Raw genomic sequence first — 65421 nt, forward strand, 5'->3', positions numbered from 1 at the left:
GATGCATATGTTAGTCTCTAAGGTGCCACACGTCCTCCTGTTCTTCTTTCTTAGAGCTGATTGTGATCATCGATATTTGTTGAGCACTAGCATCATGCTCAGCCTGGCATCAAACATCCGTGAGGGCACAGTCCCTGCCCCAAGCTACATAAGCAACTGGATAGGTTGGCTGCCTCCTTTCCTCATCCCCCAGGTGCATATACACCTTCCTCATCTTTGCCTTCTCTAGCCCTTCCCACCATTCGCTGTGTAGGATCAATAGGGTCTGGGCCCCATGATCAGAGGGAGCCTGGTTGCAGCCTTGGGGCAGAACAGCAACTGGCAATGAAGGGCACAGAACTTTCTTGGCTGGGCTGGACCACTTGGGAGGGAGATGAAGAGATCTGTGCGCGTAACCCTGTCATTTAGCTGCTGTGGCAAGTTCTGCCAAATTGTTCGTATACACATCCAGGGCAAATTCCAGTGCAGTTCATTACCTTCAGCATCCTTAAATTCCCCTATACTTCATGAAGATATGATATTCTCCTTCACTTGTCCTAAACTGTTATGTAACATTGCTCTACGCTGTTAAACCGCTGCAGCATCCCAGAGGTGGCTGCATTCCAGTGGTGGCTGAAGTCATCCCTACAGATATAGGCCAACATTTTCAAAAGTGGCCTTTGAGGTTTGGATGCCTCATTATTGGGGTGTCTCAGTGTGATTCCCCCAAAACTGAGGCACCCATAATTTCAGGGCCGCATCTGAAAATGTTGGGCAAATAGTTTGTAAAATGTTTTCAGATCCTTTGCACAGCGACAGTCAGAAATGGAAACATGATATTGGGATGCCAAAAGAGTAGGATAGAGAATAACACAGCAAATGTTATAATGCCGTTCTATCCCTCTGCTAGGAATAGTGTGTGTAGACCCCTTCTCAGCAAGATAGAGGGGTTCAGAGATGGGCACTGAAAATGGTTAGAGGCCTAGCGAGACTTCTACACAAAGGGAGACTGCAAAGATTGTGACTGTTTAGTTTAGAGAGAAGATGAATAAGCGGGGATATGACACTGAATGGCCCAGATTCTCCCATTTACCGTTTCTCATAATACAAAACCAACACACTGGCAATGACCACAGAAAAAGGAAACATTGTGGAACCTGTGGAACTCACTGCCAGAAGATATCTCTGAGAGAGGGAGGATGATCAAAGCAGTAGCCTAGCCACTTGGGAGACCTGGCTTCAATTCTCTGCTCCCCATAGACTTCCTGTGTGACCTTAGATATGTTATTTTAGTTTGTGTCTCATTTTCCCATGGGGAGAATAGCCCCCCCCCCCATAACTGTTGTGAGGATAAATACATTGAAGATTGGGAAGTTAGCAGAGGCCAGGCAAATACCTATGATAGATAGGTGAGGAGCTCAGCACGATTAAAATAGGGAGTGGACATGTAAATGGCTAATGAGAACCCCCATAGATAGGAAATACACATTCTTAGACGGGCTAAAATTGCTCTCAGCGGCCATGCTTCACCCATGGGCAGGTTATTCCTTAGTGCTCCACTAGGGGGTTTCTTGCACCTTGGTCTGAAAGGTGCTGGGTGCTCTCAGGGCGGATGCTGGGTGAGCTGGACTCTGTTTTGGATTCTCCTTGGGATTCAATCAGAGGGTTTCGTAGCTGGGCGCTGCCCCAGGGCATTCGGGGCAGGGAGAATGGGTTGCGCTCCTCTGGGCTTAGGCCTCCCTGCAGAACCCGCAGTGCCATACAGCCTGGACTGCAAACATGGCGCTGGAGCTGCCCCAGCGAGCTGTGAGGCAGCATTGTGAGGCCAGGGAGCAGCACATTCCTGGCACAGCCATAACAGCACTGCACAGAAACTCCCCCGGGGCTCTTTGCGGGGCCCTCGCAGCCCTGGCCAGCAGCCAACCTCCCCGTGTGTTTAGTTTGGCAATGAGCGAGACTCATATCAGAAAGATGGAATTTGCTCATATTGAAGCTGGGGTCATATATCTGCGCTGCACAGGCTGCGGCCTGGCTGAGCGGCAGCTCCGGGAGCAGTATCGCTTCTCGCTAGTCATGTGGGTGCTGGAAGAGTGCTAGAGGAGGGGATTAGTTCAAAATCCCCCCCCCCCCCCCTCCGCCGTCTGATCCAAAAGTCACAAGTTTCAGGCCGTTCTTCAAATTGCGGTGTTTTATCAAAGCAAATATTTCTGTGCTGTTTTCTGCTTTTAAAAAAATCAGTCAGCAGCCCTTTTGTCACTGTGTGCAACCCTACAATAACAAACCGGTGTGGACAGCCTAGCGCTCTTCTTGCTCAGCGATTGTTGTCGTAATAAGAATGTGGCATCTGTAAAGTAAGGAACAACAGTCTCCTTAAGGAACTTTTTAGGATGTCAGATTTCAAACTGCCAAGCAAGGGGATAGGTGAGGGGGGCTGGAAGAGGGGCCAGACAGATGGGGGGGAGGAAGATAAATAGATAATTAGATTCACATCAATAGCACTATACACATACTATAAAAAATAATAGATAGATCAGTACAAAGAGGTGAGGTTGAAATACCCGAGTCAGATTAGATAGCTAGTGGGCAGTATAGGGATAGATAGATGGATAGATAGAAGGACTGTATAGGGACAGATAGATGGATGTGAAGGGCTTGAAATAAAGCATATGGTACAGAGAAGCAAAGATACAATGTGGGAAATGGTTTCAAGGGATGGGGATAAAACAAAAGAGAACATTGTATTTTATAATCAAGTACTGTCCCCTCCTACCCACTGAAATGTCCCTCCGTTAAGGCTCTAAATCCAGCTTCAGGGTGTGGTCTCATGCTCTGTAGTATCACCAGACACACATGTTGTGTGGTCTCTAGTCATTAAAGCGGGGAACTAGAAGTCAGGACTCCTGGGTTCTGCTCCCAGCTGTGGGAAGGGCTTTGATCTAGGTTCCTGCCCTGGTTCCACCACTGCTATTGGGCAAGTCATCTCAGTAGCTGAGTAGCCCCGCTGATGAAATTGGGACAGTGATAGTTATCTTGGGAGACTGAGGGAGGCTTTAAAGCTTAGAAGGACAATTTAAAAATCACTCCTTGGTCTGAAAATGTATTCGCTGTTACAAGTAACATATAAGGTGACTAGAACTACCAGAGAGGAGATTGGTCTTTTCCAAAGCAACTGATTGATTTAGGAGCACAAGCCCCGTTGTCAATGGGACATACGCTGTTGATTGTAATGGGAGTTAGGAGCCTAAATACCTTTACGGATCTGGCCCTTAGGGCTTTCAGGATCCCACCTGTGTTTGAGCCAAGGCAGTTGCTGCTTTCCCTGTTTATTGGGACCTCAGGCCCAGTGATATGGCAGGGACAAATGCCTACTCTCTAGTTGCAGGGATTTTGACCTTTGCTGGAGCAAATCAATTACAGCAGAAGCTTCAGCCCTAAGGGATTTCCAACCCCGCCCAGGGGAAACCCCCTCTGTTCCCCATCCTCCCGGGAAAAGCAACCCATCAGAGCTGCTGCAGGATGCATGCAGCACTCTCCCCCCTCCCCTCAGGAGCCCGAGGAGTTTTGGGTATGGGAGGAGGGAGAGGAGCAGCCCTGCCTTCCCTGGAGCTGCCCCCATCCAGGTGTGGGACGGGGGAGAAGAGGAACCCACTGTGGCTACTGCCCTAGACCTGGAGGAGGGCTCAAGGGCCCCACAGTTGCGGGTGGGGCAGAGCTGGGAATGGGACTGGGAGTGTGGTGTAACTGGGACCCAACTGCCCTCACTTCCAATGGGGGAAAGGGGGCCTGGCAGAGCTGTAACTGCCCCAGCACTGTGCATGGGGGCTGGCAGAGCTGTAACTGCCCCAGCACTGTGCATGGGGGGGGGCAGAGCTGTAACTGCCCCAGCACTGTGCATGGGGGGGGCAGAGCTGTAACTGCCCCAGCACTGTGCATGGGGGGGGCAGAGCCATAACTGCCCCAGCACTGTGTATGGAGGGGGGGGGGAGCTGGCAGAGCCATAACTGCCCCAGCACTGTGCATGGGGGGGGGGGGGGGTTGGGGAGTGTGGAAAAAAAACAGAATAGTCTTATTTAAACCATCTGGTGATTGTGGGGATCTGAGGCATGATTTTTGAACTTTTAGGGATGGCAGCAGGGCGGATGCACCCACTAAGCCACAGACAGTGGCAGGGTCTCAGGCCCGGGAAGCCCCTGAAATGGGTAACTAGAGCTGGACTCACTCCTTCCCCTTGGGGGGGGGGGGGGTTCCATATGTCAGAATGTGGTTTGGTCCGCTTTGGAACCAAGCCCCGAAGTTCTAAATTCTCCGGGGGGGGGGGGGCAGAGCCCCAGCTGCAGGGCAAGGGCACTCCGCCTGGCTAGCGCCCAGCAATCTACCCGGCGGGCTGCCAGGAGCCGAGCGGGGAACCTGCCTGATTTCTGCGAGTTTGGGCGAAATGGAACCAGTCCCACGACTTCGCCAAATCAGCAAATTCCAACCAAACATTTTCCCCGCCGGCTCTCGAGTGAGTCCGGACGCGCGTGGGTTGTGCTGAGGTTGGGGGCCGCAGGGCACATGTAGGGGACACTGACCCCCGCTGGGCACAGCCTGCTCCTCCTCCTCCCCGCCCCCCGAGCAGTCAGCTGTGTGCTGCGGCCGGGTCCCAGGCACCCCCCCGAATGGGGAGGCAACTCCGAGCTCCCAGGGGGGCTGGGCACTGCAGGCTTCCCAGTGCCGAGGAGGCAGCAGGCGCCACACACGTGCAGGGGGCCGGCGGGGGGTGCGGGCTGCTTCACGTATTGTTCTGCGGCCAGTGCCTCTTGCGGGCTCCGCGTATCGCTGTCAGGAGCGGACGATCCTCGGACGGGCCCGCTCCCAGCCCTCCCGAGCCCGCGGCACCATGTCAGCGGGAGGAGCGCCCCCAGCCCGCCCCCGGCTCCCGGGATCCCTGCGCCTTTAGCCCCCTCCCCGCCAGTGCGCAGAACTAGGAGGAAATTCCCCGGTCGCTGCCACTGACGAACGGGGAGAGCAGGTGCGGGGGACACGGCGCGGAGCCCCGCGGTCTCCCTTTGTCCTGGCAGCTGCGCGGCGAGGGGAGGGGAGACCCCCCCCGCTCCTGCCCCTGCCAGCGAGCCGGGCTTGGCTGGTTCCGCGCTAGCTACTGCACCGGCGCCGCTCCCCGAGCTGGAGCCGCGGGAGAGTCCGGAGGCCGCTGCGCCCAGGGACACAGCGGGCCTGAGCCCCCCAAGGCAGCGTCCCCAGCTCGGATCGGCCCCCGGGGGCAGCTCGCCAAGGCGGGTGTGGACACGAAGTGCCGGTGGCCGCCCGGCTCCGCGGAAGCAGGGACACAAAGGCTGGGCGTGTGCGCGCTGCGGGGGCGGATCCGCTCCCTGAGCCGGGGCCAGCCTGCCCGGGGGGCGCAGCTCCGCGGCTGAACCCCGCCGGGGGAGGCGCGAGGAGCCAGTGTCGGGGGCAGAGCCGCCCCCTGGGGCTTCCCGGCTTTAGGGCCCTGCGGGGCAGCCCCGCTTGGCGGGGGGCCCGGACCCGCGGCGCTTGCCCCCCGGGCGCCATGGCCTGCAGCCTGAAAGACGAGCTGCTCTGCTCCATCTGCCTGAGCATCTACCAGGACCCGGTGAGCTTCGGCTGCGAGCACTACTTCTGCCGGAAATGCATCACGGAGCACTGGGTCCGGCAGGAGCACCAGGGCGCCCGCGACTGCCCCGAGTGCCGCCGCACCTTCGCCGAGCCCACGCTGGCGCCGAGCCTCAAGCTCGCCAACATCGTGGAGCGCTACGCGGCCTTCCCGCTGGACGCCATCCTGAGCGCGCGGCGCAGCTCCGCGCCCTGCAAGGACCACGAGAAGGTCAAGCTCTTCTGCCTCACGGACCGCGCCGTGGTCTGCTTCTTCTGCGACGAGCCCGCCGTGCACGAGCAGCACCAGGTCACCAACGTGGACGACGCCTTCGAGGAGCTGCAGGTGGGCGCCCCCGGGGCTGCAGACGGGATGGGCCCGGCTCCCGGGGGAGGGGCCAGGCCCTGCTGCTGGCTGGTGCTGGGGGAGCCGGGCTTGCCTGGCAGGGTCGAGCCCCGACCCGTCTGGCCCTGGCAGGGCTAGAAACAAGGAGGAGTCTGGTGGCACTTGAAAGACTAACCGGGCCCCCCTCTGATCCTCAGTTGTGAATGTAAAAAAATCGCTTGTGCCCCAGCACCTCTTTCATTACGCACTGAGCTCTGCCGAAGAGGTGCCCCTAAGCTAAAACCCTGCGCTCAGCCTGGCTGCCCGGCTGCCGCTCTGCTCTGAACTGGGCTCCCATTCCCCCTGCAGGGCAGTGCCTGCCCCCAGCCCGGCTCTGGACTGGTCTAGAGCCCTCAACCTGCTTGGCTCAGGCAGTAGCTCTCTACTGGGGCGGCTGACGAGAGCCCAGAGCCCTGCCCCGTGCCAGGGGAGGGAGCGCTGTGTGGCAGGGACCAGCATTAGCACATCAGCCCTATGCTGGGCTCCTGGAGAGAGCTTCTGCTGAGGGCACAGATGGTGCCACACGCCCCCTTCTGTCCCTTCCCCTGGAGGGGGCTGTCTTGTCTCATCCTCTACCCTCCCCTTGTTTCATTAACCACAGTTCTTGTTATCGGGGTTTCTAACTGAGCCAGACCCCGGGAGGGCCTGTTCCCCAGGCAGGTTCACCACTCCTCCAGCTGCTTCACAAAGAGGGGTGGTGAACCCCTCATTTAACAAAAGGAGCAGCCAGCCCCTTTCCTGCGCCACTTAGCAGGGATCATGCCCCCAAACAACCCTTAGCAAACTGGGCCTCCTCTTGACCCCATCCCCCACCCGCAGTTCTCTTCTCACGCCCATCTGCCTGCTTTGCTGCACTGTGCATCCGTCTGAGCATGCATCTCAGCTCCCCTGGGTACCGTCCAGTGATTCAAATGGTACTTGACTTGAGTAGCATTATAATGACTGGCCGTATACTAGCTCCAGGATCCTGCGGTCCACAGAGCTACAAATACCCACTAGGAAGATGCCAAAGACCAAATGGTGCAGAAAGACCGATAGCCCTGTGGAATGAATCCACTTCCCTCTGCTGGGGAGTGATATGGCGTTCCTTCTATCCTGAGTGCTGCTGAAAGGGGTAGCACAGTAAACAGCTTTCTCTCTAGTCTGCAGTGTACCATGCCTTGGGTCCTGTGGCACCTTACGGACTAACAGATGTATTGGAGCATAAGCTTTCGTGGGTGAATACCCACCTCGTCAGATGTATTCACCCACGAAAGCTTATGCTCCAATACATCTGTTAGTCTATAAGGTGCCATAGGACTCTTTGTTGCTTTTTACAGATCCAGACTAACACGGCTACCCCTCTGATAATTGATGCCTTGGGGGTGAGCAACAGAGGTTGAGATTTAAGATAGGGATGATTGAATGCCATGCTTCAGGGCATTCAGTGATCACTTTTCAGGGGTCAGGAAGGAACTGTGTCCCTCCTGTGCAGCAATGCACAATTGGCCTGGGACATCATGAGGCTTTTCTTTCCCCTTCCTCTTGGAGCCTCAGGTGCCAGGATACAAGACGTGATGGACCTCTCTGTGTGACACCTTGCTGCGGAGGTTTTATTTGGGTAGATGTGAGTGGTCTGTGCTTACATCTCTCTTTGCTCTCAGTGACAAAGCTTGCTTGCCTCCAGGGCAAGAGATGAGCTGAGCTTCTCAAACTTGAGACATCCATGAGCCTGTCTCCTAATTTTCCAATGGGTCACGTAGCCGGGCACAGTGCAGTGGATGATTTACAACGCATGCTCTGCCAGTATCGTTGGAGGCATCATGTTGGGTGGAAAGCTGGAGAGCACATATCTGTTTGAATCTTTGGATTAATAATCTAGCAAGAGGGGGGCTGGGAGCTCAGTCTCCTGCTGCTTAGTACCCTTTGGGATTGTTAAAGCAAATTTCCTCTTCTGTACGAATTGGACTTTAACCAGGGGAGCTGGGTTTTTTTTTTTTTTTTATGGCTATGAAGTGAAACTGGCTAAGCTCTCTGCCAGAGACCACTGACTCATCACTTCCCACTTGATAGCAGCACTTACTGCCTTATGGAGGATACATCTGGCTGGGATCAGGGCAGCATGCAGCCTGAGATCTCAGCGATAGGGCGCAGTTATTACCCTCCCCCTCCAGAGTGGGGTCTGAGCTGGCTTTAGGATCTTTGGGTCCCTGAACTATAGGTGGGAAGGGGCTAGGCATGGTGGGGTGCTGGTGAAGAAAAAAGGGGTAGCCTGTGAATTGCCCAAAAAATCACAGGGCCTCAAAGAGTTGTGCGTGCTTTGGATTGTCCTAGGATGCCTGCAGGGTGGGAGATGTATCTAATTGGGCTATGAGGGAAGGGGGGGTTCAGGAGGGAGACTAGTGGGGGTTCTCCACTGGGGACTGCTGATTATTTAGGAGTGGCCAAAGCACCCCTAGTATGAAGTTCCTGGGCTCATTCATGATTCAGAACTGTTCCCAAATTCCTCCTGCGGATTATTCTCGCCCTATGGGTGGTTTTCACTGAGTTTGTGAAATCAGGTTCTTTACTGGTTAGCAGTAGAAGTCACATGGTATTGTTCCTGCTTCCTGATTGGGTGATTTATGTAACTAACCAGCAACTACAATGGATTTTTAAATCATTTCAGAGATCAAATTTGAAAATTCCCCTCGTGCTGGTTCTGCTTTGCACTGAGGGATCCCAGACTGAAAAGTCTCTTAGGAAGACAGACATTGCCAGGCCAAATCAGAACAGGGACCTATCTAGCCTGGTATCCTGGCTCTGACATGGCCAGCACCAGTTGCTTCAGAGGAAGGTGCAAAGAGACTTCAGTTATGGAATGACCTGCCCACAAGGGACGTTTTTACCTAACTGCTGTCAGTCAGTGGTTCGCTGGTGCATGGAGCAGGAGGATTTATAGCCCTCATCCATATAAACCTCTCATCCTTTTTATTTAGGTTTCCTAATAAGTTCTTGAACTATGTGGCAGTGAGTTCCACAGGTTAATACTGTGCTGTGTAGAGAAATATTTGTTAGGATCCATTTTAGGTTTTTCTGCCGTCCAGTTTTATGAGCTGCTGCCCTGTTCTTAGAAAGGGTGACTGGAGCTCCTCTTTCCAGGGAACTGAATGTGAGAGGATCACAAGGTGTTCACTCTGACGTTGGTATACGCCGCTTTGCACTGCGCACTCTGCTCAGCCAGTGACAGGCAAATTGGGCTGATTTCAGAAGATCTGTATTTTACAGACATAAGTAGCTTCTGTCACTCAGTGAATCTCTAACAGGCTGGTCATCATGGCAACAACTGGTGACTATGACCTTACCTCAGGCTCTTTCTTGCTGCATTTGAAAGCTATTGGTATTTAGTAGCAGGTCTGGAGTTAGGGCTTTTGGTTGGGAAGGGGGGTGCTCTGGGAGACTGGGAATCCAAGGTTGATTGGGGGCTGATGGGAGCTGGGAGGGGTTTGCCAGTCTTGTGGATCCGAATCTGGTTGCCTTGCTCTTTGCTAGGTCAGGAATCCTGTGCCATCCCAGCACGTGATGGTAGCTGTGCCGGGTTGAGCAGCTTCCTCCACTGCATACGCTAGATTGAGCGGTTGCTTTGCATGGCTAGGAACGGCGACCTCTCCTGCTTGGAGAATCCAGATGGGACTCCAGCCATTTCTCCTCTTGCCATAGTGGTGCGTTGGCACTAGTCACATTAGCCGCGAAATGGCTGGGGGACTTGACTGCTCAGAGCTTATATCGTATTTTAGGATTTTATCCTGCCACTCATCATGATGGTATCTGGGCACCTTCAGTGTAAAATCAGTAGCAATAGTGAAGTCCCTAGTAGGGGTCTCTGGCATTTCTCCATTTTCAGGACCCAAACTCTGGCTGGGGTAGGTTTTTCTTTTTTTGCTGGTAGGGGCTTGTAGAGGGGATGTCGTGCTGTGTGTGTCATTCTTGTGGTGGAAAGGGCTTCTCAGAAAGGAAAGTTTTGCAGCCTTTCTTAAAGATGGTCTGATTCAGGATTTCCCCATTCTGCTTGGAAGATTGCTTTGTCCCCTGCCCAGTCCTGCGTGCTTTGTCCTGGGCTTAGCGCTCCACATTGTCCCTGAAAAGCACAGCTGTTACAGTAGTTCATGGCTCAGAATTCAGTCATTGATATAGCTGGGGGTAGGGCTATAAATTGTTTTTAAAATTAGGAACAAGGCGTTAAATTGGCATTGAAAGCGACTGGGAGCCAGTGGAGAGACTGACCCACGGCGGCCTGAGCCGTGGAGAAGGTGTGCAGCTGTATTCTGTTCCAGCAGGGATCGCTGACTGCCCCGAGAGGAATCTGCCCACCTCTCTGCTTCACATGCCCCCCAATGTGTACTGCTTCTGCTCCACCCGTGCTGCCCACCCAGGATGAGATGCAGCACTGCCATTGGCTAGCAACCCCCTTGAAGCGGTAGCTTACATCTAGCATACATGCTGCAAGGCCAGGTAGCAGAGTTAGTCTTTGTTACTTGCATCGCATGGTAATTGTGCATGTTGTGAACGCAGTCATGCCAGGGCCTGCCTCAAAGAGCTTGCTGGTGCAATATAGACAGTGAAGGGTGGCAACAGTGAGATCAAGGCTCTAAGAGTGGGATCTAATGAGAGGTTTAATTGGGGAGAGGGAGGCTGCTAAGGGATCTATATGTTGTTTGCAGGAGGAAATGGTCATTTTTCCATCAGAAATTGTCCCCTTGTTTCACCCAGGTGGTCCAGGTACAGTCGGGGGAAAGCGTTTCATTCTCCTTGTGCAGCAGAGAGCGCGGCGCCATCAGCCGGGAGGAGGATATTCTCTGCCTGGCCCCAGAAGCAGCTCCTCGGCCGCCCTGCTGGGCAGCCTGCTGCTCCTCCGATTGCTGTGGGCTTGAGCTGAAAGGCTCTTGTTCCCCCTTCCTGTGTCTCTGTAGGACTGCATCTCAACCTGTGACTCATGCCTGTAGGTTCAGGATGTGGAGGGCTGGGAGTGGGGTTGGGCTGCTGGAATAAGAAGGTTGGCTATAGGTCAGGAGGGTCCAGCCAAGGGCTGCACTGGTCCCTTCCCTGGAGACATGCGTGGTGCCACAGACTGCAGCAGCTCTCCCTTGTGAGGGTGGTATAGTCCCCGAGGCCTCCCGGCCTGCAGTGTGGCTTGGGTCAAGGTGGAGTGTCGCATGCTGGCACCCACTGAACTTCGCTTGCCATTGCCCATCTGCAGGCGGCCTGGGAGATTTAGCCATCTGATGGGATTAGGCAGGTGGCCTCTATCTCTGCCCAGCTGTCTTCCTGAAGCCCCCTTTTAGGCTGCTGAGCAGAGTTCACCTTGGGGAGCTGCAGCTCCGTCCCTCGGTCCCAGGTTTACCCACCCCCTGCAGCACTTGCATCTCAGCCATTGCAGCAGGGTGCTCGAGGATAACCCAAAGGGAAACGCGTTTGCATGCGAAGTGTGAGCAGGAGCCTGGGTTGGGGAACGCCAGCTGCAGAGCGTGACCCTGTGAGCAGGTTGCCCAGCCTGCCTGGCCGCGCCTGGGAGTGGGGAGGAGCCGGAGTGGGGTTGGCACTGGCTGTTGGAACACAGGCGGGGAATTTCTCTCTCTCTCTGTCCCTCAACGTGGGGATTAGGGATGGCTTAGTGCCTCTGCTGAGCGCCAGCGGCCAGCTCCCCAGCCTTGCTGTCGGGTAATAATCTGCCTGACAATTAGCAGAATCCCGCAGAGGCCAGCACTAAAGGGAGGTGGCTACCAGCCCGGCCTGTGCTCTGCTACCAATGGGGCACGTTAACGGAGGTGTGCTTCCTTTGTTTGGGGGGGGGGTCAGTGCACTGGGAATAGCTCCCTGTCCCTTGAGGGGGTCTGTGCTTTAGCCTGGCACCGTGCAGAATCAGCCTAATAGTGCCCTCCTGGGGGCTGTGCTAGCCCTGGTGACACACCCCAGGGCCAGTGCACAGCAAGGATTCCCGTGTTATGGAGAACAAGCCGGGTGGGGCCTCATCTGCCCTGACTTAGAAACCGAGCTCCCCATTCCTGGCTCTGCTGTGGCTGCTTTCTAGCTGCTCAGCCGCTGTCGGGGCCCCAGAGCCGGCGTGAAGAGCCCCAGCCCAGGGGAGGCATGGAGCTGGCATACCCGGCTCTTCCGCCACCTCTATCATGCAGCTGCTCGCAGGGGTCCTGCTGGCTGCTCTGAGTTACAGAGCAGCCCATTGGTGGCTGTGGAAGCTGCTATGAATTAGAACAAGGCTTGGGGCTGCTCTGATGTACATCACAGGCCAGCCCCCCCCCAGCCCCCTCTCCCTAACGCCCTAGGAGGCGCAGCACTGAACCCCACTCTGGTCCCACTGAAATCCAGGCGCGTGCTGCCATTGCCTGCCTGGGAAGCAGATCCCTGCCTAGCGCTCTTTCAACCTGGCTTGTCCCTATCAACATGCACAGTGCTGGCCAGCCTTGGAGACCAGCACGGCGAAACCGCATTCAGTGCAGGCCAGGCCTGTGGTTAGCTTGGCTCTGTGCTGCAGGCTGCCGGGGAGCACGAGGCTTGAAAGCACTTTGCCGGGAGAGTTAATCTCTAGGAAGGGTATCTGAGCCGGAGGCCTAGCAAACTCATTACCTGTGTGAGTGCCCAGCAGTGGGCAGTCACTGATGGAGTAATAGAGACCAGCCATCAGGAAATCTTGGGCTTATAGTCTTCAGTCAAATGTAGAGACGCATGGTGGCGCCTAGCTGCGCTGTGTGCAGGGTGGGGGAGATGGGAAGGGGCCGGCATCAGCTGGGTGAGGCTCTGGCCTGACTGAATTAACCAGGATGAGTGGGAGTCTTGAAAGTGGCCAGTGAGAAGCCTCCCTGCAGCAGCCGGGGTCTCCTGCTACCTCCATAGAGACCCTTGTCTCGCAGCAGCAGGAGTGATCCTGTCCCCACCCCTGCAGCGCCCCGTCCCACCACCACCGATCCCCTGGGTGCTGCTGGGAGTACGAGCATCCTTCAGGTACGGTGGCTTTGTGCGAGAGCAGTGTTACTGGCACAGCAACAAGCTCTCTGCTTGCTGACACTCAGCTGACCTGGTACCTCCCGGGAGATAGGATGATGTGTCATTAGCAGATGGCTGGGGGGTCCTGATTGCCCACCCCAGCAAACCCCCTTTTTGCTGGCCCGGCTTCAGCCTCCTCCCCTCTGCCCCGGGGAGGGGGGATGGGGCTCGCTAATCAGCTGCCTCTCACTGATCTGCTGTGGCGGCAGAGCACTCTCTGCACAGCCCTCACTGAGCTGCCAGGAGGATCAGACGTCGATTGCCTCGCTCCGCAGACGGTGTTAACGGGGACGCTGGCATGTGTCGGCGGCGCTCGAGGCAGGGAGATGGAGCATGGTGCTGGAACGAAAGGGCTTGTTGCTCCTGCACGTCTTGATGGGAACATGACAGCGAGCGGCGCAAACATGCATAGGGGAGGTGGCGCCAAGAGCCTGTTGCTTCCTCAGCGAGATTCAGCCCTGTGGTGAGTGACCGCACTGCTGCCAGCACCATAGAATCATAGAATATCAGGGTTGGAAGGGACCTCAGGAGGTATCTAGTCCAACCCCCTGCTCAAAGCAGGACCAATTCCCAGCTAAATCATCCCAGCCAGGGCTTTGTCAAGCCTGACCATAAAAACCTCCAAGGAAAGAGATTCCACCACCTCCCTAGGTAACCCATTCCAGTGCTTCACCACCCTCCTAGTGAAAAAGTTTTTCCTAATATCCAACCTAAACCTCCCCCGCTGCAACTTGAGACCATTGCTCCTTGTTCTGTCATCTGCTACCACCGAGAACAGTCTAGATCCATCCTCTTTGGAACCCCCTTTCAGGTAGTTGAAAGCAGCTATCAAATCCCCCCTCATTCTTCTCTTCTGCAGACTAAACAATCCCAGTTCCCTCAGCCTCTCCTCATAAGTCACATGCTCCAGCCCCCTAATCATTTTTGTTGCCCTTCACTGGACTCTTTCCAATTTTTCCACATCCTTCTTGTAGTGTGGGGCCCAAAACTGGACACAGTACTCCAGATGAAGCCTCACCAATGTCGAATAGAGGGGAATGATCACGTCCCGCGATCTGCTGGCAATGCCCCTACTTATACAGCCCAAAATGCCGTTAGCCTTGTTGGCAACAAGGGCACACTGTTGACTCATATCCAGCTTCTCATCCACTGTAACCCCTAGGTCCTTTTCTGCAGAACTGCTGCCTAGCCACTCGGTCCCTAGTCTGTAGCAGTGAATGGGATTCTTCCGTCTTAAGTGCAGGACTCTGCACTTGTCCTTGTTGAACCTCATCAGGTTTCTTTTGGCCCAGTCCTCTAATTTGTCTAGGTCCCTCTGTACCCTATCCCTACCCTGCAGCGTATCTACCACTCCTCCCAGTGTAGTGTCATCTGCAGACTTGCTGAGAGTGTAGTCCACACCATCCTCCAGATCATTAATGAAGATATTGAACAAAACTGGCCCCAGGACCGACCCTTGGGGCACTCCGCTTGATACCAGCTGCCAACTAGACGTGGAACTGTTGATCACTACCTGTTAAGCCCGACGATCTAGCCAGCTTTCTATCCACCTTACAGTCCATTCATCCAGCCCATACTTCTTTAACTTGCTGGCAAGAATACTATGGGAGACAGTATCAAAAGCTTTGCTAAAGTCAAGGAATAACACGTCCACTGCTTTCCCCTCATCCACAGAGCCAGTTATCTCGTCATAGAAGGTAATTAGGTTAGTCAGGCATGACTTGCCCTTGATGAATCCATGCTGACTGTTCCTGATCACTTTCCTCTCCTCAAAGTGCTTCAAAATTGATTCCTTGAGGACCTGCTCCATGATTTTTCCAGGGACTGAGGTGAGGCTGACTGGCCTGTAGTTCCCCAGATCCTCCTCCTTCCCTTTCTTAAAGATGGGCACTACATTAGCCTTTTTCCAGTCATCCAGGACCTCCCCCGATCGCCATGAGTTTTCAAAGATAATGGCCAATGGCTCTGCAATCACATCTGCCAACTCCTTTAGTACCCTCGGATACAGCGCATCCAGCCCCATGGATTTGTGCTCGTCCAGCTTTTCTAAATAGTCCCAAACCACTTCTTTCTCCACAGAGGGCTGGTCGCCTCCTCCCCATGCTGTGCTGCCCAGTGCAGCAGTCTGGTAGCTGACCTTGTTCGTGAAGACAGAGGCAAAAAAAGTATTGAGTACGTTAGCTTTTTCCACATCCTCGGTCACTAGGTTGCTTCCCTCATTCAATAAGGGGCCCACACTTTCCTTGACTTTCTTCTTGTTTTAACATACCTAAAGAAACCCTTCTTGTTACTCTTAACATCTCTTGTTAGCTGCAACTCCAAGTGTGATTTGGCCTTCCTGATTTCACTCCTGCATGCCTGAGCAATATTTTTATACTCCTGCCTGGTTATTTGTCCAGTCTTCCACTTCTTGTAAGCTTCTTTTCTGTGTTTAAGATCAGCAAGGATTTCACTGTTTAGCCAAGCTGGTCGCCTGCCATATTTACTATTCTTTCTACACATCGGGATGGTTTGTTCCTGCAACCTCAATAAGGATTCTTTAAAATACAGCCAGCTCTCCTGGACTCCTTTCCCCCTCATGTTATTCTCCCAAGGGATCCTGCCCATCAGTTCCCTGAGGGAGTCAGTCGGCTTTTCTGAAGTCCGGGGTCCGCATTCTGCTGCTCTCCTTTCTTCCTTGTGTCAGGATCCTGAACTCAACCATCTCATGGTCACTGCCTCCCAGGTTCCCATCCAGTTTTGCTTCCCCTACTAATTCTTCCCTGTTTGTGAGCAGTAGGTCTAGAAGAGCTCTGCCCCTAGTTGGTTCCTCCAGCACTTGCACCAGGAAATTGTCCCCTACACTTTCCAAAAACTTCCTGGATTGCCTGTGCACCGCTGTATTGTTCTCCCAGCAGATATCAGGGTGATTAAAGTCTCCCATGAGAACCAGGGCCTGTGATCTGTTAATTACCGGAAGAAAGTCTTGTCCATCTCATCCCCCTGGTCTGGTGGTCTATAGCAGACTCCCACCACGACATCATCCTTGATGCTCACACTTCTCAACTTAATCCAGAGACTCTCAGGTTTTTCTGCAGTTTCATACCGGAGCTCTGAGCAGTCATACTCCTCTCTTACATACAGTGCAACTCCTCCACCTTTTCTCCCCTGCCTGTCTTTCCTGAACAGTTTATATCCATCCATGACAGTACTCCAGTCATGTGAGTTATCCCACCAAGTCTCTGTTATTCCAATCACATCATAGTTCCTTGACTGTGCCAGGACTTCCAGTTCTCCCTGCTTGTTTCCCAGGCTTCTTGCATTTGTGTATAGGCACTTAAGATAATTCGCTGATTGTCCTACTTTCACAATATGATGCAGGAGTCCTCCCCTCTTGCGCTCTCCTGCTCATGCTTCCTCCCGGTATCCCACTTCCAGTTACAAGTTACAAGGAGCCTGTTTAAAGTCCTCCAGCTTTGGTCATGGCCACCTTGCCATGTACAGGTGATGGAGAGCCGTCAGCGCGGAGCCTGCTGTAGCACTGGCTCCCTGGAGCAGGTGAGCAGAGCTACGGGGGCGAGGCAATGAGAGCGAGGAGAGGCCTCCCTTGTTGGCCAGGAACAGTGATCCTAGCTCCTGGCTTTTCCATTGCACCCCTGAGTCCCCTGCCTTCTAGTAGCTGTACAAGTATAATACTGCTTCAAGGGCAGTGTTCTAGTAATTGCACTTTTCGCTCCAGCTCTCGGAGCACTGTACAGAGGAGGTGAGGATCTTATCCTCATTGTACAGATGCAGAAACTGAGGCACACAGCAGCGGAGTGACTTGCCCAAGGTCACCCAGAAGGCCAGTGGCAGAGCTGGGAGTAGAACCCAGCTCTCATGGGTGTCAGGTCAGTGCCCTGACCATTAGGCCTCACTGCTTCTAAATAGTTCTGTTGCATTGTAGCTATATTGTTTAAATAATTAACTTTCACCATCTCCCCCTTTCTCTGCTAGTTTAGTTCCCTCCTTCTGCTGCACATCTTGGTTTGAAGGCTTCCTCCCTTCCCTTCACCACACCCTCCCGCTCTGGTCTCTCTTTACGTGAGGATAATGCTTCCCTCTTCTCCTCTGTTTTCACAAATCATGGCTGTGCACATACAGGTGCTACAGTCCTTGGCAGAGATCAAATCGGTGACCTCAAGCCCCTGCCCCTGGAGCTAACAAGCAACTCTGCCAGCTGCAAGTAGCAGGCTGTCGGTCACAGACAGCAGCCCATGCGCTAACAGCTAAGCCAGGGTGGTGCATTATTGCCCAAGCAGATGATGATGCGGCGTGCAGAGCCCGCTGGTGACCGAGGTTCCTGCGTGTAGGGCCATGGTATGATACGTTATGGTTTTCTTTCAGCTTTGCTCCCGAGACCCCCGAATCCACAAGGTTGAGCTTCTGGAAACCCTGTTCCTGGCTCTGGAGTTTGTCTCCCTGCCCGCACTGCCACACCTCGGTATCACAACCGTGCTGTGCCAGAGAGCGTTAGCTGCAGGGATTAAGGCAGGCTGGTGCTTGCAAGGCAGGCGTAGGGATTCCTGCAGCCCCAAAACCCTCACTGTGTTCGCTTCAGCCCAAGTCCCTTCCTCAGCTGTCCCGGCACACGTTCCGGCATGCAAACCACTCCGTTCACAGCCTGACACGGGATCTTCCCAACCCACCCTGGCTGCCCACTGGGGCCGTGAGGATCCCCTTTCCTGTGGGAGTTTTGCTAATGGCCCAGCTGCCCTTTGGCTGCTGTTCCTGGAGCCCCAAAGTGTCCTCTGACCTGGCCATGGGAAGTCTGAGAGGTTAAGGCCAGGTCATGTACACCTCTGCTTTAACCCAGGTGGTACTGCCCCACGTCTCCGGGGAGCAGGGAGGCTAAATCCATCGATGCTCGTGCAGCACTTTGAGCTCCCCAGAGGAAGGGCATTGGGAAAGGGCGAAGTGTTGTGAGATCTTTGATACAACTTCGTTTCCCCCCCTGCAGCTCCAGGGAGACGCGCAAAAACTGGGAAATCAGAGGCCCGTACGTTCGGTAGAGTGGGCCTGATTCTAGGGATCGCTGCCTGGCTCTGCAGACCTGCAGCATTAGGAGGGATTTGGGCTCCGCGGGCGCAGTGTCCCAGTGCGCTGGCTGGTGGCACCTTGCAATGGTCTGCCATGGCCAGCCATAAGCACACTTCAGTTCTGGGGCCGTCTGAGCATCCGGGCTGGAGTAACCCGGAGAGTATTTAGCAAGCTCCTTTTACAGGACAGAGTTGTTTTTACTAACTAAGCATTCTGATGGGAGTGTGTGGGGGATGTTGAGGAGTTCTGTATTTGTGGGGGTGGGGAAGTGTGTGTGTTAAGGGGTGTGTTTGGGGGGCGGGGTCTGTGTGGGAGGATATGGGGGGTATTGGGGTGGCTGCTCCTGGCCCCTGCACTTGTCTCTGTTCTGAATATGGCCCCTACTGCGCCATCACACTCCGTTTCCCCAGGCTCTGGCCAACCCCCCCCCCCCCTTAGATGCTACAGAGTGGGCGTGAGTGACTGTGGCAGAGAGCACAGAGCTGAATTCCCTCCTGCACTGAACGGGGCCCACACGCATCCCAGCACTGACTGCTGGGCTGGAGGCCACAGGCCTCTTCTGCGACAAGTGCCTGAGCATCACACTGCAGTAGGCGGGGCCCTCCCGGGGTGGAGCAGCCCTCTCCTGGCTCTGACTGTGCTGTGGAGAGACAGGCTAATGCCTCAATACCAGCACTAGCCCTTTGGCACGGAGCACATCCGTTGGCTCCTCCGAAATCGAAAGCTGTAGTGGCTGAAATGGGTCAGATCCAGCCCGGGGGGTTCCCCTCCATCTTCACTGCAGCTCACTGCCCCCAGGAGTGGTCTCTCGTGTGCATGGCGCTGCCTGCCAGGGAGCAGCGGGAGGTGCTCTGGCATCTGGGCTTGGCAGGCATGTCCTGCACGGATGCCTGGTGAGGGGGTTGGCCGTGTGGCAGCCAGAGGGGGGCGCTTGGCATGGCTGCTTCTCCCTGAGTGTAGGATGGGCGGCTGCTCCCCCATCATGCTCTGGCTGAGATTTCCATCGCTGCCGTGGGGATCTGGGCAGAACATTCCCAGGGCCCACGGGCTGCTTTGAACATCACAGCCTGTCCAGCACTGGGGAGCTGAGTGTGCACAGGGTGGGGGGTGAGGGACTGGATTGTGGGTGCCAGCACTGCACACCCCAGCAATGGAGGCTCTTCCTTGCTTCCCCATTCGTTCTCTCTGACTCCCCCATTGATAGATCCCCCCCATCCATAAACCTCTGCCCAGACTCTCCGATGGGGTGGGTGTCCATCACGACAGGTTGGTCACCTGTGAGCCTGGAAGTCTGAGCTTGTGGGGAGTGAGGGGATGGGCTAGGAGAGAAGACAGCTGTGAGCACAGCAAGGCAGTGTGATCTAGTGGCGTGAGCACTGGGCTGGCTGCCCAGAGCTCGTGGGTTCGAGCCTTGGCTCTCAGGTGGCCTTGGACAAACTGCTTTCTCTGTAGGATGGGGCCCGTGATCCCTGCTCCACCCCAGGGGTGGGGGCCAGAAGGCTGGCAAGCCTGTGCTGAGATCTGGCTGGGTAAAAGTCCCTCGGATTTATTAAAACGCTCTGGATCCACATCAGCACCTAACCGTCTCCGTATTCCTTACTGCCTCGAAAGGTGCTCTGGGCAATGGCGCACGAGGTCGCCTCTCTCCTGAGTGGCTCTGGGGCTCATTGTAGCTCAGAGAACCCGCCCCACCCGGAGCAGTGAGGCCAGGTGGCTCTGACCTTGCCTGACTGCTCTTCGTCTGTCTCCTCGCCTTGTGTTTCAGAGAGAACTGAAGGAGCAGCTCCAGGCACTGCAGGACAGCGAGCGTGGCCACACGGAGGCCCTGCACCTGCTCAAACGCCAGCTAGCCGAGACCAAGGTAACCGTGACTCCGGTGCAGAGTGCCCCCAGCTGTGGCCTGTGGAGATGAAGGTCCCAGTGAGCTTGGGTGTCTCAGACTGGGAGGAGCTGCTGTCCGTGGATGGGGTGACAGACCTTTCACAGCCTCGTTCTCCCCCACCCCCCACCATCTCCAGTCCCTGTCGGCCTCCAGACGAAAGCCCAGCTCCCTCCAAACGTGGAGGCTTGTGTACCGGCGGCTGGGGGGTGTACTCCCTGGAACTGCAGACTAGAGGATCTCGGGCCAGATCATCAAAGGTATTCAGATGCCAAACTCCTACTGAAGTCAATTGGAGGTTGGTGCCTTAATACCTTTACCTGGTCCCTAGAGACCAAGCAGACCTGTTAGGTCCCATCTGCTGGCCAACGCAGGGCTGTGCCTATCGGACCATTTTCTCATGCTGCACCCGCCTTGTTCCCAGTGTCCCAGCGGTAGGACCTTCCCTTGGGCCGGTAATGCCACAGCCCAACTGGCCATGACTAATCTAGAAAGCCACCTGCTGTGGTTGGGCGTCACTTCCCCAGGCTGCCGTGCCCTGATGTGTGCCAGGCCTGGGGGGCGGCTCAGGAGTGCAGCCAGAGGCCTTGCATCATGTGCGGAGGCAGCAGATGTTTGCTCTTCACTGGCCTGCGGCCCTTGGACTCCTGGTGATGTCTGTGCCTCGCAGTCCAGAGGAAAGTGCCCTTTGAGCGCCTCTTGTGGATCCCTTTTGCTGTGTATTACAGGAGAGCCTAGAGGCCCTGGCTGAAATCAAGGCCCCATGGTACTAGGGGCTGCCCCCAAAAGCTCAGGCCAGCTCCACAAAGCTAGTTCGGGTCCTACCGCTGTCTGAAATCAGTGGAAGTGAGGAGCCTAAATGCCACTGTGGCTCTGAGCTTGCCGTGTAAGCAGGTGAGGCAGACAGCGGGCGGGGGGAGGGCGGTGCTATGACCCCAGGTACAGATGGGGAGGCAAGGCCCGGAGAGATGAATGGCAGAGGATCATGTGCCCCCACCCAGCAGCTCCTCTTGTTCTCTGCAGCTGGGAGGAGGCTGCATTTGTCTCAACACCAGCTGCTGGAGGCTTTGTACTTGTGACTTGCCCAAGGTCTAATGTGGACACGAGAACGAATGGATATAAACTGGCCGTCGGGAAGTTTAGGCTTGAAATTAGACGAAGGTTTCTGACCGTCAGAGGGGTGAAATATTGGAATAGCCTTCCGAGGGAAACGGTGGGGGCGAAGGACCTGTCTGGTTTTAAGATTAAGCTAGATAAGTTTATGGAGGGAATGGTTTAATGGGATAACATGATTTTAGTCAAATGAATAGTGTGACATGGCTGGTAAATAGTATCAATGGCCTATGAGGGTCTGGCTGGAGAATCTTGCCTACATGCTCGGGGTTCTACTGATTGCCATATTTGGGGTCGGGAAGGAATTTTCCTCCGGGGTAGATTGGCAGAGGCCCTGGAGGTTTTTCACCTTCCTCCGCAGCATGGGGCAGGGGTCACTAGCTGGAGGATTCTCTGCTACTTGAAGTCTCTAAACCACAGAATTTGGGGACTTCAACAGCAGAGTCAAGGGAAAGGGTTGGGACGGCTTTGTGGCCTGCATCATGCAGGAGGTCAGACTAGATGATCATAATGGTCCCTTCTGACCTTAAAGTCTATGAGTCTGAGTCTATAAGGTCATGCCAGGAGGCTGTGGCACAGCCAGGAATTCAGCCCACACCTCCTGAGCCTCAGGATCACCCTTCCAGTGGGGTGGGAGAGGTCAGCCTTAGAACTCCGCCCGGCAGCTGCACTGCCCTGGGCTTCCCTCGCTTCCTTGCGGGGGCTGTTTATGTGAGAAACACCTCCCGTTTCTCCCAGTGCTTTTATGAGGTCGTATTTCAGATGACAGCCAGGTCTGGTTCCCTCCGCCCTTCCCTCTGCTGCAGTGGCTTATCCATCACTCGGCTTTTTTTTATTTGACTCCTTATTCTTCCTGCTTGCTTTAGTGGTTATTGGAAAGGTGACTTTTATTCCTGGAGAGGCTGCCATTTCTTCCAGTGGCAGTTTAATGGTCTTTCTCAAGCAGCTGGTGATAGAGGCGAAGTGGATGGTTTTTAAGGGGGCACGGTGAAGGGCCCTTTTATTTCAGCGGAGAGCTTTTTATTTAAGGTAGATGCACCCCGGGGGCATTTTTGTGGAAATGGAGCTGGTGCGTTTAAAGCAAGTGTTTCCCTTCAGGGGAGTGGCTGCTTTGAAGTAGTTTGCCCTTCTCTGAAAAGGGCTCTCTAGCCTTGCCTGCAAGTTTGAGTCTGATCTCCGTGTGAGTCAGCCCTTCCCTGACCCGCTGCAGGGTGAGGTCTCTCCAGCACTGCACCTGCCCAACCAGTTTGGCTGGAACCCTGCTGGGTGCCATTAACCCAGGCATTGCACCTATTTTCCACTGTGTCCCACCCCACTGCTGCTGACCGCACTAACTAGGAGAGGAAGAGGGACTGGTATTGCCACAAAGAATCATGAGATTAAACAAAAATAATGTTGGGTTCACTTTATTTATGTGAAAAGCAACAGAGAGTCCTGTGGCACCTTTAAGACTAACAGATGTATTGGAGCATAAGCTTTCGTGGGTGAATATCCACTTTGTCTCATGCATCTGACGAAGTGGGTATTCACCCATGAAAGCTTATGCTCCAATACTTCTGTTAGTCTTAAAGGTGCCACAGGACTCTCTGTTGCTTTTTACAGATCCAGACTAACACGGCTACCCCTCTGATACTTTGTTTATGTGGTGGTTTCTGAGCTTTTAGGAAGCATTTAGGTCACGCTTTCATGCTTTTTTTCCCACAACCACTGGGACCGGAAACTTACTTTATTTTTAATGGTGACAGGTTTCAGAGCGGAGCCGTGTTAGTCTGTATCAGCACAAACAACAAGGAGTCCTTGTGGCACCTTAGAGACTAACACATTTACTTGGGCATAAGCTTTCGTGGGCTAGAACCCACTTCATTGGATGCATGAGGTGAAAAATACAGGAGCAGGTATAAATACATGAAAGGATGGGGGTTGCTTTACCTAGTGTGAGGTCAGGCTAACGAGATAAATCAATTAACAGCAGGATACCAAGGGAGGAAAAATAACTTTTGAAGGGGTAAGAGAGTGGCCCATTACAGACAGTTGACAAGAAGGTGGGAGTAACAGTAGGGAGAAATTAGTATGGGGGAAATTAAGTTTAGGTTTGTAATGACCCAACCACTCCCAGTCTTTATTCAGGCCTAATCTGATGGTATCTAGTTTGCAAATTAATTCCAGTTCTGCAGCTAGCGGGGAGGGCTAGCTCAGTGGTTTGAGCATTGGCCTGTTAAACCCAGGGTTGTGAGTTCAGTCCTTGAGGGGGCCACTTAGGGGTCTGGGGCAAAATCAGTACTTGGTCCTGCTAGTGAAGGCAGGGGGCTGGGCTCAATGACCTTTCAAGGTCCCTTCCAGTTCTAGGAGATAGGATGTCTCCATTAATTTATTTTTTTTATTTTTAAATTCACTTTGGAGTCTGGTTTTGAAGTTTTTTTTGTTGAAGAATTGCCACTTTTAGGTCTGTTATTGAGTTACCAGAGAGATTGAAGTGTTCTCCTACTGGTTTGAATGTTATGATTCCTGATGTCAGATTTGTGTCCATGTATTCTTTTGCGTAGAGACTGTCCGGTTTGGCCAACATACATGGCAGAGGGGCATTGCTGGCACATGATGGCATATATCACATTGTAGATGTGCAGGTGAATGAGCCCCTGATGGCCTGGCTGATGTGATTAGGTCCTATGATGGTGTCCCTTGAATAGATATGTGGACAGAGTTGGCAGCAGGGTTTGGTTCCTGGATTAGTGTTTTTGTTGTGTGGTGTGTAGTTGCTGGTGAGTATTTGCTTCAGGTTGGGGGGCTGTCTGTAGGCAAAGACTGGCCTGTCTCCCAAAGTCTGTGAGAGTGAGGGATCGTCCTTCAGGATAGGTTGTAAATCCTTGATGATGTGCTGGAGAGGTTTTAGTTGGGGGCTGTAGATGATGGCTAGTGGTGTTCCGTTACTTTCTATGTTGGGCCTGTCTTCTAATAGGTGACTTCTCGGTACCCTTCTGGCTCTGTCAGTCTGTTTTTTCACTTCACCAGGTGGGTATTGCAGTTTAAGAACGCTTGATAGAGATTCTGTAGGTGTTTGTCTCTGTCTGAGGGATCGGATCAAATGCGGTTGTATCTTAGAGCTTGGCTGTAGACAACGGATCATGTGGTGTGGTCTGGATGGAAGCTGGAGGCATGTAGGTAAGTATAGAGGTCAGTAGGTTTCCGGTATAGGGTGGTGTTTATGTGACCATCACTTATTAGCACTGTAGTGTCTAGGAAGTGGATCTCTTGTGTGGACTGGTCCAGGCTGAGGTTGATGATAGGGTGGAAATCATTGAAATCTTTGTGGAATTCCTCAAGGGCCTCCTTCCCATGGGTCCAGATGATGATGTCATCAATGTAGCGCAAGCAGAGTAGGGGCGTTAGGGGACGAGAGCTAAGGAAGCGTTGTTCTAAGTCAGCCATAAAAATGTTGGCATATTGAGAGGCCATGCGGATACCCATAGCAGTCCCACTGACTTGAAGGTATAAATTGTCCCCAAATCTGAAATAGTTGTGGGTGAGGACAAAGTCACAAAGTTCAGCCACCAGGTTTGCCGTGACATTATCGGGGATACTGTTCCTGATGGCTTGTAGGCCATCTTTGTGTGGAATATTGGTGTAGAGGGCTTCTACATCCATAGTGGCTATGATGGTGTTTTCTGGAAGATCACCGATGGATTGTATTCAGAGTGGTAGCCATGTTAGTCTGTATCAGCAAAAAGAACGAGGTGTACTTGTGGCACCTTAGAGACTAAAAATTTTCGTTGAGCATAAGCTTTCATGGGCTAAAACTCACTTCATCGGATGAATGCAGTGGAAAATACACAAGGAAGATATATATACACAGAGAACATGGAAAAAATGGGGGTTGCCATACCAACTGTAACGAGACTAATCAATGAAGGTGGGCTATTATCAGCAGGAGAAAAAAAACTTTTGTAGTAATAACCAGGATGCCAGTTTCCAACAGTTGACAAGAAGGTGAGAGTAACAGTAGGGAAAAAAATTAGCATGGGGAAATAGTTTTTAGTTTGTGTAATGACCCATCCACTCCCAGTCTTTATTCAAGCCTAATTTAATGGTGTCCAGTTTGCAAATTAATTCCAAAGGATTATAGTTTCCTCAGGAAGTCAGTGGTGTCTCGAAGATAGCTGGGAGTGTAGGGCCTGAGGAGAGAGTCTACATAGCCAGATAAGGAAACTACAATCCTCTGGTGGGGGCGGTGCCTGCAGGCGAGGGCAGCGCACGGTGCCCTCTGCCACTCCCCTCCAGGGGTCACAGGGATGTGGTGCCAGCTGCTTCCGGGAGCGGCGCAGGGCCAGGGCAGGCAGGAAGCCTGCCTTAGCCCTGCTGCGCCACGGGGCTGGCAATCCCGTGGGCCGGATCCAGCCCACGGGCCGTAGTTTGCCCTCCCCTGGGCTAGTGGAATATGAGGCTGAGATGTTGCTGAGAGGCTAAGGGTATGTTTATACTGCCGTCAAAGGTGTGACTGCAGCATATGTAGACAACCCCCAGCTAGCTTTGATCCCTGTAGCTCCAGTAATAATAGCAGTGAAGCTGCATCAGCAGGGACTAGCCACTCAAATATACACCCAGGGTCCTGGGCAGCCTTGTTCAGTCCATGCTGCCGCTGCGTCACTGCTGTTGCTATTCACGCTAGCTAGGTCAGAGTTAGCTGGGGTCATGCTGCAGTCACACCTCTGACTGCAGTGTAGACATACCCTTGGAAGCACAGATCAGAACTCACAGCCCAGGGCAGGGAGGCTTAGGGAGCTTTGTCACCTTCAGGCCATCCCAGTTCTTGGCTGATCCATGATCTTGGCCCAGGCAGCCTGTGAGCTGCAAAGTGGGGCAGAATCTCCACTGTGCTGCAGCCCCCAGCACACCCCTGCAGCAGGGCTTCCGTGGGGGTTCTCAGGGGGCTGCCTGGTGCTATCTTCTGCAGCGCCTGCTATAGGGGCATCTTCCCCCAGCTGGATCTGGGGCTTTTAGAGCCCTTTACATCGCTCCAGCCCTTTTACCTGGTGTAAAGGGCTGGAGTGGGGGTGATAATCTCACCCTACGTCATTAGTGGGGAAACCACTTCTCTGGCTGGATCAGGTTGGGTTTGGCCTTTTTCAAATGCCATGTTTAATTGGCTGCTTTTTCTTGCAGTTTGTGAATGAATTTAGTGTTCATGAAAGTGAGGGATTGGCAGCTGAACCCAGGCATCTTGTGCCCCTGCCCACACCCAGCTCTGCCAGGGCACCTTGATCCTACTGCTATTTCAGTCCTGGGCCTCTCACACCCAGCTGTGCCGGTACAATTTCCTCCTGACCCGCACCCCGCTCTGCCCTGCAGTTCCAGCCCTGGGGTGGGGCTCCACTGCTTTTCCACAGCTCCTCAGTCCTTACCTACAGCCCCTGCTGTTCCAGCCCTGGGGTCGCTGCTCACACCGCTCTGCTGATGCCCCTCGCTTCTGCTCCCCTTGTTCTAGTTCTGGACCTCTCCTCTCCAGGGACTGGCACGAATTGTGGGGGGCTTTGGGGCTGTGGATTCCCTGGAGCCTAAGGTGAATCCCCAAAACTCTCCTCATGAACTTAAAAGGACTGAACCCACCTCTCCATGGTTACAATCCTGGTGCATTGGGATAAAGTGCTACCTAAACTCTCTGAATTATGTTCCACCAGCCAGGCTCCTTGTAACTTGCCTGGAGCAAAGTGCCATGTTAACGTCCCCGGACATTTGTTTTTTAAAACAAATAAAATGTAACGACTGTTAATTACCTTTAAATGATGGGAGACTACGAGAACTGGAATTGTTGCTGAGACAGGACAGCTTAATGTGCCAGGACATTTTCTTTATACAAAGGCCTGCACCAAAGAGGAAGTTAAGTGAATGTGTGATTTAAATCAGATCATTCAGAATATTAAGCCATCAAATATCCCATTTCAGATATTCAGATTCCTTTACTTAAAATTAGCCCATCAAGATAAAAAAAAATCATATTTAAAAACATGATTTTTGCAGGGCTGCCCTAAAATGCCTCAGATTGTGGAAGCAGAAAGGACCATAAACCTTGGATTTACCTTTTCACTGTTTGTACAATCTATCCTTCACATTTTGTATTGCAAGGAGACCTGTCAATTTCACTTTGTTTCTAATCAGTTTCATTTCATGTTTCTGATCTTGTTTCCTTCCCTACATTCCAGGACAGGTTTGGTATTGCCAGACCCTTGCATTCTAAAATCATGAGTCAGGCCCTAAAAATGCACAATAGACTTACAATTCATGAAATTCAATAAACTATTAATAAATACTTATAAAGTTGTAAACAATAATAAATAACAGAGATACTTTTTCTTTTTCTTTCTGTTTTTGGAACCTTTAGGGGTCCCCTTTTTAAGCTTTTCTAATAAACCAGAAGGACTAGAAACTTAGGGCTCGATCCACAAAGGTACTTAGCCACCTAAGTCCAGTTTCTAGGTGCCATTCTGGGATCACAGAACTCCCACTTGGCTACCACCTAATTCTGTAGGTGCCTAAACTCACCTACATTTCTGCAGCAAAAGTTCCTTAGGTGCCCATGTTTCTGCCTCTGACCAGGCACACTGCTGCCTCCCTCTGGGCATCTGGGGGCTGATCTTCCATCCAAGCTCCAGAGAGCTTCACGAACTGGGGGAAGATAGGCATTCGGATACCTAACTCATCTGAGGGGCATGCTCTGGTAGGCATGTTCAGAGGCCGCCTAACTCCTGATAAGGTGGTGGAAGATGTCCCTTTAACCCAGTGGCTAGGGCACTCACCTGGGATGTGAGAGACCCCCAGTTCAAGTCCCCCCTATGTCTAAGGAGAAGAATGGATTTGAACAGAGATCTGATCCCTTTCAAGTGCGCGTGCAGACTATAAAGGAAGAGATAGGTATAGTTAGGAAGAGACAGGTAATAGTTATGGGGGATTCGATCATTAGAAACATAGAGAGCTGGGTTTGCGATGACCGGGAGAACCACATGGTGACTTGCCTGCCTGGTGTGAAGATTGTGGATATCTCAAGACATTTAGATAGGCTTATGTGTAGTGCCGGGGAGGAGCCGGTGGTGGTGGTACATGTAGGTACCAATGACATAGGGAGGGATAGGAGAGAGGTCCTGGAGGCCAAATTTAGGCTGCTAGGTAAGTGATTGAAGTCCAGGACCTCCATGGTAGCATTCTCTGAGATGCTCCCAGTTCCATGCGCGGGGCCAGTTAGACAGGCAGAACTGCAGGGTCTCAATGCGTGGATGAGACGATGGCATAGGGAGGAGGGGTTTAGATTTATTAAAAACTGGGGAAACTTTTGGGAAAGGGGGAACCTGTACAGGAAGGATGGGCTCCACCTAAACCAAAATGGAACCAGATTGCTGGCACTTAACATTAAAAAGGTCGTAGAGCAATTTTTAAACTAAGGGCTGGGGGAAAGCTGACAGTTGTGGAAGAGCACGCGATTCAGACAGAGACATCCCTTAGGGGAGGATCTATTAATGGAGATTTTCTATGTCCTAGTAAGCAGGAGAGGATGAAAGATAAAATGCAGGTAGGATCTGATGAGAAACAGTCAAATGAAAGAGTCTCATTCAATTACATCATGTAATCGCAGACAGCTGAAAAGTTTCAATTTTTTTAAGTGCTTATATACCAATGCTAGAAGTCTAAATACTAAGATGGGTGAACTAGAGTGACTCATTTTAAATGAGGCTATTGATATACTAGGCACCACCGAAACTTGGTGGAATGAGGATAATCAATGGGACACAGTAATATCAGGGCACAAAATATATCGGAAGGACAGAACAGGTCGTGCTGGTTGGGGAGTGGCACTATATGGGAAAGAAAGTGTAGAATCAAATGAAGTAAAAATCTTAAATGAACTAAACTGTGCCATAGGATCTCTGGATAGCAACTCCTTGCTCTAATAATAAGAATATAGCGTAGGGATATATTACCAGCCACCTGACCAGGATGACAGGTTTCAGAGTGGTAGCTGTGTTAGTCTGCATCTGCAAAAGAACAAGAGTACTTGTGGCACCTTAGAGACTAACACATTTATTTGAGCATACGCTTTCGTGGGCTGATGAAGTGGGCTGTAGCCCATGAAAGCTTATGCTCAAATAAATGTGTTAGTCTCTAAGATGCCACAAGTACTCCTGTTCTTTCTGGCCAGGATGGTGATAGTGACTGTGAAATGCTCAGGGAGATGAGAGAGGCTATTAAAATAAAAAACCTCAATAATAATGGGGGATTTCAACTAGCCCCATATTGACTGGGTACATGTCACCTCAGGACGGGATGCAGAGATAAAGTTTCTTGACACCTTAAATGACGGCTTCTTGGAGCAGCCAGTCCTGGAACCCACAGAAGAAGAGGCAATTCTTGATTTAGGCCTAAGTGCAGCACAGGATCTGGTCCAAGAGGTGAATATAGCTGGACTGCTTGGTAACCGTGACCATAATATAATTAAATTTAACATCCCTGTGGCAGGGAAAACACCACAGCAGCCCAACACTGTAGCATTTAATTTCAGAAAGGGGAACTACACAAAAATGAGGACACTAATTCAACAGAAATTAAAAGGTACGGCGCCAAAAGTGAAATCCCTGCAAGCTGCATGGAAACTTTTTAGACACACCATAACAGAGGCTCAACTTAAGTGTTTACCCCAAATTTAAAAAGCCTAGTAAGAGAACCAAAGAAGGGCTATCGTAGCTAAACAACAAAGTAAAAGAAGCAGTGAGAGGTAAAAAGGCATCCTTTAAAAAGTGGAAGTAAAATCCTAGTGAGGAAAATAGAAAGGAGCATAAACACTGGCAAATGAAGTGTAAAAATGTAATAAGGAAGGCCAAAAAAGAATTTGAAGAACAACTAGCCAAAGACTCAAAAAATAACAGCAATTTTTTTTTTTCTGAAGTACATCAGAAGCAGGAAGCTGCTAAACAACGAGTGGGGCCACTGGATAATCGAAATGCTAAAGGAGCGCTCAAGGACGATAAGGCCATTTCGGAGAAACTAAATGAATTCTTTGCATCAGTCTTCACAGCTGAGGATGTGAGGGGGATTCCCAAACCTGAGCCATTCTTTTTAGGTCACAAATCTGAGGAACTGTCCCAGATTGAGGTGTCATTAGAGGAGGTTTTGGAACAAATTGATAAACTAAACTGTAATAAGTCACCAGGACCAGATGGGATTCACCCAAGAGTTCTGAAGGAACTCAAATGTGAAATTGGAGAACTGCTAACTATAGTCTGTAACCTATCATTTAAATCAGCTTCTGTACCAGGTGACTGGAGGATAGCTAATGTGACGCCAATTTTTAAAGAGGGCTCTAGAGGCGATCCCAGCAATTACAGGTCAGTAAGCCTCACTTCAGTACCGGACAAACCGGTTGAAACTATAGTAGAGAACAAAATTGTCAGACATAGATGAACGTAATTTGTTGGAGAAGACAACATGGTTTTTGTAAATGGAAATCATGCCTCACCAATCTACTAGAATTCTTTGAGGGGGTCAACAAGCATGTTGTCAAGAGGGATCCAGTGGATATAGTGTACTTAGATATTCAGAAAGCCTTTGACAAGGTCCCTCACCAAAGGCTCTTAGGCGAAGTAAGCTGTCATGGGATAAGCGGGAAGGTTCTCTCATGGATCGGTAACTGGTTTAAAGGTAGGAAACAAAGGATGGAGAGAGGTAAATAGTGGTGTCCCCCAGGGGTCTGTACTGGGCCCAGTCCTATTTAACATATTCATAAATGATCTGGAAAAAGGAGTAAACAGTTAGGTGGCAAAATTTGCAGATGATACAAAACTTCTCAAGATAGATAAGTCCCAGGCAGACTATGAAGAGCTACAAAAGGATCGCTCAAAATTGGGTGAGTGGGCAGCAAAATGGCAGATGAAATTCAATGTTGATAAATGCAAAGTAATGCACATTGGAAAACATAATCATGTCTATACATATAAAATGATGAGGTCTAAATTACCACTCAAGAAAGAGACTCTCATGCGACAGGGGATGGATGACTTGATGATTAACTGTTCTGTTCATTTCCTCTGGGGCACCTGGCATTGGCCACTGTCGGAAGATAGGATACTAGGCTAGATGGACCTTTGGTCCGACCCAGTGTGGCCGTTCTTATGTTCTTAAAGTGATTTTTGACACAGTCCCACAGGACACTCTCTTAAGTAAACTAGGGAATTGTGGCCTAGATGAGATTACTATAAGGTGGATGCACAGCTGGTTGAAAGAACATACTCAAAGAGTAGTTATCAATGGTTTGCTATTAAACTAGTAGGAGGGGCACATATAGTGGGCTCCTGCAAGGGTCAGTTGTTAGTCTGGTATTATGCAATATTTTCATTAATGAATTGGATAATGGAGCAGAGAGTATGTATATAAAATTTCAGATGCCACCAAGCTGGGAGGGGTTGCCAGCACTTTGGAGGACAGGATTAGAATTCAAAATGACCTTGACAAAGTGGTGAGTTGGTCTGAAATCAACAAGATGAAATTTAATAAAGATAAGTGCAAAGTACTGCACTTAGGAAAGAAAAATCAAATGTACAGCTACAAAGTGGGGAATAATTGGCAAGGTGGTTGTACTGCTGGAAAGGATTTGGGGGTTAGAGTGGATCACAAATTGAATGTGAGTCAATGGTGTGATGCTGTTGTGAAAAGGCTGATATCATTGTGGGGTGTCATAAGACATGGGAGGTAATTGTTCCATTCCACTCAGCACTGGTGAGGCATCAGCTGGAGTACTGTGTCCAGTTCTGGGTGCTGCACTTCAGGAAAGATGTGGAGAAATTGGAGGGAGTCCAGAGGAGAACAACAAAAATGAGAAATGGTTTAGAAAACCTGACCTAAGAGGAAAAGTTAAAAAAAGAACTGGGGTGGTTGAGTCTTGAGGAAAGACAACGGAGGGGGGACCTGATAACAGTCACCAAATCTGCTAAGGGCTCTTATAAAGAGGACGGGGTTCAATGTTCACCCCAAGTAGGACAAAAAGTGATGATCTTAATCTGCTGCAAGGGAGATTCAGGTTAGATATTAGGAAAAACGTTCTCAGTATAACAGTAGTTAAACGCTGGAACAGGCTTCCAAGGGGGGTTGTGAAATCCCCGTCACTGGAGGTTTTTAAGAGCAGGTTGGATAAACCCATGTCAGGGATGGTCTAGGTTTACTTGGCCCTGCCTCAGCATAGGTTGCTGGACTAGATGTCTTCTCAAGGTCCCTGCCAGCCTGATATTTCTATGACTCTCATGCTTTTTCTGGCCCAAATAATATTAAATTATTCAATTAAACTGGAACAACTTCAACAGGAGAAATTGAGGGAGAATAGCCCCTAGCCCTCATTGAAAGGTGGCAGGTCCCTGTTCAGATCCCTTCTCCCTGAGGAGGGACATGACCCAAGCATCTCCCACAGCCCAAGCGAGTACCTGAACCACTGGGCTAAAGTCTATAGGGTGGACCTCTCTTTTTTCTCCTCCTCCATCTGTTTTGTGTGAGCCAGGCAGCCTCTGAACACGCCTGCCAGACTGAGCCCTGCATGCGAGTTAGGCAGAGGAAAGACTTTCTTTCCCCAGTTTGTGGATCACATTCTAGGGCACCTGGCTCTCCCTGTTCACTGTATAGGGAGCCTAAAGCAGCAGATTCAGCCTTCCTTACTTCCTTTAAATGAAAGCTGAGAATCTCACTTAGTCACATGATTCCAGGAGCAGGGGCTTTAAGAAAACCTGTACATATCACTGGACTTGCAATACAATTACAAGAGTTGGCCATGCTGAAAAAGCCATTTGTTTTCACTGAAATTAAGAATAAAACAAAAATCTATTCCTAGTCAGAATTATGTTTCCTAAGAGCCCTTTTCTATTACATCAAAATGTTGGGCCTGAATTAACAGGGACAGTCTCAACTTAAAAAACATGCTCCACCTGAAAATGTTGTGCCCACTGTGCTTACAAGTCACATCCGGTCTCCAAACTCTCCTTTGCTGAGATGCTTACAAGAGCTTGGCAGCGGTTAGGCAACTAGGACCACAGCCCAAGGTGCTGGCCAGTATTGTCTTATCCATCTGTTGTCTCTTGTCTCACTCTTGCACTGTGAGCAGGGCCGTCCTTAACCATACGCAAACTACGCAGCTGTGTGCTTCTCCAGCAGCCAGCCTGATCCCCCGGCCAGCTGAGCCGGCCAGGAAAGCTGCCCCCACCCCTGTTCTACCCCTTCCCCCAAACCCCTGCTCCACCCCAGCCCTGCCCCCCACTCCACCCCTTCCCCTGAGCTACATCCTGGGGGACTGCAGAAGGGATCAGGCCTGCCCTGCAATCATTGGGCGGTGGGAAGTGGGGCTGCGTAGGGCACCAAAATGTCTAGGGATGGCCTTGACTGTGAGCTCTGAGGAGCAGGGGCCATCTCTTTGTTCTGCGTTTGTGCAGCACTAGGGCCATGGGGTCCTGGCCAGGTGCTGTCACAATACCAGTATTAAATCACTAGAATTCCTGCTGGGTCAGATTTTCAAAAGAGCCCCAGGCTTAGCCCTTACAGCTGGGGCCAGATGTTCCCGAGACCTCAGCTCCCATTGGATAAGGTCTGTATTTGCACAAGCGCTTTGCTTCCAGCAGCCCCCATGCTGACACTTATGGCTGCGTTGGCAAAAGTGCCCTGCAGCCAGCGTGCTGAGTCCCTGAGCACCCTAAATGGGAACAGCTCTTTGGAAAACATGTCCCCTTTGTGGATAGTCGGTTCCCCACTTTCTCTTTCACTGCTTCTCCTGGGTGCCCTCAGTAAGTCAAGTATCAGAGGGGTAGCCGTGTTAGTCTGGATCTGTAAAAAGCAACAGAGGGTCCTATGGCACCTTTAAGACTAACAGATGTATTGGAGCATAAGCTTTCGTGGGTGAAATGCATCTGATGAAGTGGGCATTCACCCACAAAAGCTTATGCTCCAATACATCTGTTAGTCTTAAAGGTGCCCCAGGACTCTCTGTTGCTCAGTAAGTCAGTCCACCCATCCCCCCAGTCTGCAAGAATCTTTTGACAGTGTCAGGGGAGAGAATCATTTTTTTTAAACAATAGGGAAATGTGATTGTAAAAAGGGGATGGAGGCAGACACACCTAAGCCTCCCGTTTTAGAACTGACTAGATTTCAAGCCGACTGTGTCCCTTGGAGGGGAAAAAAATCTCATGAACAGGGTTTGCAGTAGCAGTATGATTCCTACCGTGGATCCTGGGGCAAAGTGTCCCATGGGAGGTGGGAGGCAGGCCGAGGCAGCTCTCAGGAGTGGTGTGTGGTGAAGGGGAAGCTGAGATTGAATGGCAGTGAAGGTGCTGTTAAATATCCGTTCTTTCCACAGGCAAGCGACTGGGGGGGAGGGGGAAGGGCAGCGGTGCTGGGTGCTGTAGGGAGGAGAGACTGAGTCAAGTGTGGGGCGAGGTGCCAGGGGCTGCAGTCCCGGCTCTGTTGCTGACCTCAGGTGACCAGCTCCCCGGCTGTAATACTGACCGGCCTCGCAGAGTGACTGTGCAGTGCCATGAAGGCGCTGGGGGCAGTGTCAGTGCCTGGCAGAGCCAGAGAGCAGGGCTGGCTGCTAGAGTGAGGGAGTAATGGTCAGAGCAGGGAGGTGCGTGGGGAGCCCAGGGCTGGAGAAGGGGTCTCAGCAAACCTGTAGAGATGATTCATAGATTCACGGTGATCGTCGAGTCCTGGGGCAGAGCTTTCAGAAACCAGCCAGTCTGCAGTGCACTTCTAATTCACAATGAGAGAGATGAGCCCTGAAAGGAGAGTGGAAGGGCTGCACTTATGGAGCAAGGGGCACTGGCAGAGCTGGGCGTCGGGAGCTCAGGGCCAGGCGGGCCGTGGGTGAGGAATGGGGGGCACTGGCAGAGCTGGGCGTGGGGAGCTCAGGGCCGGGCGGGCCGTGGGAGAGGCATGGGGGGCACTGGCAGAGCTGGGCGTGGGGAGCTGAGAGGCGGGGGGGCACTGGCAGAGCTGGGCGTGGGGAGCTCAGGGCCGGGCGGGCCGTGGGAGAGGCGGGGGGGCACTGGCAGAGCTGGGCGTGGGGAGCTCAGGGCAGGGCGGGCCGTGGGAGAGGCGGGGGGGCACAGGCAGAGCTGGGCGTGGGGAGCGCAGGGCCGGGCGGGCCGTGGGTAAGGCATGGGGGGCACTGGCAGAGCTGGGCGTGGGGAGCTCAGGGCCGGGCGGGCCGTGGGAGAGGCATGGGGGGCACTGGCAGAGCTGGGCGTGGGGAGCTCAGGGCCGGGCAGGCCGTGAGTGAGGCATGGGGGGCACTGGCAGAGCTGGGCGTGGGGAGCTCAGGGCCGGGCGGGCCGTGGGAGAGGCATGGGGGGCACTGGCAGAGCTGGGCGTGGGGAGCTCAGGGCCAGGCGGGCCGTGGGTGAGGCATGGGGGGCACTGGCAGAGCTGGGCGTGGGGAGCGCAGGGCCGGGCGGGCCGTGGGTGAGGCATGGGGAGCACTGGCAGAGCTGGGCGTGGGGAGCTCAGGGCCGGGCGGGCCGTGGGAGAGGCATGGGGGGCACTGGCAGAGCTGGGCGTGGGGAGCTCAGGGCCGGGCGGGCTGTGGGTGAGGAATGGGGGGCACTGGCAGAGCTGAGGGGAAAGCTAGCCTTGCTGGGAATCCTGCCGCTAACCAGCGTACGGGTGGAGCTGTCTGGGAAGTAGTGAGGGTGGTGTGTGACTCTTCTCTGCTTGTCTGTCCTGTGCAGTCCTCTGCCAAGAGCCTGCGAGCCACCATCGGGGAGGCCTTTGAGCGGCTGCACCGGCTCCTGCGCGAGCGCCAAAAGGCCATGCTGGAGGAGCTGGAGGCTGACACCGCCAGGACTCTGACCGACATCGAGCAGAAGATCCAGCGCTACAGCCAGCAGCTGCGCAAAGTGCAGGAGGGCAGCCAGATCCTGCAGGAGCGGCTGGCTGAGGTGGACAGGCACGCCTTCCTGGCAGGCATCGCCTCGCTCTCGGAGAGGTACGGGGGAGGGGAGCGGGGGGGGGGCGTCGCCTCGCTCTCGGAGAGGTACGGGGGAGGGGAGCGGGGGGAGGGGGGGCGTCGCCTCGCTCTCGGAGAGGTACGGGGGGGCGTCACCTGGCTCTGAGGGCTACGGGGGGGGGTCACCTTGCTCTCGGAGAGGTACGGGGGGGCGTCGCCTGGCTCTGAGGGCTACGGGGGGGGGGTCACCTCGCTCTCAGAGAGGTACGGGGGGGGGCGTCACCTGGCTCTCGGAGAGGTACGGGGGGGAGCGGAGGGGGTGTCGCCTCGCTCTTGGAGAAGTACGGGGGGGGTGTAACCTGGCTCTCGGAGGGCTACGGGGGGAGTGGCGGCGGGGGCATCGCCTCGCTCTCGGAGAGGTACGGGGGGGGCATTGCCTGGCTCTCGGAGAGGTACGGGGGGGAGCGGAGGGGGTGTCGCCTCGCTCTCGGAGAAGTACGGGGGGGGTGTAACCTGGCTCTGAGGGCTACGGGGGGGGAGGGGCAGGGGGTGTCGTCGTCTGACTCTCGGAGAGGTGCATATGGTCTTTGCAGCCCAGCACTGCCTCAGTCCATCTCCCTGGACAATGGCTCTTCCCTCTTTAGCCACCCAGCCCAGCCTGGCCCAGCCCAGTGCGGGACAAAGACCTTCCTGTTGTTGCTCCCTCCCATCCATTCCTAGTCCCTGTCCATCCTGAAGGCCTGCTTAGCCCCACGCCCACGCAAGGGTTTAGCAGGTGAGGACAGGATCTTCCTAGTCCAGAGCATCTCCCCATACCCACCCTGGCACCAACGGGGCACTGCCAGGGAGTGCACGCTGGCTGGCCTCACTCAGTGCTCCCATGGTGTATGCACCTCAGGGCCCATGTGGCTGTGACCCGAGAGGCAGTGCCCTATGCCTGAGACCCGCTGCCCAGCAAGAGAGGCATGGGCAGAGCTCCTACCTCTAGCCCAGGTCCTCACTCAATTGACCCCCTACCCCTGTAACCTCTCCCCTTCCTCCCCAGCAAACCCCACATTGCGGTAGGGGAACTGCAGGGGCTCCGTGCTAACCAGCTTGACTCTCCAACCAGGCTCAAGGGAAAGATCCATGAAACAAACCTCACCTATGAAGACTTTCCTACCTCTAAATACATGGGCCCCCTGCAGTACACGATCTGGAAATCGCTCTTCCAGGACATCCATCCGGGTAAGGTTCCCCAGCCCAGGGAGAGCGGCCTGTGCCCTCTGACGTACTATAGGCCTTTCCTGGCATAATGTGGCAGCCGGGGCCTCTGGCGTGATTATCAGAAGTGTTGAGCACCCACTGGCCTGAGGGCGGCGACGCTCAGCCTCCCTGCAAAGCCTGCCGTGTGGGGAGAGTCGCCTTAGCTAGGTAGATACAGCCTGCTGGGCCCAGCCTGTGTGCTGGGGGGATTAAACTGCAGACAGACGGCCCCGGCGACCGCCTCAGGGCATCGTGGTCTGACGCCGGCAGGAATACCCGGCATGTAGGGCCAGATTCTGAACTGGGAGTCGCAGGGCTGCAGGACTCAGCCCGTGCTGGGGGCGAGCAGCAGCAGGCTGTCTGACAGCGGTGCCTGGGATCCAGCGCCTGGCATGTCCGTGCTGCGTCTCTGTCAAAGGGGCTCCGGTTACGTGGTTTGATGTTTCTCCTGTTCTCGGGCTCTGCGGGAGTGCTGGGGGCTTCTCCTTTAGAGACCTGCAAGGGGCAGCCTGGTGAGGGGACAGAACTCTTTGCCTCCAGGTCACTGGTTCAGCCCCCCCGAGCCAGTAGTTGCACGTGGCTGCTCCATGACCCATGCAAAATCCGAATGGGCAGAAGGCTGAGCGCCGAGGCAGCAAAGCGCCCATTGACTGCAGTGGGGGTGCGAGTGCCTTGGGGAGAACACCCAGTTTCTGGGGGGCCCTGAGATCCTGCAGGGACGGGGACCACAGCCTACGCACCAGTCACTGGTGATGCAATCTGCCCCTTGCAAAGCAGCCAAGCTCTGAGTGGGCCATGGGACTGACTTCCCCTCTCACTCCCTCTACTGGCCAGGTTCAAAGGCATTCGTGGGGAATCAGTGCTGGCCATACAGAGCCCCAGCTCCTAGGGGAGCCCCTGAGAACTCTCCATTCCCCTGGGGGTCGTGGGAGCTCGGCTCCTCCGGGCCCAGCTCGGAATCTGCTGCACCAGGGCTTAGCTCATAGCAAGGGGCCCATCGCTCCGTCAAATAGGGGAACAGCCTCCCCCACGTGGGACCTTCCTGCCAGGCACATGGCCTCATTAAAGGAAAGCAGCAGCTGTAGGAGTGATGACATGGGGCCCCCTCCCATCCCCTGCTGTGCTGTGCAGCATTGGGGAGTTCTCCTGCTCCACTCCCTTTCTCCCCCTGCCCCTTTCAATCTGTTCTCCTTTGCTGTTCCTCCCTCCCCCCCGCTGCTGCTGTTCCCCCAGCCAGGGCCATGCATGTCCTAGTGTGCAGCCCAGACACCAGCTCCTGTTCCTGGGAGAAGGGAGAACACATCAGAGGCTGACAAAGGTCCTCTCTGCAGGGCTTCTTCCACTGCTGTGGTAACGGGAGCATGGGGGCCTGCAGTGCAAGGATATGGCCCCAGCTGGAGCTGGCCTGGAGACCAGCTGGGGGAGGCAGGGCCCTGGGGGCAGGCTGGGGAGAGGGTTAATCCAGGGAGGTGGGGGTTAATTCCATTTCTATCTGGGTTTCTTGCCACTGAGCTCCATGCCTGATACAGACATTCACAACTGATGTTTATTAATTAGCCGATCTGTCCTCTGGACATGGAGCTGTTCTGCTGAGCCACGGACCTGTACGAGAGCTTGCTCCAGGCCTGCTGGCCTTTCTTCTCTTGTTTATTCAGGCCTCACCCTCTGTCCCTCCTGGGCGTAAGGTCTGTCAAGTGCAATGGCACTGGGCCAGCTCTGCCATTGCTCCAAACCCATCTGTCTCTGCACTCTGCTCAGCAGCTGTCACGCTCCCTGCAGCCTCCGTGGGGACTAGCTCCTTTGATTCCAAGTGGTGCCCACCCATTGTGACTGTGGGTTTCCCTTTTAGACCAAGTTTTCTCCCCCTGTCCCTCCTCCATCCACAAAATAAGTCAGATTGGCCTCAGAATTGGTAAGTTAGACCTGGGCCATGGTCAAATTTGTCTATACATTTTGAAGTGACTTGGACAAGGACTTCCTGAATTATGACTGTCTAATCATGGAAGCATCCCTCACCATTCCAAAAGCGTGTGTGGGGGGTGGACTTTACCACTCTGCATTAAAACCAAGAGAAAGGAGAGGGATGAAATCACCATGCCTGGCTCCCCTCGCTGAGCTCGACTGCCTGGCACCAGCATCACCTTTCGCTGATGAATGGGAAGTTACCGATGGTGTTAATTAATATCGCTAGGCAGCATCAGCTCTGCCAAGCCCAGCATGGGACCTCAGTGAGCACTGGGGACCTCAGTGAGCACTGGGGACCTGAGCTTCCAGGGAGGAGGCTGTGGGCCTTTCCCCACAGGAACCCCCTCACTGGTGGGGGGCTGGGCAATGGGAACTGCTTGTCCAAAGCTTGTGAGGGAGCCAGTCTCTCTGGATCCTGGGGCCCCCAGCAAGGTGTCCCAGGCATGTACTGCCCCAGCCAGCCTGGAGCTGGCCTTGTACCCTGCCCCGTAGTTCCGAGCAGCGTGGGGCCCCTCTGCCAAACCCCAGGAGGTCTGTTAGATGGAGCAGGCAGGGAGCTCTGGTGCTTCCAGCCGCCCCACCTTCTCCTGCGGCACCTCTGAGCTGCTCTCCAGTGCCCTACTCCCCCTTGCAGCAAGATTCCTGCCCCCTCGGGCCTCCTGGCTCCACTCTCCCCTATTCCCCCGTATCCATAGACCCACCCTCATCAAAGATTCCTTGAGGCCGGGTGGGGGCAAGTGCCGTCACCCTCTATAGCTCGCTGGGGGGATCCCGCTACAGACACCAAGGAAGCTGCTGCTTGTGCTGGGGCATCACACACGGAGGCTACATCTGCACTGGCGCTGGGGTGTAATTTCCAGACGTACCCACACTAGCTTTGATCGAGCTGCAGCCACAGCTGCACAGGCGGGGGAGCGTTAGCCACCCTGGATCTGCACCTAGGGTCTCGTGGGGCGACTGGCCCCTCGTGCCGCTGTGGCTACCTGTCTGTTTTTAGCGTGCTTGCTCAGTCAGAGCTAGCCTGATACATCTCGAGCTGGGAGCCCAGCAGAGCCATGCGCTGCGACACACCTGGTTGATGTGTTTGTTAGCCCACCCCAGAGCAGCTCACCCAGGGCATTGATCTGTGTGTCTAACTCCCACCACTGGGGGAGCTCTCGGGACGGAGGGGGAGGGGGTCCCCCAGAAAGGCCCCAGAGCATCAGCCCCCATCTCCGAGGCCCTGGCGCATTTGTGCATGTGGTCTGCACTCTGATAAGAGCACTCCCTAGCTCTTTGCATCTTCCTCCTCCGAAAGAAAGCCTCAGCGCCAAAGGGATTGCTAAGCAGTGTCACGGGTGTGATTTTAAATGCAGCTGAGTCCCGGGGGCCGGTTAGAGGCTAGCTCTGCGGCCTCTCCCGTGCTCCAGGGTCCCGAGAAGGTCCCTCCAACAGCTTTCCCGGCCTGTGGGGCCAGTCCCTGCATGCAGCACAAGGGCAGATGGGGAGTTACAGGGAGCTGGCTGCCCAGCCACCTGACTGACCCAATCACATGTGCCTCAGCACAGTGCCCTCTGGTGTCCCTGTGGATCATTGCTCAGTGCTGTCTGTGTGAGGGGTAGCTGGGTGGGTGCTTGCAGGCCCCTATTTTGGGGGCATTTACATTCCCTTTACGTAATCAAGTGCTTTGCCTGTAATTGACTAGCCATGTGGAGGTGTGGCTAGCTTCTGAGCCCCTTCCTGTCCCTCCTTTGCTTTCCCAGTGCCAGCAGCCCTCACGCTGGACCCTGTCACAGCTCACCAGCGCCTCATCCTCTCGGATGACTGCACCATCGTGGCCTACGGCAACTTGCACCCGCAGCCGCTGCAGGATTCACCCAAGCGCTTTGACGTGGAGGTGTCGGTGCTGGGCTCAGAGGCCTTCGGCAGCGGCGTGCACTACTGGGAGGTCATCGTCTCGGAGAAGACCCAGTGGATGATCGGGCTGGCGCATGAGGCTGTCACCCGCAAGGGGAGCATTCAGATCCAGCCCAGCCGTGGCTTTTACTGCATCGTCATGCACGACGGCAACCAGTACAGCGCCTGCACCGAGCCCTGGACCCGGCTCAATGTTAAGAGCAAGCTGGAGAAAGTAGGTGTCTTCTTGGACTATGACAAAGGGCTCCTGATCTTCTACAACGCTGATGACATGTCGTGGCTGTACACCTTCCGGGAGAAGTTCCCTGGCAAGCTCTGCTCGTACTTTAGTCCTGGCCAGAGCCACGCGAATGGCAAGAACGTGCAGCCACTCCGCATCAACACCGTCCGGATCTAGGAGGGAGCAGGGAAGGGAGCCTGGAGCCGTAAAGCTCCCTCCTGGCCGGCAGGCTGAGTCAAGAGTCCCTGCTAAGACAGTTCCCACCTACTCCTTCCTGCAGGGCATGGGGAGATTGTCAGGCTCCGGGGCTGTGCTGTTCCTAGCTCGGACCTCCTGGCATTATCCAGGTGTGGGAGGGTGCAGGGCTGGGGCAGGGGGGTTGTGGCACTGTTGGTATTTCAGTATGCGAGGATGCAGCATTCCTGCCTCCCTGTCTGCGTCAGTTTCCAGACTAACCCAAGGATCCGGGCTGAGTATTGACATACAACTGGCTATCCCTGGCATGATCCCGGCATCGCCATGGCCACTCTGCCAGGATGGATGCAGACTGGACTCTGTGCTGGCATGGAGCAGAGATCAGGTCACCTTGCAGAGCTGCTACTGAACTGCTGTGTGGTATCTCAGCTCACCTGTGAGCTCCCAGCTGGGTTTGCTCCTGGGGACAGAGCATGAACTGTCCTCCACAGGGCTAGTGACCTGGCAGCATCTGCTCTTAGTATGTGTTACATTGGCATTCAGGGACCCAAGGATCATTAATGATCTGGAGGATGGTGTGGGCTGCACCCTCAGCAAGTTTGCAGATGACACTAAACTGGGAGGAGTGGTAGATACACTAGAGGGTAGGGATAGGATACAGAGGGACCTAGACAAATTAGAGGACTGGGCCAAAAGAAATCTGATGAGGTTCAACAAGGACAAGTGCAGAGTCCTGCACTCTAGGACGGAAGAATCCCATGCACCGCTACAGACTAGGGACCGAATGGCTAGGCAGCAGTTCTGCAGAAAAGGACCTAGGGGTTACAGTGAACAAGAAGCGATGTGAGTCGACAGTGTGCCCTTGTTGCCAAGAAGGCTAACGGCATTTTGGGCTGCATAAGTAGGGGCATTGCCAGCAGATCGAGGGACGTGATCATTCCCCTCTATTCGATATTGGTGAGGCCGCATCTGGAGTACTGTGTCCAGTTTTGGGCCCCACACTACAAGAAGAATGTGGAAAAATTGGAAAGAGTCCAGCGGAGGGCAACAAAAATGATCAGGGGGCTGGAGCACATGAGTTTTGAGGAGAGGCTGAGGGAACTGGGATTGTTTAGTCTGCAGAAGAGAAGAATGAGGGGGGATTTGATAGCTGCTTTCAACTACGTGAAAGGGGGTTCCAAAGAGGATGGATCAAGACTGTTCTCAGTGGTGGCAGATGACAGAACAAGGAGCAATGGTCTCAAGTTGCAGTGGGGGGCAGACAGGTGATGGGACCGTGCTCAGCTCAGGGTAGCCTGTCATACGGGCACTGTGAGCGACGTGCTCGTACACTACCCTGGGCAATGGCGTTTTGCCAGGCTCTGCTAGCAGTACAGAGGCAGCCGGAAGGCGGCAGCCTTGGCAGGTACCCCTGCCGTGGGTGGGGCCTGGATCGCCTGAGGAGCATTCAGCCCGAGAGGGTCTCTGCGCAGAGCCACCGTCAGTTCTGGCGCTTTCACGGGCTTCAGCCCCAAACACTGTGTCCTCCAAAGGCCTGTAACAGGAAGCATGATGGGCTGGGCTCCTCGTTAATGAGCTGGGCACCCAAGCGGGGGCAGAAGCTAGAGCACGTGACCCAGGTGGCCAACACAGTCAGCGCGATCAGCTCCTGCATGGCCCGGCAGCCGAGTGGGACTGGAAACACTCCAATGCATACAGGTGGGGACCTTGGTCGGGAATCTGGATCGAGTCAGCTAACAAAAGGCTGAGGCCCAGACTTTCCTAACAAGAGCTTCTGTTTTGGGGGGCCCCTTGGGCCTGATATCTAGGGGCACTGAGCCACCACCACCGGTGCCTACCAACACTAGCTAGAACCTCAGAGAACAGGCCAAAAGGGGCTCACAGCAGGCACCCAAAAGCAGCTGCTAGGACTTAAGCCATAGGCCTCACGTTGCAGTCGGTTAGTGGTAGCACCTCGCCCAGCTGGCGCTAAGCCCGTAGCTGGCCCCAGAGCCAGGGCCGCTGGTCTGCACCCAGAGCAGCAGGGAGGCTAGCTGGGGGATGTCCTGCCAGCGGGAGGCATGGAGCCTGCAGATTTGCCTTAGGGCTGTGGCAAGGGGTTGAAGGACAGAGATCTGGACAGAAGTCAAAGTCGGGCCGTGTCTGTGGAGATCGTCCTAGGGCACCAAGGAGTTACACACAATGGTGGGGAGCAGGTACAAAGCTGAACATTGAGGTAATTCTCTTGAGGCTGCCTGGGGCCCATCTGATGCTGGCCTGACGCCCTTACTCAGGTCAAAGGCTCTGTGCCTTCAGCAGGAGTGTGTTTGTGACAGGCCCTTGGGAATCGGTTCCATAACAGTGAGAACCCTGAGGCAGTGAAATAGACCCCTGAGGAGGCTGATGAGACTTTCCACTCTATAGTCATTGATCTCAAAGCACCTGACAACAGAGCAAGAGCATCACAATCTGCAGTTACAGCTGATTCCTGGTTCTGGGCCCTGCCACCTTCCCCAGACCCAGGCTGGGTGTCCAAGGGAGAAGTCCATAGCTGGCAGTGGATGTCATCAAACCCCACCCCTCCCTGCACCAAGAAACCAGTGGCAGCACAGGGGCCTTGGACTTGATGTGTCAGTGATGTGGTGCCTCTGGGCAATAGCGCCATGGTAGTGTCTGGCAGCCAGGAGGCCCATGGGCAATGGGTGCAGAGACTCTGTGGCAACATGATGGGTAGAGAGGCAGCCCCACACACGTGTGGCTCCAGTCTGGTGTGTGGTGAATTTCACGTGGCAACAGGCCTGCAAAGTCCAGGTTTTGTGAGCACCAAGGAGCCAGTGTCCGCAGGCATTTGGAGAGACAAACAGGGTGTTCCCCACTGGTGTTTCTTGGCTCTGGGGACTCCAGGCTGAACATGTTACTTTGTAAACAAATGAACTTGGGACATGTCAGGGGCTCTGGTCTGAGCAAGGGGGAGCGGCCAGCTGTGCTCTCTGTAAAACTTGGGCAGCAGCCTGGCACCTCGCTGTCTTGGGCACATCTGCTCTGCATTGAGGGGAGAAGGGTGTGGACAGGGATTGCTCTGGTTGTAGGAAGAGCCCGTTCTCTCCTTCCTGGGATCCAGCTGGGACACAGGAGTCACCCACCATAAGGACTCGAGAGCCAGAGGACACAAGATGTTGTGACTGGACTCAGGCCCTGTGAGCTGGATCCCATGCAGTGGTGTTTGCTTCTTGCCCCTTCTGGGGCCATGTCATGTCAGCCACCAGGCTCCCTGGAGACTTTTCTGTTCAGTGAGTGGCCTGGCCTGCTGGCTCACTTGGTGACAGACAGGGGAAGAATGATGCTCCCCCATTTCATGGCTTCCACTGGAGGTAGCTGATGAGCAACACTTCGTCCCACCAGGAGGGCAGAAAGCCCAACTCCAAGGCAGCAGCTGGCCATCCTGGCTGCAGACTCCCCCACCTCCCAGAGAGCTACTCCCCCCTCTGAGTACCCTGCACACAGCCTGGTGGATGTAGGGGAGCAAAACCTAATGTCACTGGTGATACGTGGTGTCTGCCCCATCCTGGCCCAGTTCTTGCTGGGAAAACGGGTCCAGCTTGCAGACCAGGCTGAGGAAACTATTTGGAGGGAGTCGCTGAAACTCAGCCCCATCCCCCTTTGGGGCCGAATCCTGAAAGCTCCTTCTCTGTGTAGGGAGTCCTAAGGGGTGTAGCCCCATAAGGTGACTCATCTGAGCAGGTTCAGCCTCTTGGCAAGGAGGCTGCTGTTGACATCACTGAGAAATCCTGGCGTATGGACAGGAGCTGCAGGGAGCGAGCTGGTGGGGTGGGGGGCAGCGTCCTGGAGCCTGGCAGGATGGAGTGTCGCAGGGTAGTGCACCCACACGCTGCGATCCTGCAAGGCAAGCTCAGTGCCTGGCAGGAGTTGACCCTTCCTGGCTCCACCATCGAGGTGAGTCCAGTGCCTGCTGGGCGCACTTCCACCTTCTGCCTGCGTGCTCTGCCAGCGCTGTGGTTTTTCCTTCTTCAGAAGCTGGTGGATTCTGTATTTATTCCTGGTTCTGTGGCATGTGGTCTTCGACTGCTGCAATAAAGGCAATTTTTAAAAAAAAGGAATGGAAACCACTTTCTGCAATCCCGCTGCCCCTGGGGCTCCTGCCTTCCCCTCCTGGCCCCCGTCTCCGTGCAGACGCCCTGGTGGATTGCATGCAAGGACAACAATGCAGCTGGCTTCCATTTGCGTGCTATTCTGCCTTCCATTCAGGGATCTCCCATTGGTTCATAACATTCCTACAGCGCCCCCACGAGGTAGCAGGCATTATACACCGTTCTTGGGCCCGCTTCTGTTCTCGCTGGTGCAGTTCTATTGGCCTGAGGCAAGTGACCGCTCATGAAGAACTAGATATGAGAGCAGATCAGGTCCTTTAGCTCTGTGCCCTACCACGAGATCTCAGCCTCGGTGGAGTCACACACGCTGGATTTTATACCATTGTATCCATGGGTCCTGACCCTCCTCAGTTACAAAATATTACTGTTGGCAACTGTAATGGCCCTCTGGTGGGGAGCGTGGCCTAGTGGTCCTGGCTGCAGCTCCTGCCAGTCAGGGGGATTGTGGGAGGGGAGCCTGGGCCCTCCCACTCCACTGAGCTCTGACCCAGGGCCCTTTGGGCTACTGGCAGTCTGGCAACCCTGGGTCTCTTCCTCTCATCCACCTCTCTGGGGTCCGCTTAGTCCAGGCTTTCCCCTGCTGGGGAAATCCAAACCAAAAGGAGTAAGAGGAGGTCACCCATATCCACTGGCTACTTCCCTCTCCGGGGTGGGTCCTCCCTTCCCGCAGGGCAGGCCCCTCTGGGCAGAGCTTTTAGGCTTCCCTCTGCTCTGCTCTGCTGGAGCTGTAGGCTGCAGATCTGCTCACCTCCAGCTCTGCCACCCACATGAGCTAATTCCCTGTCTTTTCATTCCTCCAGCGGCTGGAGCATTTGCTGCAGATATGGTGGGGCTGGGGTGGCTGAGCCCAAACTAATCCCTTAACCCCTTGTTTCCCAGTGTGGGGTTTGTACACCCCATCACAGCAACAAAGAGCCAGCCAGCCCTTAGGGACAGCCAGACAACCCAAGCTGCATAGGTAAACTGAGGCAATGATGGCCATATTTGTGCCAAGACAGTGACTTGCCCAGAGTCAGTGACAGGGGCCCTGATTCCCTCTCTGCTGCTGTTTCACAAAGGCCTTGGCTACACTCGTGTGAGTGTAGTCGCGCCGGCAGCGCTGCGAGAGAGCTCTCTCGCAGCGCTGTATGTACTCCACCTCGCCGAGGGGAATAGCTTGCAGCGCTGCGAGGGAGCGTGCAGCGCTGCAGGCTCTGATCACGCTGGCGCGTTACAGCGCTGTGCTCGCTCTGCTGGGGGGGGGGGGGGGGGCGTTTTCACACCCCTGAGCGCAGCAAGTTGTGGCGCTGTACAGCGCCAGTGTAGCCAAGCCCTAAATTCCATCCCTGTTAGACGAGGGTGGAGAGAGGAGCTGGATGGAGTCTCCTGGGTATTCTGCATCGTTGGCCTGGCTCCTCCAGGATTACAGACAATGCAGGACTAGCTAAGCGCCCCTCCCCCCGCCACCCCCACCTCTGCTGACAAAATGATTTCTCTTACCAACTCCTCTCCCTAATGGGCGAGCTGCAGCGAGCCAGCTCTGTACCACGCACCACGGCTTTCTCCAGAGGGAGCCTGGGCAGTGCCATCTGCATTTAACAAGTCATTTGTCAGCTCAGCGCTGCCACGCCCTGGGCCTGCATTCAGAGGCACCAATTGAATTGCAAAGCTGCTGTCAGTGCTGACTCTCAAGCCAGCCTGGGAGGGAGCAGACCCTCCTTGTGCACTTGCAAACAAGCAAGGGAGACAATAGATCCTGGGAAAATAAGGAACAAAGGATTTTCACAGACCAAGTGGAGCCACAAATACAGATTCTGCCCTCAGTGACCAGGTGGTGCAAAGCCAAAGGGACTCCAGAGTAAACAGTTTCAGCTAAAGTTTTCGTTTGGGGGTTGCTTTACAAAAGCCAACATTTTTTGGCAAACTAAAACCCAAAATTTTTTACTGAACAAATCTTTTATTTTTTGGGGTGGGGGTTCTTTCATTAAGTTTTCACACAAAAATTTAAGGAAACAGACAAAAGAGTTCTCCCTAAGGGTGCAATTTTAACGTTAGCAACATTTCTATCCTGGCGACGGCCTTGCATCGACACAGGCCCACTGGCAGAGGAGGACTGTTGCCGGGGCAGCATAGTTTGCGGGGGGAACCGTAGAAGAGTAACTAGCACAGCGCTCTGCGTCTCTGCTAGGAGGATTTGCAGCACTTCTCTACTGGCAAAGAGTCTCTAGGTACAAGCTGGACTCAGCTGAAATAACCCCGCGGAGGGCCTAATTCTTACACCTTGAAGAGAGACCAAGGGCCACTTGGCCGCCCTTCTGGGCCTTCCAGGGAGTCGGTGCTGGCGGTGCCTTGTGGCTGCGGCCAGTGCTGGACAGAGCAGAGCTGTCAGTCCTGAGCGCCCACAGCTCAAAACCTTTGCAACAACACTAATGCACAAGTGTGGGCCTGATTCTGGTCTCATCTGGTGTAAATCAGGCATGTTTCCAGTGATGTCAATGGACTTGCACCAGTGTCTGAGAGATGGCTCTAAATTTCTGTTCCCCTTGAAGCAATAGCCCCCCCCTTTCTGCTGTCACCCCCCGACATTCAGCAGGCTGTTGCTCTCGCCCCCACCCTCCCCACCCTCCCAGAACATCAGGGTTGGAAGGGACCTCAGGAGGTTCTAGTCCAACCCGCTGCTCAAAGCAGGACCAATCCCCAGACAGATTTTTACCCCAGTTCCCTAAATGGCCCCTCAAGGATTGAACTCTCAACCTGGGGTTTAGCAGGCCAGTGCTCAAACCGCTGAGCAATCCCTCATCCTCAAGCAGGTCCCGGTGGTCAGTGCTTCTGCACCTGTCAGGCTCATGGCATCAGGGCGGGGTCAGGTGCTGGGCTGATGGTTTATTCCCCAGTGTCAACTCCACCCACATTGAGGAAGGCTGGGCACCTGCCTGGTAGCACTCGGAGGAAGAGGGCTGCACCCACAGTTCTCTCCCTGGGGGGAGGAGAAAAGAGAGAATGATCCCCCTCGTCCCCATGACAGCTGTCCGTCAGCACATGGCTTCCAGCGGCTCAGATATTATGGTGGCGATGGGGGCTGAGGCAGCCTGCAGAGAAGAGACCAAGTTTCCTGGAGAGGGGTAAGAAGGGTGTGATGGGATCCCCAGGGTGCAGCCTGGGACCGTGGGAGCACTGTGCCCCCTGAACTCTCTCCAGCCTGGGCTGTCTCTCACAGTGCCTTGCTAGTGACCAGCGGCAAACCCCTCCAGGCGCTGTGATCACTCAGCACAGCAGCATGTGGAGCCCACACCCAGCTCCCAGAGCTACTCATGAATCACACAGAGAAAGGCACCAGCCGAATCCCCCCAGTTCCCAGCACTGTACCTCAGGAATATACCGTCTGGCACTGCTCAAGATGGGTAATGCAGAGTTATTCATTGGTTCACCAGTTCATCAATGGCAACACCAGCCTTTGCAAAGCCTGAGCAGATCTGCCCCACACTTCATACAAACTCACTGGTAAAGCTAAACAGTTAAACAAATGTATTGACTATAAAATGTAGCTTTTAAGTGATATTAAGTGATAGGCAAAAAGTCAGAGTTAGTTACCAAAAGAAATAAAATATAAGCACGCAGTCTAACCTCTCAACCCTATTAGACTAGGCACCAGCTAGGCTAAGCAGTTTTTCTCACCCCACTGGATATTGCAGTTCATAGAACACAGATTTCACCCTTAAAACCTGGCCAGTCCCCTCAGTTAGAGTCTTCAGTCTCCTCGGTGTCTTTGTTGCTTGCAGCATAGGTGGGTGAGGGAGAAAGGCCCAGCATGTGGCCCTGTGTCTGTTTTATACCCTCAGTCCACGTGCTGGGAAAACACAAGTCCAGGCATGTCTGGGGCATTGCTGAGTCTCCAGCCAAGGTTGAGCAATGCCACTGGTGTGGCCTCATGCAGGTGAGTCATTGCATAGTAGCTTCTTGCTGGACAAGGGCTGGTGATGGGTTGTTTCACACCCCGCCTGGGCGTTGGCTACTTTCCTTGCTGTTGCCTCTGGGGAGCTAATCTCTGGCTGATCCCCCTATTTACAGCATGTTTTAGTGACCATCGTACAACTCAATTCTCATAACTTCATATGCATTAATGACAGGTTTCAAAGTAGCAGCCGTGTTAGTCTGTATCCGCAAAAAGAACAGGAGAACTTGTGGCACCTTAGAGACTAACAAATTTATTTCAGCATAAGCTTTCGTGGGCTACAGCCCACTTCATCGGATGCATAGAGTGAAACACACAGACAGAAGATATTTATCCATACAGAGAACATGAACAGGTGGAAGTTCGCATACCAGTTGTAAGAGGCCAATCCATTGAGATGAGCTATCAGTAGCAGCAGAAGAAAAAACTTTGAATTGATAATCGAGATGACCCATAGAAGGTGTGAGGAGAACTTAACATGGGGGGGAAAAATTCAATTAGTGTAATGACCCAACCATTCCCAGTCTCTGTTTAGGCCTAAGTTAATTGTGTCTAATTTGCATATTAATTCGAGTTCAGCCGTCTCTCTTTGGTAATGATATACATATATGGATAGAGAAATGACTTTCAGAGGCTCATACCCTTTCCCTGATACATATAAAGCATGCCTTGTAAGGTGAGATCACAACTATATAAACATGAGGAATATGGGGGTTCCGGGACGCCCCCGAGGTATAAAGTGTCCCAGGAGTGTGTGGAGAGCGTCAGGAGTTCAGCCTCGCTCAGCGCTAGCCGCCAGACTGTCCCGTGCGTCAGGAGTTCAGCCTCGCTCAGCGCTAGCCGCCAGACTGTCCCCGTGCGTCAGGAGTTCAGCCTCGCTCGGCGCTAGCCGCCAGACTGTCCCCGTGCGTCAGGAGTTCAGCCTCGCTCGGCGCTAGCCGCCAGACTGTCCCCGTGCGTCAGGAGTTCAGCCTCGCTCGGCGCTAGCCGCCAGACTGTCCCCGTGCGTCAGGAGTTCAGCCTCGCTCGGCGCTAGCCGCCAGACTGTCCCCGTGCGTCAGGAGTTCAGCCTCGCTCGGCGCTAGCCGCCAGACTGTCCCCGTGCGTCAGGAGTTCAGCCTCGCTCGGCGCTAGCCGCCAGACTGTCCCCGTGCGTCAGGAGTTCAGCCTCGCTCGGCGCTAGCCGCCAGACTGTCCCCGTGCGTCAGGAGTTCAGCCTCGCTCGGCGCTAGCCGCCAGACTGTCCCCGTGCGTCAGGAGTTCAGCCTCGCTCGGCGCTAGCCGCCAGACTGCCCCGTGCGTCAGGAGTTCAGCCTCGCTCGGCGCTAGCCGCCAGACTGTCCCCGTGCGTCAGGAGTTCAGCCTCGCTCGGCGCTAGCCGCCAGACTGTCCCCGTGCGTCAGGAGTTCAGCCTCGCTCGGCGCTAGCCGCCAGACTGTCCCCGTGCGTCAGGAGTTCAGCCTCGCTCGGCGCTAGCCGCCAGAGTGTCCCGTGCGTCAGGAGTTCAGCCTCGCTCGGCGCTAGCCGCCAGACTGTCCCGTGCGTCAGGAGTTCAGCCTCGCTCGGCGCTAGCCGCCAGACTGTCCCCGTGCGTCAGGAGTTCAGCCTCGCTCGGCGCTAGCTGCCAGACTGTGCCCATGCGTCAGGAGTTCGGCCTCGCTCGGCGCTAGCCGCCAGACTGTCCCGTGTGTCCAAGGCGGGCAGCTTGCAGAGCAGGTTGCTCATGCCATCAAGGGGGAGTCACAGAATCTGAGCCAGGTTCCCCAAACCCCATCCTCTAGGACACGGCCCAAAGCACAGCTCACACCTGCAGCAGGGAACGACCCAGCCAGGGCCCCGCTTGTGGACCCATGTGCAGGTTTGCAAACTGCTCTGAGGACACCAGCCCATGTGGGTAGTTGGGGGAGCCGTGCATGGATGTCCCAGATGCAGGGGCCATAATAACAATGATTCCAATAAAAGGGTCTGTTAAACGGCACTTGGATAAATGGTGGGTGTAGCAAACCCCAGGGCAAATCCAGCAATTCTTAGCAGCAGTTTGCCATGGGAAGCATCACCACAGTGAGGAGGACTTTGTGGGGTCCTGCCACAGCTTTGGGACGTGGGTTGGTGGGTGCAGTTCCTGGTTGTCATTCCCAGCATGGAGGCTGAATTCCAGCTCCTCCAGGAACGGTTCCACTTCCTCCAGCTCAGCTTTGAAGCCCCGTGGCATGGGTAGCAGTGGAAAGCTTGCTCTGCCCGGCCTGAACCTGCTCTGATGTCAGTCTCCTGGGCTAACGCCGAGCTGTCAGGTGGGACCCAGGAGTCTGCCCAGTACGGATGGTATTCCCTGCCCCTAAGCACCATGCGCAGGTAAGGGCTGGTACATGTACCTGGCCCTCGGGACACAGAACCATTTTCTTCAAGTGCCTAGCCATGAGCCAGCCTCCAGTGGCCCAGCTGCATTCTGCTCTCTCCAAGTCCATACAACCCTCCTCAGGCCTGCAGCTGCCAGCCGCCTCCCCAGCTCCCTTACCCCGGCTGAGCTCTGGGTGCAGAGAGCAGACTCCCCCTGAGGCAATGGCGTGGAATAAAGCCACAGCTAGAGGAACTCTCCGTCTGGCTGCCTGGGTGCTGAGAGGCGCGGAGGCCACTGGGTGTGGGTTTGATGTTAGCTGCAGGAGGTCTGGGATTTGTTGCAGCAGCTGCTCAGCAAGCGCGGCCGGTCGCTTCCTGCGGCGATGGCTCATGTGCTGAACACAGTCTCACAGGCCCCTTTGTACTCAGCTGGCTGGACCGCCCCCGAAACGTGATGACGCCTGCCAGCCCTGCAGGGCTTGGCCCAGCCTGGGGGAGCTGGCTGGTGGGCGTGCTGCCTCCTGCAGCCAGGGCCGGCTCCAGGCACCAGCCGAGCAAGCTCATGCTTGGGGCGGCAGATTGTACGAGGTGGTATTCCACCCATTCTTAGGCCGCTTTTTTGTCTGTTCCGCTCCGGCCGCCCTATAGAGGGTGGCGGTGCGGAGGAGGGGAGCGCTCTGCAGCAAGCCCGGCAGGGCAGTCCACGTCGATCGGAGCAGCGTGGAGCCATCCTGGCAGGCAGTGGGGCCGCGTGGCAGCGCCCCGCTGAAGCCCTGGCTGCCCCCCTTCTCTTTCTCCCCCCGCTCCTTCCCCCTCCCCCCGCTAGCCAGGGCACATCTGCAGCGCAGGGAGTCCCCCTGCACCCTGGCTCCGGCCGCGCCGCAGGTTTTTTTTGTTTTTTGTTTGTTGTTTTTTGCTTGGGGTGGCAAAAAAGCCAGAGCCGGCCCTACCTGCAGCATCACCAGGGCAGGCGGGTAAGGGACCGACCCCAGCATTGTCTCTGAGGAGGGGGAGGGCCCAGCAGGGATTGTAGAGCCCAGGCAGTTGACTGTGCTGGACAGCTAGAAAAATCCCCCAGTGTCTTGGGAATGGAGCCTGCTGGAGCTGGGCCTATGATGGGGAATGAACAGGGGCCCTGCCAGAGCATTTTTAGGCCACTTTTGAGGGTACAGCCATGTTTCAGCTCCCTTCCGTTTTGTGCTCTTGTAGCAGCCTGGGTAGAGTGACCATATGTCCCGTTTGGGTCAGGACAGTCCCAACCATCCCGAGGTTTTTTTGGCAAAAGTGGGCATTTGTCCCAATTTCTCTTGCCAGCTTGATCAGTTGGCAAGAGCAAAAAGGACAGATGCCCCTTTTGTCAAAAAAATGGGGTGCGGGTCACGAGGGAGATGCCAGCCCTGCGCAGGGGGGGAGGGCTTGAGCGACCAGTGACAGTCTCACATGGGGGGGGCCCTCAGGTGAGCAGCTGGGGCCAGCCAAGCAGGGGGAGGGAATGGGGAGGGTGAGTGGCTGGGGGAGGGGAGGGTTTGGGCCAGGCCTGCATGGTGTCCCATTTTCCCATTTGGAAATATGGTCACCCTAAGCCTGGGGCCTGGCTTTCCCAGTGGCACTGCAGGCTCGTAGCATCACTCAGCAGCCACCTTGCCAGACCCACAGTAAAAGGGGCTGGAGTGGAGCAGTTAATAGCCAAGCTCTCTGGTATCAATCAGGTACCTAGGTGGTGAAATGCTGCCACCCACAGGCCAGCAAGGGAAGTGTGAGCTGCATGTTCTCATGCACGGAGGGAATTGACGAATGTTCCCCAAGTCCCCAGGGGACCCTGATTGCTGCTCTAACAAGGGCTGATGCAGCTGCTCAAGGGACAATGAATCAAGGGTCAAGGAACTAAGTCTGATGGACAGCCAGGATAGGGTGGGAGCCAGGCTGGCTATGAACTGAAGAGTGAAGGGCTGGGCCTGTGGTGGGGACTGGAGATGGTCTGAGGTCCCTTCGTCTGGCTTGGACTGACTAAGGAACACAAGTGCCTGAGGAAGAGGAAGGCCTGTCAAATGCCAGATGAGACACAGTGAGAGATGCCATCTCTCTCGCAGGGTTTTATACCATCGCCCAGCACCCTCAGCACCGAGCGAGTGAAAATCCTGCCCTGGAAGATGGTGAGGAGAAAGAAAAGAGATTTTTTCTCAATTTTCAAAACCCAAACTTTTGATTAAAAATTTAGAGGGAAAAAAAGATTTTTCGAAAATTTCTTGCATAAAACAACCATTTTCCAAAGGCCCTAGTTTGTATCAGGCTCCTGTGGTGATGTGGGTGCCCTCTGGTGGCATGTTACCCGGGGTTGCAGAACCCAAAGCAGTGGTAACTAACTGTTTCTCTCCAGCCGGTGTCAGGAATAAATCAATGGGGGAACAGCTCCTCTGTCTGATAAATGATGTATATAAACCAGAGTGCTTTCACCTAAAACAACACACACATGCTGTAGCAGTAGGTTCAGAGCATCTTAAATCTTTACATTTACCAAATTTAAGATGGTTTTGAGGAATCAGCAACCAGGCTTCTGGGGGGCCTACCTGCCATCTAGCCGCTGGGGAACTTAGGTGTCAGATCCTTGCCCAATGAATAGCTCCTTCGGAGTGCTCCAAAGCACACTTTCTAACTAAACTTTTTATATATTTTCTCTGAACAAAGCACATAACTCATAATAGCCCCCAATAGGCTAACAATTTCCCTAGCAACAGCCAATAACAATTCACTATTCTCCTTATCAACAAAACATTTCTAATCATAACAACAATAAATCTTACATGTCAGAGACGCCTAAACCCAAGGCCAGCTGTCCAAACATTCCTTCTGTTTTCACGGAGCCACAACTCCCTGTCCCACCCTCCCGATCTGAATGGCAGTGCTGGAAACGTGCAGCTGCATGGCCTTGCCTCTCAGGGTCCTAAAACTATTTCTAGCCATGCAATGTTTGGGTTTCCTCTGGCAGTGGTTGAACATACTGTGAGGGGTTCCCCAGGGTGCAACCTGAAACTGGGGTACCGCTGAGCCCTTTGTCTCACCATCTTGGGCTCCCTCTCACACTGTGATGCTGTGACAAACTGCAAACCTTTCCAGATACTGCACTTGTACAGACATCCACAGGCAGGGACACACACAGCTGAGTTACACGAATGCTTCTCATGAAACAATGGAGAGGCTCCAGCCAATTCCCCCAGCTCCCCAGCCTAGGACCCCAGAGCTGTATGGTCTTGCCCTGGTCAGAAGCCTGACCACTGTAAATTCATTACCTAGTCTGCCCTTCCCTCAATGTGGAGAGGACAATGCACCAGCTTTTGTTCCTGAGCAGATTCCCCCGTCACTTCAAGCAAAACACACTGTTTAAGGTAAAATATAAAACAGATTTATTAACTATAGCCAGACAGATTGTAAGTGATTATAAGTAATAATCGCACAGATCAAAGTTGGTTACCTAAGAAATAAAAGTAAAATCTCAATCTGAGCTCTATAACTAGACAGGATTTGAATCAAGCAGTGTCTCACCCTGATGGTGTAGCTCCTTCAGACACAGGCTGGGAGTCCTCTTCTCAGCCTGGGACCCCCTCCCCCATTCAGTCTTTGTTCTCCAGATGTGTTTCCAGGTGTTGAGTTGTGAGGGGAGTGAGGACAAGCAATGATGTCACTTGTCCCTTTTATAGCTTCCCAGCTTGCTGGAAAGATCCTTTGCTGTGACTTGAGTCAAGCAGTCTCCAGTGTCTATGTGCTATCTCGGAGAGGTCTCCGGGGTAGTCCTTGTGAGTGTGTAGTCCCCTTAATGGGCCATCATCAGTGTCTGCCTGCCCCACTGTTGTACCTGAAAAGCTGGTTGTGGGTGTTCCCAACCATACAACATATTTCAGTAACACACACATAGCAAAACTTCATAACTTCCCATACAATGACAGCATATACAATCCAACAGATCAAGACTTTTAAAATAATACCTCACAAGGTATATTCTGTACAAAACAAATCATAATCATATCACCATGGTAAATATGGGGTGCCAGGGTGTTGCTTTGTTGCAGGCTGACTGCAGTACTGTCAAATTCTGAGGTACATGCAGGAATGTCAAATTCGGGGGCTACAGCAGAACCCTGCATGGTCCATTCCTTTGTCTTTCACCAAAGGCTACCTGGCCCACTCCCAGAGGGAGCTGTGCTTTGACTTTAAGATCTATAATCAGACATTCTTAAATAACATTCTTCTGACAGAGATAATTCAACCAATAATCACCATTCCTCATCAGTTAATTTGCATGCCTCAATTCTATTGGTTAAAGTAATAATAGAGGCCCAACTGAAATGTATAACCCAAATTAAAAAACACAGTAAAAGAACTAAAAAAGAGCCACCGTGGCTTAACAACCATGTAAAAGAAGCAGTGGGAGATAAAAAGGCATCTTTTAAAAAGTGGAAGTCAAATCCAAGTGAAGTAAATAGAAAGGAGCATAAACGCTGCCAAATTAAGTGTAAAAATGTAATAAGAAAAACCAAAAAGGCGTTTGAAGATCTGCTAGCCAAAAACTCCAAAGGTAATAACAAAATGTTTTTTAAGTACATCAGAAGCAGGAAGCCTGCTAAACAACCAGTGAGGCCCCTGGACGATCGAGATACAAAAGGCGCGCTTAAAGACGACAAAGTAATTGCGGAGAAACTAAATCAATTCTTTGCTTCAGTCTTCACGGCTGAAGATGTTAGGGAGATTCCCAAACCTGAGCTGGCTTTTATAGGTGACAAATCTGAGGAACTTCACAGATTGAAGTGTCACTAGAGGAGGTTTTGGAATTAATTGATAAACTTAACAGTAACAAGTCACCGGGACCAGATGGGATTCACCCAAGAGTTCTGAAAGAACTCAAATGTGAAATTGTGGAACTACTAACTATGATTTGTAACCTGTCCTTTAAATCGGCTTCTGTACCCAATGACTGGAAGATAGCTAATGTAACACCAATATTTTAAAAGGGCTCTAGAGGTGATCCCGGCAATTACAGACCGGTAAGTCTAACATCAGCATCGGGCAAATTAGTTGAAACAATTGTAAAGAATAAAACTGTCAGATACATAGAAGAACATACATTGTTGGGCAAAAGTCAACATGGTTTCTGTAAAGGGAAATCGTGTCTTACTAATCTATTAGAGTTCTTTGAAGGGATCAACAAACATGTGGACAAGGGGGATCCAGTGGACATAGTGTACTTAGATTTTCAGAAAGCCTTTGACAAAGTTCCTCACCAAAGGCTCTTATGTAAATTAAGTTGTCCTGGGATAAGAGGGAAGATCCTTTCATGGTTTGTGAACAGGTTAAAAGACAGGGAACAAAGGGTAGGAATAAATGGTAAATTCCCAGAATGGAGAGGGGTAACTAGTGGTGTTCCCCAAGGGTCTGTCGTAGGACCAATCCTATTCAACTTATTCATAAATGATCTGGAGAAAGGGGTAAACAGTGAGGAGGCAAAGTTTGCAGATGATACTAAAGTGCTGAAGATAGTTAAGACCAAAGCAGGCTGTGAAGAACTTCAAAAAGATCTCACAAAACTAAGTGATTGGGCAACAAAATGGCAAATGAAATTTAATGTGGATAAATGTAAAGTAATGCACACTGGGAAAAATAACTCCAACTATACATACAATATGATGGGGGCTAATTTAGCTACAACAAATCAGGAAAAAGATCTTGGAGTTATCGTGGATAGTTCTCTGAAGACGTCCACGCAGTGTACAGCGGCGGTCAAAAAAGCAAACAGGATGTTAGGAATCATTAAAAAGGGGATAGAGAATAAGATGGAAAATATCTTATTGCCCTTATATAAATCGATGGTATGCCCTCATCTCAAATACTGCGTACAGATGTGGTTTCCTCATCTCAAAAAAGCTATACTGGCATTAGAAAAAGTTCAGAGAAGGGCAACTAAAATGATTAGGGGTTTGGAACGTGTCCCATATGAGGAGAGATTAAAGAGGCTAGGACTTTTCAGATTGGAAAAGAGGAGACTAAGGGGGGTTATGATAGAGGTATATAAAATCATGAGAGGTGTGGAGAAAGTGAATAAGGAAAAGTTATTTACTTGTTCCCATAATATAAGAACTAGGGGCCACCAAATGAAATTAATGGGCAGCAGGTTTAAAACAAATAAAAGGAAGTTCTTCTTCACACAGTGCACAGTCAATCTGTGGAACTCCTTGCCTGAAGAGGTTGGGAAGGCTATTGACTATAACAGGGTTTAAAAGAGAACTGGATAAATTCATGGAGGTTAAGTCCATTAATGGCTATTAGCCAGGATGGGTAAGGAATGGTGTCCCTAGCCTCTGTTTGTCAGAGGATGGAGATGGATGGCAGGAGAGAGATCACTTGATCATTACCTGTTAGGTTCACTAGAGGGAACCAGGGGTACCTGGCACTGGCCACTGTCAGAGACAGGATACTGGGCTGGATGGACCTTTGGTCTGACCCAGTACGGCCCTTCTTATGTTCTAGTGAGCCAGTGGACTGAGAGGCCCTGTACGCACCCATGATGTGATCACAGGAAGATGACTTACTTGATTGTCTTGACATAAAGTACCCTGGGATGCAATGCCGTAACAAGGACGAGGCGAGTGAGGCACTTGCCTCGGGCACACAAAGCTGGGAGGGGGAGTGGGAAGGGGAGGGGGCGCAGAAAGCGGTGGAGGGAAAAAAAAAGGAGCAGAGAGTCCCTGTCTCTCCCCTGCAGCAACTGCTGCCACAGGGTCCTAGTACCCCCCATCTCGACTGCCAGGGCAGACTGACTCTGAGCCTGCCCTTTCCCCTCAGACCCTTTCATTTTCCAGTGGGACCCTCCAGCAGCACAGCCCCCCGCCCGCAGTCACCGCTCCTGCCCCATGCTGGGCAAGGAGGCAGCCCCATCCCTCACCCCCAGTGAGGCTACAGTCAGGGGCAACAGCAGGGGAGGAGGCGCACACAGCACCCCCTGGCACCCACCACCGGGGAGGCGAGGGAGATTCCTGGACCTGAGAGGGACCCTAGGAGCACATGCAGTGACAGTGGTGGGGGTGAATGTGCTGCTGGGGGGGCAGGAAAGGGGGACTTCTCTCCCAGAGCTTGCTGCTGCCAGCAGGGAAAGGGCTGGGGGGAGTCCTCCTCTCTGGCCCCTGTCCCAGAGCAGCCTGCCTGCACCCCAAACTCATCCCCAGCCCTGCCCCACCCCAGAGCCCACACCCCCAGCCAGAGCTTTCACCCCCCCACCGCACCCTCAACCCTCTGCCTGAGCCCTGAGCCCCTCCAGCACCTCCAACACCTCATCCCCAGTCCCAGCCAGAGCCCTCACCCCTACTCCGCAACCCTCTGCCCCAGCCCTGAGCCCCTCCAGCACCCCAAACACCTTATCCCCAGTCCCAGCCAGAGCCCTCACCCCTACTCTTGCCTGAGCCCCTCCCACACTCCAAACCCCTCATCTGCAGCCACAACCCACAGCCCTCACCCCTGCACCCCTTCCCTCTGCACCCCTCCTATCCCCAAACTCCCTCCCAGAACCTGCACCCCCTCCCTCCACACCCCCAAACTCCCTCCCAGAGCCTGCATCCCAATCCCCTGCCCCAGCCTAGGGCCTGCACCCCAGACCTCCTCCCTCACCCAAACTCCCTCCCAGAGCCTTGGGCGGGTGGGGGGATGGAGTTTGGCCGGGGCGTGTTCTGGGCACCACCAAAATTTCTACAAACTGGCCACCCCTGATCCTGCCCTGCAGACCCAAACTCCCAGCATTCTCAGGACACATGCTGATCACTAGTGCCCACTGCTGATATCCAGCACTTCCCGCCTCTCTTCACCCGTGAGTCCCTCTCTGGATTGGAACTGGACTGGAACCAAAGACCATCTTGGAAGCAACATTGCCATCCCAAGCAGTCAAAAACTATGAGTTAGACCCCCCAAAATCACAGGCTGTACGGCCGCCGCTTCATTCAGTGTTTGGCGGCAGGACCTTCTCTCCGAGAGGGACTGAGGGACCCGCCACCAAATTGCCACCGAAGAGCCGGCCCTGGGGGAGGGCGCAATTTTATATTCTTGCCTCGGGCGCAAAAATACCTAGTTACAGCTCCGCTGAGATGTCTCCAGGGTTAGAGGAAAGAGGAAATAATCTTCAGCCTCCTGCAGGGGAGAGGCTAGCAACAGCAGAATGCAGGGAACTTTGCCTCCTTCCCCCCTTCCCGCCCCCTACCCCCAATACACAGGCACCAGGGGATAGTTGGCTGGATGCTCATAGCCACACAGGATGCAAGTGATAGACTCTTCCCTAGCGTAACAGAATGTTTTCAATAAAAATGGGGAGGGGGAAATGAAGCTAAATTTAGAGGGATGCGGGGGAATCACACTTTACTTTAAGATACACAGTTCTGAAAATTCTGGCCTCTTTAAGTAAGCACAAAGAGACAAACAAGCATAAAGAGTCTATGTTCTATGATTCTAAAGCAGCTGACAACTCATTCCATGGGAACACACTTTGCAGCAAAGTGGGGTTTAGAGCTGGCAGCTTCTCTTGTGAAAGATTTCCTTTTCACAACCAGCTAATTAAACATTTCCACACAGGAAACCATATGAGCAGAAATGTTATCCCGAACACTAGCTCCTGAAATGTAAGTGTCTAAAGCCATTAGAAATACCAGGTATGCTGATAGTTATGTCTGCCACCTTTCATCACAGAACTTGCCACATACAAGCAAAAAGCTGGGAAATTCAAAAGAAAAACAAAATATCCCCCTTCCAATTCCCCCCACCCCATATATTGTGAGAAAGCTGGGGGCTGCTAACCCCTCAGTACACCCCTAACAGGAATGTTAAAAACTAGGGAAGTGAACATCATACAAACTGACCGTAGAAATCTCCGACCTCCTGACAGCACAAATTCCCTATGGCTCTGCCGGACAACAGTGGACAGAAATCGCAACCTTAACACCAAACAACAGTGGCATTTAGGAGGCACAACTGTGGTCTACTTAAAGAGATACAAAAAGAACAGGAATACTTGTGGCACCTTAGAGACTATCAAATTTATTTGAGCATAAGCTTTCGTGGGCGACAGTCTACTTCATCAGATGCATAGAATGGAACACACAGAAAGAAGATATTTATACATACAGAGAACATGAAAAGGTGGGAGTAGCCAGACCAACTGTAAGAGGCCAATCAATTGAGATGAGCTATCATCAGCAGGAGAAAAAAAACGTTTGAAGTGATAATCAAGATGACCCATAGAAGGTATGAGGATACTTAACATGGGGAAATAGATTCATTTAGTGTAATGACCCAACCATTCACAGTCTCTGTTTAGACCTAAGTTAATTGTATCTAATTTGCATATTAATTCAAGTTCAGCAGTCTCTCTTTGGAGTCTTATGCATCCGAAGAAGTGGGCTGTAGTCCACGAAAGCTTATGCTCTAATAAATGTGTTAGTCTCTAAGGTGCCACAAGTACTCCTGTTCTTTTTGCGGATACAGACTAACACGGCTGCTACTCTGAAATCTTTGGAGTCTGTTTTTGAAGTTTTTTGTTGCAAAATTGCCACCTTCAAGTCTGTCACTGAGTGGTTAGAGAGATTGAAGTGTTCTCCCACTGGTTTTTGAATGTTATGATTCCTGATGTCAGATTTGTGTCCATTTATTCTTTTGCATAGAGACTGTCTGGTTTGGCCAATGTACATGGCAGAGGGGCATTGCTGGCACATGATGGCATATATCACGTTGGTAGATGTGCAGGTGAATGATCCCCTGATGGCGTGGCTGATGTGGTTAGGTCCTATGATGGTGTCTCCTGAATAGATATGTGGACAGAGTTAGCATCGGGCTTTGTTACAAGGATAGGTTCCTGGGTTAGTGTTTATGTTGTATGGTGTGCGGTTGCTGGTGAGTATTTGCTTCAAGTTGGGGGGCTGTCTGTAAGTGAGGACTGGTCTGTCTCCCAAGATCTGTGAGAGTAAAGGATCATCTTTCAGGATAGATTGTAGATCTTTGATGATGCGCTGGAGAGGTTTTAGTTGGGGGCTGAAGGTGACGGCTAGTGGCGTTCTGTTATTTTCTTTGTTGGGCCTGTCCTGTAGTGGGTGACTTCTGGGTACTCTTCTGGCTCTGTCAATCTCTTTCTTCACTTCAGCAGGTGGGTATTGTAGTTTTAAGAATGCTTGATAGAGATCTTGTAGGTGTTTGTCTCTGTCTGAGGGATTGGAGCAAATGAGGTTGTATCTTAGAGCTTGGCTGTAGACAATGGATCATGTGGTGTGTCCTGAATGGAAGCTGGAGGCATATAGGTAAGTATAGCAGTCAGTAGGTTTCCGGTATAGGGTGGTGTTTATGTGACCATCACTTATTAGCACAGTAGTGTCCAGGAAATGGACCGCTTGTGTGGATTGGTCTAGGCTGAGGTTGATGGTGGGATGGAAATTGTTAAAATCATGGTGGAATTCCTCGAGAGATTATTTTCCATGGGTCCAGATGATGAAGATGTTATCAATGTAGCGCGAGTAGGGGCATTAGGGGACAAGAGCTAAGGAAGCGTTGTTCTAAGTCAGCCATAAAAATGTTGGCATACTGTGGGGCCATGTGGGTACCCATAGCAGTGCCACTGACTTGAAGAAAAACAACAAGGAGTCTGGTGGCACCTTAAAGACTAACAGATTTATTTGGGCATAAGCTTTCGTGGGTAAAAACCTCACTTCTTCGGATGCATATGCATCCTGACACAAGGAAGAAAGGAGAGCAGTAGAATACGGACCCTGGACTTCAGAAAAGCAGACTTTGACTCCCTCAGGGGACAGATGGGCAGGATCCCCTGGGAGAATAACATGAGGGGGAAAGGAGTCCAGGAGAGCTGGCTGTATTTTAAAGAATCCTTATTGCAGTTGCAGGAACAAACCATCCCGATGTGTAGAAAGAATAGTAAATATGGCAGGCGACCAGCTTGGCTAAACAGTGAAATCCTTGCTGATCTTAAACGCAAAAAAGAAGCTTACAAGAAGTGGAAGATTAGACAAATGACCAGGGAGGAGTATAAAAATATTGCTCAGGCATGCAGGAGTGAAATCAGGAAGGCCAAGTCACACTTGGAGTTGCAGCTAGCAAGAGATGTTAAGAGTAACAAGAAGGGTTTCTTCAGGTATATTAGCAACAAGAAGAAAGTCAAGGAAAGTGTGGGCCCCTTACTGAATGAGGGAGGCAACCTAGTGGGCGAGGATGTGGAAAAAGCTAATGTACTCAAAGCTCCCAGACTACTGCACTGGGCAGCACAGTATGGGGAGAAGGTGACCAGCCCTCTGTGGAGAAAGAAGTGGTTTGGGACTATTTAGAAAAACTGGACGTGCACAAGTCCATGGGGCTGGATGCGCTGCATCCGAGGGTGCTAAAGAAGTTGGCGGATGTGACTGCAGAGCCATTAGCCATTACTTTTGAAAACTCATGGCGATCGGGGGAGGTCCCGGATAACTGGAAAAAGGCTAATGTAGTGCCCATCTTTAAAAAAGGGAAGAAGGAGGATCCGGGGAACTACAGGCCAGTCAGCCTCACCTCAGTCCCTGGAAAAATCATGGAGCAGGTCCTCAAGGAATCAATTATGAAACACTTAGAGGAGAGGAAAGTGATCAGGAACAGTCAGCATGGATTCACGAAGGGGAAGTCATGCCTGACTAACCTAATTGCCTTTTATGGTGAGATAACTGGCTCTGTGGATGAGGGGAAAGCAGTGGATGTGTTATTCCTTGACTTTAGCAACGCTTTTGATACGGTCTCCCACACTATTCTTGCCGCCAAGTTAAAGAAGTATGGGCTGGATGAATGGACTGTAAGGTGGATAAAAAGCTGGCTAGATCGTCGGGCTCAACGGGTAGTGATCAATGGCTCCATGTCTAGTTGGCAGCCGGTTTCAAGCGGAGTGCCCCAAGGGTCGGTCCTGGGGCCGGTTTTGTTTAATATCTTTATTAATGATCTGGAGGATGGTGTGGACTGCACTCTCAACAAGTTTGCAGATGACATTAAACTGGGAGGTGTTGTAGATACACTAGAGGGTAGGGATCGGATACAGAGGGACCTATCCAACTGCTTCCTGTCCCCTGACTGTCCCCCCCCAAACCCCTGCCCCCCCCTTCTCCCTGCCCCTGACTGCCCCCCGAAACCTCCGCCCCATCCAGCCCTCTTACCGTGCCACTCAGACCAGCGTGTCTGGCTCCGCGCAGCGCCAGACACACTGCTGCATACATGCTGCCGTGCTCCCCCGCAGAGCCACAGCCCCCTTCCACCCCCACCCCCCCACCAGCACCTGCCTTCCAGATCTGAACATCTCAAAATTCAGGAGTGCTCAAGCTCAGTTTGGGCAGCTGTTACTTCATTTCTCCCAAATCAAATATACTGATCCACTGTAACTTGCTGTAGAAAAAGTAGGATAAAATTGAGCAAAAAATGCTTCCCAGTGGTTATTAGGACTGGAATTGCTATTTTCAACAGCCATTGCCTTTTTTGTTTGTTTGTTTGTGTAAAAGGAAGACAGTGATATTACATTGGCAAATTCCCCATAGAAAGAAAGAGTGGAACAAAAGAATAATAAAGGCACCTCAACTTTTCCTCATTTATGTAGGACAGTCTTATAATCTGCATCCAGATATCCTCCAATCACACAAGCTGAAAATTGTTCCACTTTACTGCAGTTCTGTAACCATATGGGAACCAATCCTGTCTGTGTTCTGTGCACATCCAAAATTCCTGCTGAATGACTCGCCCTGGGAACGAGTTACCAGTGACCCAGGGCTGCGGTGGAAGGAAGGTGCAGGTGGGGGGCGGGGGAGAGAGCCCAGGGCTGGGGCGGCAGGGGGTGTGGGGGGGGGGGCGGGGGAGACCAGGGCTGGGGCAGCAGGGGGGTGCGGCGAGGAGCCCAGGGCTGGGACCGGGGGGCAGCCAAAAACCTAGAGCCGGCCCTGATGATGACGATGACAACACCTCCTTTGTCAGCCTTTTTGATGATGATGTCGGAGTTGTTCCTGAGGCCGTGGATGGCGTTGTGTTCTGCACGGCTGAGGTTATGGGGCAAGTGATGTTGCTTTTCCACAATTTCAGCCCGTGCACGTCGACGGAAGCAATCTATGTAGAAGTCCAGTCTGTTGATACAATGTACTGCAGCCTGTGTGCAAATGTCCCCCTCAAGTGGCCAGTCCATGCTAAAAGCTGCATGTTTCTCCTAAATGCAAACAATATGTGACTCAACCCTTCTGCTGACCCCTGGGCCTCCAACACAAGTGGTCAACATCCACTAGTAATTTATTAACCCTTTCTAAGCGATTAATAAATGGAAATGTAATATGAATTTTTTTGCAAGTCTACAACAAAAGCAGATCCAGGTGGCAAAGCTGCTGTCTATGGCTCGCTCCTGTTGAGCAGCCAGCCATAGGTTTGGCAAAGATAAGAATGTCTCTAAAGTTTGGTCTACACTAGACCTTACTTCG

General features: G+C 53.0%; 1 protein-coding gene across 3 annotated transcripts; it reads left to right on the forward strand.

Moving 5' to 3' along the window:
• Window positions 1-4628: 4628 nt before the first annotated feature.
• On the forward strand, window positions 4629-45605 carry TRIM62 (tripartite motif containing 62). 3 transcript variants are annotated; one of them, XM_024106586.3, is made up of 5 exons: window positions 4647-5935; window positions 19815-19910; window positions 35774-36030; window positions 37037-37218; window positions 40944-45605. In XM_024106586.3, exons 1-5 carry the CDS (start codon window positions 5528-5530, stop codon window positions 41492-41494), a joined length of 1494 nt encoding a protein of 497 aa, XP_023962354.1. In that variant the 5' UTR covers window positions 4647-5527; the 3' UTR covers window positions 41495-45605. The 3 variants fall into 3 exon arrangements, with proteins under 3 accessions (XP_042712174.1, XP_023962354.1, XP_005281755.1); XM_005281698.4 differs by having other exon boundaries at window positions 4669-5935; window positions 37103-37218; XM_042856240.2 differs by lacking the exon at window positions 19815-19910 and having other exon boundaries at window positions 4629-5935.
• The last annotated feature ends 19816 nt before the right edge of the window (window positions 45606-65421 follow it).

Source organism: Chrysemys picta, chromosome 21, assembly GCF_011386835.1.
Source record: "Chrysemys picta bellii isolate R12L10 chromosome 21, ASM1138683v2, whole genome shotgun sequence".
Classification (NCBI taxonomy): Eukaryota; Metazoa; Chordata; order Testudines; family Emydidae; genus Chrysemys; species Chrysemys picta.

Coding starts and splice junctions, on each gene's coding strand:
- TRIM62 (XM_024106586.3), top strand. CDS start 5,528: ATGGCCTGCAGCCTGAAAGACGAGCTGCTCTGCTCCATCTGCCTGAGC. Junction 19,911..35,773: donor GCCAGCTAGCCGAGACCAAG/GTAACCGTGACT, acceptor TGTCCTGTGCAG/TCCTCTGCCAAGAGCCTGCG. Junction 37,219..40,943: donor CTTCCAGGACATCCATCCGG/GTAAGGTTCCCC, acceptor TTGCTTTCCCAG/TGCCAGCAGCCCTCACGCTG.